The sequence below is a fragment of the Glycine soja genome, unplaced genomic scaffold, assembly GCF_004193775.1.
Source record: "Glycine soja cultivar W05 unplaced genomic scaffold, ASM419377v2 Super-Scaffold_81, whole genome shotgun sequence".
Lineage (NCBI taxonomy): Eukaryota > Viridiplantae > Streptophyta > Magnoliopsida > Fabales > Fabaceae > Glycine > Glycine soja.
In genome coordinates this window covers 157,469-229,557 of record NW_021143574.1, presented here as the reverse complement: position 1 = coordinate 229,557, position 72,089 = coordinate 157,469, and the positions used below count along the sequence as shown (strand labels likewise).

At 35.6% G+C, this 72,089-nt stretch overlaps 3 protein-coding genes and 1 non-coding gene across 5 annotated transcripts; 3 read left to right on the top strand and 1 right to left on the bottom strand.

The window, feature by feature from the left end:
* The first annotated feature begins 2,663 nt into the window (after window positions 1–2,663).
* LOC114404102 (putative calcium-binding protein CML19) lies at window positions 2,664–5,622 on the top strand. Its single transcript, XM_028367213.1, has 3 exons — window positions 2,664–2,698; window positions 4,512–4,542; window positions 5,392–5,622. Exons 1-3 carry the CDS (start codon window positions 2,664–2,666, stop codon window positions 5,620–5,622), a joined length of 297 nt encoding a protein of 98 aa, XP_028223014.1.
* A 17,899-nt stretch (window positions 5,623–23,521) lies between these two features.
* On the top strand, window positions 23,522–23,628 carry LOC114404112. The gene has a single exon (XR_003664819.1). It is a non-coding gene; the product is annotated as a small nucleolar RNA R71 (small nucleolar RNA).
* Window positions 23,629–47,622: 23,994 nt separating this feature from the next.
* On the bottom strand, window positions 47,623–53,473 carry LOC114404101 (cysteine-rich receptor-like protein kinase 19). Of its 2 annotated transcripts, none has more exons than XM_028367211.1 (7): window positions 52,166–53,473; window positions 51,324–51,455; window positions 51,032–51,201; window positions 50,220–50,430; window positions 48,436–48,673; window positions 48,179–48,329; window positions 47,623–48,019 (listed from the first exon to the last, which is right to left on the bottom strand). In XM_028367211.1, the coding sequence occupies exons 1-7, from the start codon at window positions 53,247–53,249 to the stop codon at window positions 47,714–47,716; spliced, it is 2,292 nt and encodes a 763-aa protein (XP_028223012.1). In that variant the 5' UTR covers window positions 53,250–53,473; the 3' UTR covers window positions 47,623–47,713. The 2 variants fall into 2 exon arrangements, with proteins under 2 accessions (XP_028223012.1, XP_028223013.1); XM_028367212.1 differs by having other exon boundaries at window positions 51,032–51,198.
* Window positions 53,474–60,379: 6,906 nt separating this feature from the next.
* On the top strand, window positions 60,380–64,202 carry LOC114404098 (alpha/beta hydrolase domain-containing protein 17B-like). Its single transcript, XM_028367210.1, has 5 exons — window positions 60,380–61,093; window positions 62,473–62,509; window positions 62,775–63,011; window positions 63,116–63,163; window positions 63,679–64,202. Exons 1-5 carry the CDS (start codon window positions 60,789–60,791, stop codon window positions 63,943–63,945), a joined length of 894 nt encoding a protein of 297 aa, XP_028223011.1. The 5' UTR covers window positions 60,380–60,788; the 3' UTR covers window positions 63,946–64,202.
* The last annotated feature ends 7,887 nt before the right edge of the window (window positions 64,203–72,089 follow it).

Sequence of the window (72,089 nt, the reverse complement as noted above, 5' to 3'; positions counted from 1 at the left end):
TGAACATATAGCAAAAATGACATTAAAAATGGAGTGGGTAGGTAGCAAAATGCCTTGGAAAACATGTATGGATAGTTTGACAAGTAGCGTAAGGAATTTCTTTGCAAAAACAAAAGTAGCGGCATCTTATAGGATGTCGTTCATCGAGGGAAAGATAGGTATAAATGTATGAATATCCTAGGAGGACCCGCGTATTAACGCGTAAGCATTCCTTTCAAAATTCGTATGGATATTCATGCTTTGTTGGAAAAAGGGTACGTTGTTTGGCTTGATCTGGCTTTCATTTTGATTAAGTTTTCTTGAACTAACTTTCCAAATGTCTTTGCAGGAAATGGCTCCGAAGAAACACTCCATGAAGAGGTCTAGAAGAGACGCCACAGGAGAAGGGTCCAGTGCCGCCCCCGAGTTTGATAGTCATCGTTTCTGGAGTGCCGATCACCAGCAGTGCTTCGAGGCCATCAGAGGATGGTCGTTCCACAGGGAGAGGCGTGTCCGGCTCAGGGAGGATGAGTATATAGACTTTTAGGAGGAGATAGCTCGCAGACGTTGGACACCGCTGGTGACTCCCATGGCCAAATTTGACCCTGAGATAGTTCTGGAGTTCTATGCTAATGCTTGGCCCACGGAGGAGGGAGTGCGAGACATGCATTCATGGGTGAGGGGTCAGTGGATTCCCTTTGACGCAAACGCCCTCAGCCAGTTCCTGGGTGACCCGCTAGTTTTGGAGGAAGGCCAACAGTGTGAGTTCAGCCAAAGGAGGAACAGGGCCGACGGGTTCGATGAGGAAGCCATTGCCCAGCTGTTGTGCACACCGGGGCAGGATTTCGCCCGGACCGCTGCAGGGAGGCGGGTGCGGATCATGCGCACCAGCATGACCACTTTGACCCAGACATGGATGACACTGCTGCTCAGCAATGTCTTGCCTAGCGATCACAACTCCGATCTCCCTCTGCCTAAGTGCCAGTTGGTGTATGCCATCGTGAAGGTTTTCCACCGTTCTTCATCGTTCTTCTTCGTTCTTCGGTCTTCAACCGGTAAGTTCCCAAAATCGAACCTTTCAATTCATTCGATGTGCCCTTAGTGGTCCCCACTTGTTTTGCGTGCTTTTATTTTTATTTCGTTTACTTTCCGTACCCCCTTTTGACGTGCTTTAACCATTTATTTAAGTCGTTTTCTCGCCTAAATAAAAAATAAAATAAATTTCCACTGATTATTTGAGTTGTAATATCTTTTAATCTCTGTTAGAATAAAATCCGACCGATCTTTCACGCCGTTACCATGTTTAAAACCAAAAAGAGACAAAATAATAATATAATAATAAAAAAATATCTTTAAATAAAAATAAATAAAAAATCAATCGGACATTTTTTTCTTTGGGATTTTCTTTCTTAGTCGAAATGACTAATAACCAAAGCGAAACTAAGGCTAAAATCAACTCACAAATCAAGCTTTTGTCATCACCTAAAAACCATTTTAAAGGTTCAACACCTTGAAATGGTCCTCTTTGCTTTTATTGGTTAGATGTGGACTTTTAAAAGCCTAAAATCAACACATAACTTTGTCACCTCTTTCAAAAAACCAAGAGATCATTAATGGTCCAATGCCTTAATGTTTTCTCTCCTTTCAAAAGAATCAAGAGATCGTTTAATGGTCCAACGCCTTAAATGACCTTTTGTTCAGTCAAAATATATCTTGCAAAAAAGATAAAAACAACTTAACCAACGTTCAGTTCTCAAAGAACTATGTAGGTCTGATTTCCTTATCACAATTGAGGAATACGTAGGAACAAGGGAAACACCCTTGTCGACCACAAAAAGATAAAAATATAAAAAGCATAAAAACACCAAAAGACATAAAAAAGGGAAAACATCTTGAAGTCATGTTTGCACACTTGATTAAAGGTTGTCGTCCCTTGTGACGGACGCGTGGGGTGCTAATACCTTCCTCGTGCGTAAATGCAACTCCAGAACCTTTCAAACTTAAAGTTCATAGACCACACCCTTTTCGGTTTTTTCGACGTTTTCCTCGAATAAACGTTGGTGGTGACTCCGCACATTTTCCTTTCTTGGAAGACACACCTACAAGTCTCGCGTCGCCCTTTTGCCGAAGGGTAGGTTGACACTTGACATCATCAAAATAATTCTTGCAGCTTTGCTTCTACAAAAAATACCTGAATATCCTCCCAAATCAAGTCCTTCTGAGCAATAGGGACCTCTTTCCAGTTCTCGTACATGACGTCCACCTTATCTCGCGCTACAATCCCCAAATATGTTCTTAATTTCTTCCTGTGGGGACCGTCGGCCTTGCCGGTAGCAGGATCAACATGGACCACTGGTCTCTTAGCACCAGGTGGTCTAGTAGACAAGGATCATAGACGTGACGCTTTGCGTGTCCGCTTCACGGTAGGAGGCGAAGCTATTGCGTCAGAAAGAGGAGGAGGAGGAGGAGGAGGAGGCGATGCAGGTGGAGAAGCCATGATCCTTTATACAAAATAACCAGGGTTAATAAACATTACAAAAAACAATTGTATGACTTAAGTAAATCAATCTAGCAAAATCAAATATATAAATAGAAAATTACATTAGAGGATGTTAATTAATTCCACTATGTAACTAACCGTTGAACTGGCAGTAGGGAGGGTAGAGTAAATGTCATTTAGTTCTATGGCATATAAGGCTAGGGAGTCCAGATTGGAGAGGTTAGGCTCAGACTTTTGGGAGGGACTTAAGTGCCCATGACATTTTCTTTTACCATTAAAATCCTTTTTCATCAATCTTCAACATTCAGCCACTAAGGATTAAATTCATAGATAGGTTGATCCTAATCCCTAAACTTAAGGTATAGATTCTTGCTCACTGTATATAAATATTGCACTCATTATCATAAAAAATATCCTAATCCCTAACTCAAATTCAGTTCATCATGCAAAGCCATAATTAGGTTGATTTGTTTTATAATTATTTCCATATTGAGGTGGTGCATTCTGGCAATGATTGTGACTTCTACCCAAAACTTAGCATCTCCACCTGTGACATTCTTAAGTCACTTCACTGCCACCACTCTATGGTCATACGAATGCAGCAAGCCATACGAATGCAACAAGCATATGATTGACTTAATCACAATTTTTTTGCATAAAAAATATCATGATTTAATTCATTTTTCAACCATTTATTTTGTAGTGTTAAATAAAATTCAGTTCACTAAAGATATAAAAGAGATAAGTATAATAGTATAGCTCTCAAATGACATGACACATCCCACCTATTTTTATATAGTAAAATAGAGAGCAGAGAGATCCCTCTGCTGCCTAATAAGTAATATTGTAATAACATCTACAAAATTGAAGATTTGTTCTTTTGCTCTTTAACTAAAAGTATTATTGGTTGATGCCAGATTGCAAAAGTTGGTGGCATAACACAAGGATCTCTCCTATCAATACCTATTCAATACAATCAAAGGCCATAATTAATCACATTTTATCCTATATTTCGATGAGATATATCACTTGGTACAAATAGAAAGTGGGATTTACGTGAGTTCCACTAAGAACAAGTTAAGCAAGTGGTTGCATATAACTTACTAAAACCTGCAACTTGTTTGTGGCAGAAATTCTCCACTTATGTAATTTCCCTTGGTAAATAAAAGCCAGAGATATAGGTGGCTAGGCAAGCTAGGTTTAAAGGTTAATTACCAAATCCTACATATATAGGTTCTTTAGAACAAAGCGAATACACAAGGAAAAACCAAATTAGTCATTGATCATTGTTCAATCTTAATTGTCACCTTCCTCTTGTCAATTTCCTTGGTGATTTATTCTCACAGAGTCATAGCATCTTAGAAATAGCTCAGAAATCCAGCAATCAAAACGATTGGCATTTCAAACCAGGCGTCAAAACCCGAAATCAAAATACTAGCCAAACATAATTAATTATCTTAAAATCACTTTTTAATAAACTTATTCAAATACAATATTAATTTTAGTTATAATTATTATACATATAATTGATTATTAAGGTAATTTAATTTTTGTTGTTGTCTCAAACACATCTCTAGAAAAAAAAGGTCACAACTCACAAGTGTCTTTCAAAGACCACAACTCAATAAAATGACATGTTTCATATATGTAAATCATTTATAGGATTTCATATATAGTTTTATTTGGAAACCAAAGGTGGGCATTAAACATAATAAAATGATAAAAAGCACAACTGTGAAAACAATAAATTGAAAATTGTCCAAACAATTAAGAAAATAATTGCCTAATTTGACGAGTTCACGCAAACACAATAACTAATTTAGTTTAATACTAAAAAATAGAAGATAAAAAATTAAAATAATTCAAAGCATATGAAAAATTTGGAACCAAAACAGACATTGTTAACTGAATTTACAAGTATTCCAGGTGCATTCTATATAGATAAAACAGAGTGATAGAAATAGAAATGAGAACTAAAACACGAGAAGCCAATAGTATTCCAGAGTGTTGTTGTGCATGCAATGTTATGTAGGGAACTTAACTACAATGAAGGAATGGATCAGGTATTAACCGCATAAATCATCATAAAAAAATTTGAACCTCCATTTCTCATATCTGTTATTCATTATTTAAAACATGAAAACTTTAGATGATCACCAGAGTGCACAATCTAGAATGAGTACAACCAAAATAAGCTCTAACCATTCAAAAGCCTCCAATTAATATACCAGCTATGCCTCTAAGAAAATGTTGGCAGCATTAAGACCTAATACAACTCAAATGATGCAAATAAACATGCTTTAGCATTTAACTCTTGTTTGCAAAATGACCACAAGAAATAAACAGAAAAAAACAAAATCTGGTTCTACTTTCAATAATCAGTAATCAGGGTTAAATAGAGTTGGCTATAAGAGATAAAGCATTCTAAATAACAAGAGTTTCAGCTTGGTTGGTTATCTGAATCACTAAGAATTACTAGTGATTGAACTGAACCTACAAATACAATACACTGCATTGAGAACCAAAATCAGACCACTAGTGTTGCATAGGGCGGAAGGCACGACAGGGAATTTTGTAATCAAATGAGCCTAAGATCTAAATTGGGCAGTACATATATAAATCAAATGAGCCAGTCCAAGAAACTAGATTGGAATCAAGTAATCAATAATAATAAAAAAAGTTTTACCTATGGTCCTACCCAATTTATGTGACATTTGTAATAATCAAGAGATATCTAATCCTTTTACTTGATACTCAATTACTCCTCTGGTCGGCCTATTTTGAGATAAAGTGATATCTTTAATCACAATTCTGTTCCTAAACTTAAGAATCAAATCTCAGATTTTAGTTAGGAACTCAAGTGTCAAATCACTTGTATGAAGGACTTCTAGTTGATTTGACGTTCATTGCAGTATAACATGGAAGCTGGGGGAAAGGAGCAGAAGTTGAATGACTTGAAGGTAGCTTTTGACATGTATGACACTGAAAGTTGTGGGTTTATAAACCCTAAGAGCTTGAAACAGATGCTTAAGAAGATGGGTGAGTCCAAATCCACTGATGAGTGCAAATCTATGATCAAAAAGTTTGATTTTAAAGGGGATGGTGTCCTAAGCTTTAAAGAATTCAGAATTATGATGCAGTGAGGCATGTATGTATAAATGTTGATTCTGTATAGTGTGAATTTGAAATTTGATTGATTTGTTTGCACATCCAATGTATAACACTATAAAATGGGATAAATACATTGGTCTTTAGATTTCACCTCAATAAACAAAGTTGATGCTTCACGTGGTTGCAACTTTTGAATGACCTCTGCAGCTACTTCCTGCAAGAAACAACATAGATTAATAAACATTACAAAAAAAATTGTATGGCTTATGTAAATGAATCTAGCAAAATCAAATATATAAATAGAAAATTACATTAGACGATGTTAATTAATTCTCCTTCATCATGAACATTACGATTAGCATGAACGTCGTCAGGTTCTTCTTCTTCGACAACGTTAGGAGTGATTTCTGTGGACAAAGGACTAACATAGGTGTCCATGTATGAATCATCATCTTCTACATTAACACCAATTGTTTTGCCCTGTAGAACCACGCACCACCTTTCATCACAAGGGTCTTGCATGTAAACTACTTGTCTAGCTTGTTCTACCATGATGAAAGGGTCATTGTGGTAACCAAGTTTCTTTAGGTCTACCAACGTAAATCCTATATCATCGGTGCGCACACCGGTGTTGCTGTCAACCCATTTACATTTGAAAACACAAACAGTAAATTTCACATAGTTAAGCTCCCAAATTTTATCAATGAACCCAAAGTAAGGGATGGAAGCTACACAGGGATTGGTGTCATGCACACTTGCGAAGTGTTGAGATTCAGCCCTTAGGGTGACCCTACTGTTCTGCATTGTACTTTTGTCATCTTATGCTTTTGTGTAAAATGAATACTTGTTTATGTCATATCCTTGTCAAGTTATAACATTTCTTTTAGGCCCATCTACTAGCTTTCTTAATGTTTCTGAAGCATTTTCATCTGTAAAGATTGTATCTTTAAACCAATCATAGAAAGTCTTGTTATGCTTTTTCAACACCCAATTCTTTGACATTTTTGGATTATTCTGTTTGACTAAAGCTTCATGCTTAAGTATGTATGGCAAAACTTCATTACTGTTGTTCAAGACATACAAGTGAGCTTGTAACAAATCTTCTAGACTTGGAGTGATCACATGCAGTCCTCTTGAACCCTTACCACCCACTCTGTCATCATGCCGAGACTCAGGAAGGCCAACAGGTTTAGCCTTCTCAATGTATTCTGAACAAAATTTAATGGCTTCTTCTACAATGTACCTCTCAACAATAGATGCTTCTGAACGATATAGATTCTTTGTATACCCCTTTAATATCTTCATGTATCGCTCAACCGGGTACATCCACCGCAAATAAACAGGACCACAACATTTGATTTCTCTCACCAGATGCACAATCAAGTGAATCATGATGTCAAAGAAAGCAGGGGGAAAATACATCTCCAACTGGCACAGTATAATTATGGCCTCATTTTCCAACTCATCAAACTTGACAGGATCAACGACTTTGCTACATATGGCATGGAAGAAAAAGCACAGGCAAGTTATGGCTAACCTGACTTTGTTTGGCAAGATGTCTCGTATAGCCACGGCTAACAATTGTTGCATCAACACGTGACAATCGTGAGACTTTAACCCTACAAGCTTAAGCTCCTTCAACTGCACAAGGCTCTTAATATTTGAAGAGTATCCTTGTGGAACCTTCACCTGATGAAGACACTGACAAAAACTTATCTTCTCCTTTTTGGACAAAGTATGACAAGCTGGGGCAAGTAAATTTTCTTCCCATCAGACCTTGGATGCAACTGTGATCGTATCCCCATCTTAGCTAGATCTTGACGGGTACTTAACCCATCCTTCGTCTTGCCTTGAATGTTAAGGAGCGTCCCAATCACACTGTCACATACATTTTTCTCCACATGCATAACATCAATACAATGTCTAACGTCTAGATCAGACCAGTAGGATGATCAAAGAAATTGGACCTCTTCTTCCATATGCAAGTCTTACTTTTATCCTTCTTTTGGGTCTTTCCAAATACAGTATTCAGGTGTTGAACCCACTGGTATACCTGCTCACTAGTCAATGGTATCGGTGCAATATCATGCTCCTGACTTCAATTAAAAGCTTTTTTCAATCGTCTATAAGGATGATTGAGTGTTAGAAAGCGGCGATGCCTACTGTAGATTGTTTTTCTTCCATGTTTTAGTTGTATGTAGCTTGTGTTTTCTTCACAGATGGGGCATGCATGATGACCCTTAACACTGTAACCGCTGTGATTCCCATATGCTAGAAAGTCATTAATGGTACAAAAAAACATTCCACGCATTTCAAATGTCTCCTTGCGAAATGCATCAAACACTACAACCCCCTCGTCCCACAACTTTCTCAGATCTTCAACCGACGGACTTAGATAAACGTCAATGTTATTTCCTGGCTGTCTTGGGCCCGATATCATCATAGACAACATCATGTATTTTCGCTTCATGCACAACGAAGGAGGCAAATTGTAAATTACTAGCAAAACTGGCCATGAACTGTGTTGAGTGCTTAAGGTGCCATATGGATTCATTCCATCACTGTCTAGTCCAAGTCTAAGATTTCTTGGCTCATTCCCGAAATCCAGATACAAACCATCAATCTTCTTCCACTGTGAGCAATCAGCCGGATGACAGGCCATTCCATCAGAAATCCTTCCATTTGCATGCCATGTAAGGTCTTTTGCGTCGTCCTCATTATCAAAAAGACGCTTAAACCTTGGAATGATTGGAAGATACCACAAAACCTTCGCTGGAGGGCCCTTGTTGGAGTTTTCATCAGAACTTTTTTCCTCTTCATCCTTCACTTTGTATCGTGAAGTCCCACAGATAGGGCATTTGGACATTTCTTGGAATTCATGCCAGTACAGTATGCAATCATTGGGGCAAGCATGAATCTTCTGATAGTCCATACCCATCAGACACAATATCTTTTTCACCTTATAGTAAGTTTTAGGCAACGTGTTGTCCTCTGGAAGCAGATTGTGCACTACCTGAAGTAGTGAGGAAAAACTTTTGTCACTCCACCCATACCTCGCCTTCACATTAACCAGACTTAACACCGCAGACAACAACGTTAAGGAATTATTGCACCCCATATACAAAGTCTTCTTTGAATCACTCTGCAATCCTTCATACATAGGGGCGTGAGCTTGCTGAAAAGACTCTTGTCCAAGGTCACAAATCATGTCCTTCAAGCGATCTCCCATTTCTAAATCAAACAGTTCAGATTGGGACTTACTCTGCATGTCTGTCACTTCACCATGCCATATCCATGTCGTGTAATTCTTCTTAATCCCATCATGATGCAATCCTCCCCCCCAAGGGCATTGGATAGAAGACTCCAAGAAGATTGGGCCAAAGATGCAAGAGAAGGCCCTAAGGTTCTCATGAGCCTTAGGCTAGATTTTGGGCCCATGGGCTAAGTATGAGCCCACTTATCTTTGTACATATTAGATTAGGATTTCATTATTTTTGGGCCTTGTATTTAGGGCTCCATAATGTAGGTAGGGTACCCTAGAAATATATGATTTTTCAGTCCTTGTATTTTAAGGCACCTAGACTAGTTTTTGTATTAGGGGTAGTTTTGTAATTTCATATGCACTAAGTGAATATTTGATGTATGTGTTGGGAAATAAATTTAATTTAATTGGTATAAGGCCAATCCAATTAAATTTTAGAGGGGGAGGTGAGCATTTGCTTACTACACCTCATTGCCACATCATTAGTGACACTTTGTACATGTCCTTCATGCCTTACATGTCTCATGACACCTAAGCACACTTAGTGTAGAATCTTGGAATTGATCTTGGATTAGTGGGCTGAACCATAAATAAAATTCACTAATCATAATTAGTGGAATTTTGGCTCCAAAGTTTGGCTCCACAAATTCAAGTGAAATTTGAATTGAAATTCAAATTTTCCTCCAATTTTGTGTGACACTTAGGCTATAAATAGAGGCCATGTGTGTGAATTTTCTTTAACTTTGATCATTTTAAAATTAAACTTCAGATTTCAGAGCTCTTTTAGAGCACATAATTTGGTGCTCTTCTCTTCCTCTCCCTTCATTCATCTCCTTCTTCCTCCAAGCTCTTATCCATGGTCTCTTATGGTGGTGAGCTTCTTCTAGACTCATCTTCTCCTTGAAGTGGCGTCTCATCTCTCTCTTCCTTCTCCATTCCGCTTCCATTCATCTTCCAAGAAGAAAAGGAATCCATTGATGAAGAAGATCCTAGGCCTACAAGCTCTAATGGAGCTTACATCATGTGGTATCAAGAGCATCTTCATCTAGGTGATGTTCTTTTGCTTCCCCTATCTTTTTGTTCGGTAAATTCTCTTTAATTCCTTGTTCTTCATCTTATTCTCCATGTATATCCTCCATTGTCTTGTGGTTTGGTGCTGTTTAGAGTAGATTCAAAAAAAAAAATAAACCGATTAAATCTTAGATCTACACTTGTTCTTGCATTTCTATGGTTCAAATTTTGTAGATTTCTCTTGAATCATGTTTTTGTGTTGATTTTATGTTCTATCATTTTTCATTCATAATATTCTTGTGCTGAACCTTAGATTTAAATTTTCTTCCAAAATATTGATTAGAAAAAAAACACAAAAATCTAAGTGTAAATCACTTAATCCATGTTGTCTTAGAGTCATGTTTAGTCATAGTAATTGTCACATTATGTTCTAAGTTTGTGTTGAATTTTTATTTTGTTGATTGAATTCTAGATACATTTGTTCATGTATTCTTGTCATTCTTAGCCTATCTTTTTAATTTTGAGTCTAATTCATGCATGTTATTTAGTTCATAACATGTTCTAAATCAATTCCTAGAAGTAGTCTTGTTGAACTCTTTTTTTTTCTATGTTTCCTACATGATGCCTATGATGAAGTTGAGTTGTGGTGCTGAGTTGTGGCTAGATTTGTGAATCAAAATAAGTCTTAAGCTCTCTTGAATTGTGTTATTCAAGATAATTGAGCATAAGCAAACACAAATTGCAACTATCCAAGCCTTAAGCAACATAAACACTACTCTTGATTTCTAGGTTGAAATCACTGGTGCTGGCGGCTTGAACATACGAACTTGTATAAATTACTGGGAATTGGTCACTGCGTTTTTTGAGCTGAAAGTTTTACTAAATTTTCTAGACATCTGGAAAAAAATTATGAAAAAAGAACCAAGCCATTTGGATTAAAGGAAAAAAATAAGAAAAATCACACAAATTGTCAGAAAAATTAGTGTCCAGGAAAACAAAAAGTGAAAGGGAAGTGTGCTTGTGGTTTTGGCTCAAAATTTGTTTTATAATTGGTGCCTATTTTATACCAATCCTAGTTCTGAAATTTCAATTGAAAATTATTGTGAAAACAAGTGCCAAAACTAGAGTACTCTAGAGCCATTCTAGGTTTCTCTTTGAGTCCTAGCTTGCTTTTGTGTGCTTTTCATTGCTTTAATTGTTGAATAATCCTTGAAAATTTGTCTTGTTAAAACTCTATTGGTTTAGCTTTCATTTCATTTTTTTTTGTCTTTGGTTATTGCTTGTCTCTTTGTTTCCTTGCTTGTGAGTTGCCATATAGGGAATTGGAAAGGAGGATTGGTGCCATACCTTGAAGAATTTGAGTCAAGAAGCAAGGGGCCAACCACCTTAAGAGCTATTGGACTAAGAAGCACTCCAAATTGAGTGAAACACTAAATAGAGAATAGCCACCACAATTGAGAACTTTTTCTTTTGTAATTTTGTAATTGGCAATTTGCTTTGCTTTCAAATTTTGTAACAAAAAGGCCTTTCATTGGAAGTAAGTTGGGAGCCTCCAATAGGTCACCCTACTTCCATTTGTGTGTAATAATTTTAGGCAATTTTCCCTTAGGATAGTGAGTGTTTTGTTGGGAACCTTAAATGAGGTCATCCAAACACTCTTAGGATCCGCCTAGTTTGCATTTCTTGCACTTTAATTTCTTGCTTACTTTCATAGCTTATTTCCTTTACCCTCCATTGTCAAACCGCCTAGATAGCTTGCCTTTTACCAATTAGTTTTTACCTTATCTTTCACACCTCTTTTAGTGTTCATTTTGGCTAGTTTCAACCATAGTTTCTTTTACCTTTTGTTTTCAAACCCCCAACAAGAAAGAACCATAACTTAGGAACCAACATGAGTCTTCATTCTTCATCTAGTGTTAATGGTGAGGGTTATACTCCTAAGGACCCCTTGTATAAGATATTAGATGAGTTGAGATCCCTTAAGTTGTGGAAAGAAAAACAAGAGAGAAAAGAAAAAGGTAGAAAAAGAGTGGAAGAAATAAGTCAAGATGAAAGAGAGAAAATAAGAGAGGAAGAAAAAAGAAAAATAATGAAAGAAATGAAAAGAGAAAAACATGCCTCCTATAGTAGTCATGACTCTTGCAAGAGTTAAAGTGAAGAACTTAGCGACTATTATAGAGGGTGCCATAGTTCACATACTAAACATCACTCCCAAAGAAGAGAAAAGGATAGAAGGCCTCAAGAGGTTAACATTAGCCTCCCATATTTCCATGGAAAAGATAATGTTGAGGCATACTTAGATTGGGAAATGAAGGTTGAGCAACTCTTTGCTTGCCATCATATTAGCGAAGAGAGAAAAGTTCCATTGGCTACCCTTATCTTTCAAGGGTATGCCTTCTATTGGTGGACTTCCCTTGTTAGGGAACGAAGGATTCATGGGGATCCTCCAGTAGAGTATTGGAATGATCTTAAGAGTGCCCTTAGGAAGAGGCACATTCCCTCCTACTATGAAAGGGAGCTTACGGACAAGCTCCAAAGGCTTAGACAAAGGGAGTATGAGTGTTGAAGAATATAGACAACAAATGAAACTACTCTTTTTAAGAGCTGGACTTAGGGAGGAGGAAAGAACAAGCATAGCTAGGTTCCTTAGTGGGCTTAATATGGAAGTGAGGGACAAGGTTGAACCCCTCCATATGGGGACCTAGATGAGCTAGTCCAACTTTGTATAAGAGTGGAGCAACAACTTAAAAGAAAGCCTTCTTCAAAATCTTATGGCTCTCACTCTTATCCAAGGAAGGACCAAGCCCATGGAATTTTGGGGGCTGCACCTTCAAAACCCAAGGAAGATAAGGGTAACACCATAGAGAAATACACCCCTAAGACTAGTTCCCCAGAAAGGACTAGCAACATTAAATGCTTCAAATGTCTTGGGAGAGGTCACATTGCCTCTCAATGCCCCACAAAGAAAACCATGATCATGAGGGGTCAAGACATTTATAGTAGTCAGGAGGAGACTACTTCTTGCCCTTCCTCTAGTGGAAGTGAAGATGAAGTAAGGGGTGAAGAGTCTAGTGAGGAAGTCTACCCCCAAGAAGGTGACCTCATAATGGTTAGAAGGCTCCTTGGAGGTCAATCTTGTGATCTGTCTCAATCCCAAAGAGAGAACATCTTTCATACAAGATGCAAAATTTTAGATAAAACTTGTTCTCTCATTGTGGATAGTGGGTCTTATTGCAATTGTTGTAGCAGAAGATTAGTTTCCAAGTTGAACCTCACTATCATTCCCCACCCAAAACCTTATAAACTTAAATGGCTCAATGAGCAAGGGGAAATGATAGTTAACCAACAAGTGAAGGTACCTTTCTCCATTGGGACATATAAGGATGAATTTAATTGTGATATAGTTCCCATGGAGGCAGGACATATTCTTTTAGGAAGGCCATGAAAATTTGATAGGAAGATCATTTACAATGGCCTAACTAATGAGATTACCCTCACCCATCTTGGAACTAAATTTGTGTTGCATCCTCAAACACCTTCACAAGTGGCCAAGGATCAACTAACTATGAAAGATAAGAGGGATGAGGAAGAAAAACTAGAAAACCAAAAGAAAAAGAAGGATAGTAAGGCCTTGTCTTCAAAGGCCAAGAGGAAGGAAAAAGAGGAAAATGATTCCTCCAAGAAGATTGTTAAGAAGGAAAATCATTTTGCAACAAAATGTGATATCGAAAGAGCACTCTTTCTTAAACAATCTTTCTACCTTCTCCTATCAAGGGAAACATCCCTTAGCACCGTCATACCTCTTGAGCTTGAGGTTATTCCTCAAGTAAAGGAGTTTTTGGATGAGGGTTTGGTTCGTAAGATATGATAGGTGATATGATGAATGTGTTGAGTGGTGCAACCCTCTTTTGTAAAATCACTCATGCACCCAACATCTTCATGATTTGTGTACATAAGGACTCATTAGGTAGCTTTGTTCTTATTTTTTGTTTCAATACAAACTTAGGTGCTCATATGGGACGCCTTAGGTTAGTCATAATTTTTTGTAGGAATAATCAACATGAAAATAAAGAAAAAGGTATGTTTTATTCTATTACTTTCCTTGACTTTTTAAATAGTGATCAAGGCATGGACCCTAAGAGAATAAAGGTCATTCCTGAGTGGCCTACTCCACCATGTATAAGGGAAATTTGGGACTTCAATGACTTAACAAACTTTTACAAAAGGTTTGTCCCATATTTTTCTATACTTGTAGGACCACTCACTGAGTTGGTTAGGAACTATGTTCTCTCATGGGAAGATGGTCAGGAAAAGGGTTTTCAGTCCTTACCCTACTCTAACATACCCAACATCACTAATACATATGTTTTTATTCTTTTTACAGTTGTTGAGGAAAGAATCCCTGAGTTTCATGAAACTGTGGATTTGAGGTCAAATCCTTTTCAAGGGGGAGGGAATGATGCAATCCTCCCCCCCAAGGGCATTAGATAGAAGACTCCAAGAAGATTGGGCCAGAGATGCAAGAGAAGGCCCCTAGGCTCTCATGAGCCTTAGGCTAGATTTTGGGCCCATGGGCTAAGTATGAGCCCACTTATCTTTGTACATATAAGATTAGGATTTCATTATTTTTGGGCCTTATATTTAGGGCTCCATAATATAGGTAGGGTACCCTAGAAATATAGGATTTTTCAGCCCTTGTATTTTAGGGCACCTAAACTAGTTTTTGTATTAGGGGTAGTTTTGTAATTTCACATGCACTAAGTGAATATTTGATGTGTGTGTTGGGAAATAAATTTAATTGAATTGGTAGAAGCCCAATCCAATTAAATTTTAGAGGGGGACGTGAGCATTTGCTTACTACACCCCATTGCCACATCATATAGTCACACTCTGACGTGGGCTGAACCATAACTAAAATTCACTAATCATAATCAATGACATTTTGGCTCCAAAGTTTGGCTCCACAAATTCAATTTCAAATTCAAGTGAAATTTGAATTGAAATTCAAATTTCCCTCCAATTTTCTGTGACACTTAGGCTATAAATAGAGGTCATTGATCGAGGCCATACCCGAATCAAATAAACATTAAAATGCAGTATGTAGGAAGTGATCTTAGGTCATCTCCCAGTTAGCAATGATGAAACAAATGTTCATAACATATAATAATAAAACAGTAACGAATGGGGGGGGGGTTCAGTTTGTTTTTGTAATTTAAACAGCAAGCAAACTTGAATTAAAGAAATAATAGAACTAAAACATGTTGTTTCCCCTTGATTCAAAAGCAAGTCTCTTATTCTAGGTTACGAGAATTTATCCCTAATCAGTTCAACCATTTAATCCAACTAGAAATTAATTTACTAAGTGAAAATTAACACAAGGCTGTCATTATGTGATTAAGCAACACATACACCAATTAATCCCTCTCACATGTCCATTAAGCATGAACGTTAATTAAGCACAGAGACAATTAATCAAGCATTAAGCATGCATGGATTAATATCAGCAACAATACAAAATAATTGGTGAAGGGGAAAAACTTATCTGAATTTAATATTAATAACAAAACCTCAAAGAAAGTTATGCTTAATCCTCAAAAGAAAATAACACTAGTGATTCAGCCTTCCATTAACAGCAGGAACGAAGAGGAAACCAAGGGTAGAAAATGAACATGAAATTAGAAAACAGAAATGAAAACGAAACTGGAATTAAAAGTAGAAAACAAAACTGGAATTTGAAGCAGAAAACGAAAATGAAGTTCCACGTGAACAGTACAGTAACTCGAGAAAACTGAAAACAAAACCCTCAATTTCTGCCTTCGTGAATAGTAACACGACCCTACTAAAACCCTAGCAGCTGGGCTCCAAAGCTTACAAATCTGATTTTTGGGCCCAATAAGGTCTGGCGGCCCAATTACAAAAATACAACCCAAAAATGAAATAAAATAAAACTGGACGACAAATAAAGTTGTTTGCTCTCTTCATGTCCAAGCCGGTTCAGCCCAATTCTGGATGCAAGCCCAATTGCTTATAATTCTCCTGAAATTAAATTAAAACACAAAATTAGTCAAGTAGGCTCAAATGATAAAACTGCATAATTAATTTGACAATTAAGGCTAATCAGTAATTAAAATGGTGGCAGAAAGGGGTAAGAAATAGGAGAAAATAATGACACATCAAATTCTCCCACACTTAGCCTTTTGCACTCTTGAGCAAAATCAAAAGCAGAGCAAGGAACAAATCCAGAGACATTAAAGAGAGACAAACAAACACAAAAATATTTACATATTTCTCAATGAATCTCAAGTAATGAAAGGAATGGGCAACATCCAACACGTAAAGAGTTAAAGAATCAAGACAGTCATGAAAATCATCCAAGCACCTCAAACATGGCAAGGTAGTCGATCAACTCAAGAATTGACTGAAAAGTGATAAAGCCTCACAAGATATGCACTCTATCTCTCAAGTGTCTAGGCTACTATTTACTCTCAGAGCACCCATGAAAACAAACACCACATAGACTTGGCAAGACTCTAAAATCGACAACCAAACACCACAAACAGATGCACATGAGGATCAAAAGGTCTTTAAAGGTTGTAATGGGGCCAGGGACAAGGTAGAGGAAAGTATGGGATAAGTAGCTAAAACCCAAAGGAATAGAGGAGTAATGGGGAATAAGTGGAAATTAAGCAAAACTAGTAAACCCAAAACCAAAATTAAAAATTAAGCATAAAAAGTAAACCCAAAACCTCCAATATCAACAAAATCAACCAAGTCCTCAAACCAATCCAAGTCCTCAAAACAAGACCTCCTTTATTCAACTTCATTCTTTTTCTGTTTTTCTCTTCTTCTTTTTTTGAAAGCAGAAGCATTTGGAAGCATTTTGAATATTTGAAAAATAAAGCAACAATTAGGCAATATATGTATATACATCAAGCATGGCAAAAAAAAACATATCATCCAATGAAACATACCCCCCCCCCCCCCCCACACTTATTCCCAAAATAATTCCAAAGCTCCAAAATTCCTTAAGGGTAGGGTGAGATCATGGTTTTTCACTTAAGGCTTGTAATGAGCTTCAAAACAAAGAAAGGGTAACATAGGCTCAAAAGGGCTATCAAAGGAATTAATTCAAGGTAGGCTCATTTGACTATAGGCTTATAAGAACAAAATGCCTAAATCATCTCCCAACATGCATGTGAACCAAGAAGTATCAACAAGAGTCAAGCCAAGGCTATTGTGCAAGCAATCAATGGGAAAAAAACACACCGAATAAAATAGATGATGATGGCTCAAAATCTCACCAAGGGTAAATCTATCAATTTCAATTCAACCTTTCAAAACTAACTTGACATGTAGAGAAAAGCAAGGATTTCAATTCACAAAATGCCAAGAAACTCCTATTTCCAAAACAATTACCCCTTACTTGTACATAACCTAGAATTCAAAGAGAAACATGCAATGTTTTACACAAAACATAAAACCAAAATAACAAAATTAACTTAGAAAACCCCAAACAAAGAACAATCTCCCCCCCCCCCCCACACTTAAACAACACATTGTCCTCAATGTAGCACAATCATAAGATCAAGAGCAATCAGAACAATTAATAAATTTGGACAAGTGCAATAAAAGTAAAGAAGGAGACAAAAAAAGAAAACTCCCTAAGTCATGGCGGAAGAGAAGTAGGGTGAAGTAAGGAGGTCTCCTCCACCACTACATCCACCAAGGAGGGATTTGTGAGGAATGGTTTCAACCGGTGTTCATTGACCTTGAAGCTCTTATATGTGGATTCACTTTTGATCTCAATTGTACCATAAGGAAAAACATTATTCACCACAAAAGGACCAATCCACTTTGACCTCAACTTACCACTCATGAGTCTGAGCCTAGAGTTATACAATAAAACTTTCTGTTCAACCACAAAGTTCTTCTTAGCTATCAAGCTGTCATGGAACTTCTTGGTCTTCTCCTTGTAGAATTTGGAATTCTCATAGGCTTCTAAACGGATCTCATCTAGCTCACTTAGTTGCAACTTCCTTTCCTCTCCAGCCTGATCAATAGAGAAGTTGCAGGTCTTTACAACCCAGTAGGCTTTGTGCTCTATCTCTACAGGAAGATGACATGCCTTGCTGAAGACAACCCGATAAGGAGACATTCCTGTGGGTGCTTTGTAGGCAGTCCTATGCGCCCAAAGAGCATCATCCAGCCTGGTGCTCCAATCCTTTTTGTTCGGCTGTACAATCTTCTCCTAGATCCTTTTTATCTCCCTGTTTGAAATCTCAGCCTGCCCATTAGTTTGGGGGTGGTAAGGTGTGGAAATTCTGTGCACGACCCCATACTTTTTTAGCAAAGCATACATGGATCTGTTACCAAAATGGGTGTCTTGATCACTAACAATGGCTTTAGGGACTCCTAAGCTGCAAAATAGATTAGATCTAACAAAATCCACTACAACCTTAGCATTGTTAGTTCTGGTGGCTTTGGCTTCCACCCATTTTGAAAGATAATCAATAGCAAGGAGAATATAAACAAAACCAAAAGAGATAGGGAAAGGCCCTATAAAGTCTATACCCCAGACATCAAACACCTCACAAAACAACATGGGTTGTTGAGGCATTTGCTATCTCCATGAAAGTGAGCCGCCTGCTCTCTGACAAGGCTCACAAGTGCTATAGATTCTCCACGCATCCTTGAAGATGGTGGGCCAATAGAAACCACAGTCAAGCACCTTGCTAGTTGTCCTCTGTATGCCAAGATGGCCATCTGGTGCGGAAGAATGACAGAATTGCAGGACCGAGTCAATCTCATGCTCTGGAATGCATCTCCTAATAACTTGGTCACTGCACAACTTCCACAAATAGGGGTCATCCCAAATATAATGCTTCGCATCACTCTTAATTTTATCAGTTTGAGCTTTAGATGCTAAGGGAGGAAAAACATAAGCAACTATATAATTCACAATATTAGCAAACCAAGGAGTGGGGAAGGAATCATAAATATTATACAGAATGTACAAATGGTCATCCGAAAAATCATCCTGAATGGGTGAGTCCTCAGACACACGCTCAATCCTACTCAGGTGGTTAGCCACGAGGTTCTGTGCACCGCTCTGATCACGGATCTCTAAATCAAACTCTTGGAGCCAAAGCATTCACCTGATCAATCTAGGCTTTGATTCAGCCTCTTCAATAGGTACTTCAGAGTTGCATGGTCAGTATAAACAATAACACGAGTACCAAGCAAATATGAACAAAATTTCTCAAGAGCAAAAACTATCACTAATAGCTCCTTCTCTGTGGTAGTGTAATTTTCTTGGGCAGCATCCAAAGTTCTGGAAGCGTAGTAGATCACCCGAGGCAGCTTGTCAATCTTTTGAACAAGGACAACCCCCAATGCATAATTGGATGCATCACACATCAGCTCAAATGGGGCTGTCCAATCAGGTGCCTGAATGATAGGGGTGGTAGTCAACGCATGCTTGAGGCAATCAAAAGCCTTTTTGCACTGGTCATCAAAATCAAACTCCACCTCCTTTTGCAGCAGATTGGATAGTGGAAGGGCCACTTTGCTAAAGTCCTTGATAAAGTGCTTATAAAACCTTGCATGGCCAAGAAAAGAACGAACCTCTCACACGTAAGAGGGGTAAGGCAATTGTGAAATAACAGCTATCTTTGCAGGGTCTACCTCTATGCCCATACTGGAAATGATATGCCCTAAAACTATACCTTGTTCTACCATGAAGTGACATTTTTCAAAATTCAGCACAAGGTTAGTTTCAATGCATCTATTAAGAACTCTATCTAGACTATCCAAACATGCATCAAAAGAGGATCCATAAATAGTAAAATCATCCATAAACACCTATATGCAACTCTCTAAAAAGTCACTGAAAATGCTAAGCATACACTGTTGGAAGGTACCAGGGGCGTTGCATAGGCCAAAAGGCATCCTCCTATAGGCAAAAGTGCCAAAGGGACAGGTGAATGTGGTCTTTTCTTGATCCTTAGGAGCAACATGAATTTGTAAATAACCAGAAAAACCATCAAGAGAATAGTAATGAGACTTACCTGCCAAGCGCTCAAGCATTTGATCAATGAATGGCAGGGGAAAATGATCTTTGTTGGACCTTGTGGCCTCAATAATCTTAAGAGGGATAGGCTTAGAATGCAGAAGAAGCAACAACAATCAATTTAACAATGTTCTTTAAACATGCAAGACACAATTGATTGCAACAAAATAAATAAGATAAGGGAAGAGAGAATGCAAACACGGTTTTATACTGGTTCGGTCACTTCCCGTGCCTACATCCAGTACTCAAGCAACCCACTTGAGATTTCCACTATCTTTGTAAAATCCATTACAAAGTCTGAACCACACAAGGACAACCCATCCCTTGTGTTCAGGAATCCTTTACAACAAGAGACTCACAGTCTCTTAACCAATCTCATTGAATAAGAAGAATGGAAGAAGAATTCTCTCTTCAAGAGAAGAATATTACAATGAAGATCATGTAAGAATCCTTATAGATTTTGCAAGTGTTTGGTCAAGGATTTCTTTTGAGAGAGCATTTGACAATGAAGTTCTTTTGGAATCTCTCTCATTGTCTTTTGAGAGGATAAGACATTTTTGCCAAGCAAAACTCTCTCTTAAATTTCCTCCCAAGTCACACATATATATAGGCCTTTGATGGCCATTCAAAATCCAAATGATAAGATGTGATTGTTGGTGATATTCCTTGAAAATCCTCTCTGGTAATCGATTACAGAATTAGTGTAATCGATTACACAGCTGTTTTTCTTGAACAGTTGTGATCCTTCATTTAAAATTTGAATTCCTAACGGTCAGAGTCTCTGGTAATCGATTACATATGATGTGTAATCGATTACACACTTTCAAACCATTGGTAATCAATTACTTGTATTGGTAATCGATTACATGTGCCTTGAATGACTTGAAACCTTTCATTGTGAGGCAAGGCTTGATCTTGAAGAAATCTTGAATCAAGGCTTAGTTTGTTGAAACAATCTTGTATTAATCTTGAAGCAAAATGAGCCTTGTTTGATTCTTCTTTTGACATCATCAAAATCATGTATACATACATTCACAATCTTTTCTGGTTTCCTGGTTCAGCCTCTTATAATCAATGCAGACTCACTAGCTATTCTGCACTTTTGTGGGGATAAGCTCATCCTTCTCATTCTTGATCACTGTGAGGCCTGTCTTCTTAGGAACCACTTGGACTGGACTCACCCACTGGCTGTCAGAAATGAGGTAGATGATTCCAGCTTGCAAGAGCTTGGTCACCTCCTTTTTCACCACATCTAGATTTATGGGGTTGAGTCGCCACTGTGGCTGTCTCTAAAAGTATTCTATGCATGTAGGTTGATGGGCTAATACCAGGAATGTCTGCTAAAGTCCATCCGATGGCTTTTTTGTGCTTCTTGAGCACTAGCAACAACTTCTCTTCTTGCTCAGTAACAAGGGAGGCAGAGATGATCACTGGAAATTTTTCTTTGTCCTCCAAGTAAGCATATTTGAGGTTTGCTGGTAAAGGCTTCAACTCTGTGTGGGTGGTGGCTGAACAGTGGGAGGAACCATGGTAGGAACCATGGTAGGAGAAGAAGAAGGTTCCTCAGCCTGTACCTCATAAAGCAAGTCAGAAGTATATGTACTTCCTACAATATGGTTAGGGCATTTTGACTCTAAAAAATCAACATCAAGAGGTACAACACCCAGAAAATCAGAACTAGACTCAAATTCAAATTTACTCTCAGCATAAAAATCAGATACAGGATCAAATTCAAACTCAGATTCAGATTCAATGCATAAGGAATGACAAGTATGCAGATTAGATAAAAATGGATGTTTCCTACCATGAAGAGAATCAAAGTCAAACATATAATCATCAACAATCTGATCAAGTATCTCAGCACGAAAAACAGAATGATCCTCAGATGGATGTTTCATGGCATCGAGAATGTTAAAATGAACAACAATATCACCAAATTCCATAGACAATGTGCTAGCATAAACATCGATCTTGGTTCGGGCTGTTTTCATAAATGGCCTGCCTAAAATAATTGGAACTGAACCACGGGAAAATCCTTCTTCCATATCAAGAATATAAAAATCAACAGGAAAAATAAGTTCACCAACCCGAACCAACACATCCTCTATCAAACCTGTGGAGTGTGCAACACTTCTATTTGCCAATTGAATCATGACACTCGTAGGTTGCATAGGTCCAAGAGATAAAGAATTGAAAATGGACAGAGGCATGACACTAACTGATGCTCCTAGATCTAGCATGACATTCTCAAATTTGTTGTTCCCAATAATGCAAGGTATACAAAAAGTACCTAGGTCCTTACATTTCTCAGGAATGTGAGGAACAAATTTACCTATCAATGCTGACACATTTCTGCCCATGCTAATCCTTTCATTGCCCTTGAACCTCCTTTTGTGGGTGCACAACTCTTTTAGAAACTTGTCATATCTTGGAATTTGCTTGATGGTATCTAGCAGAGGTATGTTCACCTCTACTTTCCTAAAGGTCTCCAAGATCTCCTTATCCACTTCTTCCATCTTTTTGTTTGGAATTACTCTAGGTGGAAATGGAAGAGGGATAGGAGGTTGCTGCAAGTTAGAACTACTAGAAGAAGGTCCACCTATATGATCAGGAAGCTTTCTCTTTTGTGCAGCTAGCTCATCCTCTTTTTCAGGTGTAGAATGAAGCTTGAAAGGTTCAGGTGAAGGTGCTGCTACTGGTGGAGGCACTTCAATTTGCTTGCCAGACCTCAAGGTGATGGCACTCACATTTTTCAGATTGCACAGTTTGTGAAGGAAATTTGTCATAATTTTGGGACTGAGCTTGGTTCAACTAAGTAGCCATCTGCCCTATCTAATTTGTTAGACTCTGAATGGAGGCTCTCGTCTCTTGCTGAAATTGCATATTCTTGATGGTCATTTGCCTCACTAACTCCTCTAAGGAAGGTTGAGAAGGGGCCTCAGTTGCTTGTTGTCTTTGTTGTTGCTACTGCTGCATTGGAGGAGGAACATATGGCCTGCTTGGACCAACAAAATTCTAGAAGGGAGGGACATGCTATTGTTGTTATGGAGGATTTGCCCATCTCAGATTTGGATTATTCCTCCAACCTGGATTGTATCTGTTGTTTGAAAGATCATAATTATTCTGCTGTTGTTGGTTTTGCTGCTGAGTTGGTCTATTATAAATGTTTGCAGCATAGGTTTCAGGTTCCTCATTAACTCCAGATTGTTGCATAGATGGACAAAGATCTGTATGGTGATCAGTGGAAGAACATAGACCACAGACTCTTGCAACAGTAACAGGTGCACATGTAGATTTCTGATTTATGGCAAGCTGAGTTACTAGGTTAACCAAGGCATCAAGTTTTCCCTCAAGCTTCTTATTTTCAGCAAATAAAGATGAATCTGTGGCCACATCATGGACTCCTCTAAGGACAATAGCATCATTTCTTGCACTGAATTGTTGGGAGTTGGAAGTCATCTTCTCAATCAGATTCTTGGCCTCAATAGGAGTCATATCACCAAGAGCTCCACAACTGGTAGCATCAATCATACTCCTCTCCATGTTGCTAAGTCCCTCGTAAAAATATTGCAGAAGGAGTTGCTCAAAAATCTAGTGGTGAGGACAGCTTGCACATAATTTCTTGAATCTTTCCCAGTACTCATACAAGCTCTCTCCACTAAGTTGCCTGATGCCTGAAATGTCTTTTCTGATGGCAGTGGTCCTAGATGTAGGGAAGAATTTCTCCAAGAACACCCTCTTAAGGTCATCCCAACTGGTAATGGACCTGGGAGCAAGGTAGTACAGCCAATCTTTCGCCACTCCCTCTAGAGAATAAGGAAAAGCCTTTAGAAAGATATGATCTTCCTGGACATCAGGGGGCTTCATGGTGGAACAGACAATATGGAACAGACAATATTAGTCCAGTCTTGAGAACATATGGAACATCCTTATCAGGATATTGAATGCACAAGCTTTCATAAGTGAAGTCAGGTGTAGCCATCTCCCTAAGAGTCCTCTCATGAGGTGGAGATTGAGCCATGTTCCCAGTATGAAAATTAGCAGCCGAATGCTCAAAATTAGAATGTTCAGAATCACCAGCAACAGAATGCTCAGAATGCATGGAATGCTTAGAATGCTCACTATGCCTAAATAATATATGAAAGGTTCTATCTATTTTAGGATCAAAGGGTTGTAAATCACCTGGATTGCCCCTAGTCATGCACTATATGCAGCAAATCATGTATTTCTCAAACAAGCACCAAGGGTAAAAAGGTAGGGGTAAAACTACAACTATACTCAAACGATATCCAAATGAGCTGAAAATTTGTGAGCAACACCCTAAAATCATGAAAAGATAGTACAAAAATTTTCAGACAAAAATTCAAAGTCTAACTATGAAAACTGCCTAAGAAACGTTTAGAAAATAGGACAATAATACTTCAAAAAAAAACTTAGTAAACAGCTGATTTTTTAAGTTCTAAGAACCACAGCCAGCTAAAGCCGATTGAAGTTGCATGGGAAATTTTTTTCTACCCCAAATGCATATATAATAATAGTCATTCTGATAACCGGATCAAAAGTTATGGCCGTTTTGAGTTTTGCTAAAAACAAGTTCCCAAATTTTTTGAATCTCTCAAATTCAGCCACACCAAGTGCTTCTGGTATTTTTCACACAAAATATGGATCAAAAGAAACTACCACACAAAAAATCAGCCAAAAATAACAACTCTAGCTATCAAAACAAAAATTGCCAATTAATTAGAAAAATCTAACACTGTTCATGCACTATTCACAACAGTTTTCACTTGCGGAACCACAAAATTTCACTCCTAAATAGGGGACACCTCTGAACAGGGGACAAGAATGAAAAGCAAAATAGAATACTACACAACACTACACACCTAACAACTAAACACTGCAAATTAATCACATAACACAAATTTTATAATAACAGATTTTATAAAAACACAGAAACAAACACAAAGACACAAAAACATAATTATTAACCTTTGGACCACTACTCCTCGGCAGCGGCGCTAAATTGGATAAAGGTCGTACCCAAATCAAATAAACATTAAAATGCAGTATCTAGGAAGTGATCCTCGGTCGTCTCCCAGTGAGCAATGATCAAATAAACGTTCATAACATATAATAATAAAACAGTAACGAATGAGAGGGGTTTGTTTATTTTTGTAATTTAAATAGCAAACAAACTTGAATTAAAGAAAAAAAGAACTAAAACATGTTGTTTCCCCTTGATTCAAAAGCAAGTCTCTTATCCTAGGTTATGAGAATTTATCCCTAATTAGTTCAACCACTTAATCCAACCAGAAATTAATTTACTAAGCGAAAATTAACACAAGGCTGTCATTATGTGATTAAGCAACACATACACCAATTAATCCCTCTCACATGTCCATTAAGCATGAACGTTAATTAAGCACAGAGACAATTAATCAAGCATTAAGCATGCATAGATTAATATCACCAACAATACAGAAAAATTGGTGAAGGGGAAAAACTGGTCAGAATTTAATATTAATAACAAAACCTCAAAGAGAGCTATGCTTAATCCTCAAGAGAAAAAAACATTAGAGATTCAGCCTTCCATTAACAGCAGGAACAAAGAGGAAACCAAGGGTAGAAAACGAACATGAAATTAGAAAGCAAAAATGAAAACGAAACTGGAATTAAAAGCAAAAAATGAAACTGGAATTTGAAGCAGACAACGAAAATGAAGTTCTACGTGAATAGTACCACGCGTGAACAGTAACCCGAGAAAACTGAAAACGAAACCCTCAACTTCTGCCTTCGTGAACAGTAACACGACCCTACTAAAACCCTAGCAGCTGGGCTCCCAAGCTTACAAATCTAATTTTTTGGCCCAATAAGGTCTGGCGGCCCAATTACAAAAATACAGCCCAAAAACGAAATAAAATAAAACTGGACGACAAATAAAATTGTTTGCTCTCTTCAAGTCCAAGCCGGTTCAGCCCAATTCCAGATCCAAGCCCAATTGCTTATAATTCTCCAGAAATTAAATTAAAACACAAAATTAGTCAAGTAGGGCCAAATGATAAAGCTGCATAATTAATTTGACAATTAAGGCTAATCAGTAATTAAAATGGTGACAGAAAGGGGTAAGAAATAGGAGAAAATAATGACACATTAATCATGTGTGTGCATTTTTTTAAACTTTGATAATTTGAAAATTAAACTTCAGATTTCAGAGCTCTTTTAGAGCATATAATTTCATGTTCTTCTCTTCCTCTCCCTTCATTCATCTCCTTCTTCCTCCAAGCTCTTATTCATGGCCTCCTATGATGGTGAGCTTCTTCTAGACTCATCTTCTCCTTGAAGTGGCGTCTCCTCTATCTCTTCCTTCTCTATTCCGCTGCCATTCATCTTCCAAGAAGCAAAGAAATCCATTGATGAAGAAGATCCTAGGCCTACAAGCTCCAATGGAGCTTACATCACGTCACACAATAGATGCTCCCATATGTCGTCCAGTAGTTGTTGTCTTCCATTCAAACAGTTGATGCAAGGACAATAATATTTTCCTTCTTCATTCGGTCGACCTCTTTCTGAAGCAAATTGCAAGAACTACTCGACGCCATCCTCATATTCTGGGCTCATGCGACTTTGATTCATCCAACTTCGATCCATGTAAGAAATTCCATGCATGAAAATCTCACTTTTTTATTTATAGGTGTGGCTCTATCCCATTTAGGAAGACTGTCTTTTATGTTAGCTTCAAGCGTCAGGGTTAGCATTATTTTGAAAATTTTGACTAAATTTTGGCAGCATTTCGCATTGGTCTCCAAGTACACTACATGACATCGGTGAAATTAATTTCCCGATAATCAACTATGCACTCAGAGAACAACTTGAAATGCATTGTACCGAAATATCATCAAATTAATCAAAATAATAATAACCTTAATGAATGAATCTAACATAAAAATACCAGTCTCCCCAAACTGTCCAAATGGATAATTCAAGACTAAATACAATGACTAATGCAAATTGTCCACAAGAATCATTGCATTCAGTCTCAAACGGGAATCTAAGGTTCACTCAGCATGAACAACAGTTGTTTATATAGCAAATTACATTGCTGACGTACAAGAACATACAAAATCTAAATTTTGATCCCAAACAAATATCCACATATACAGTTGTTTGTATAGCATGTTACATTCATGACATAAAAAATCTAAATTTGTCATGGAAGATAAAGAAAAGGAAAGCACAGACATGAGAAAGAAAGTGTATGTGTGCCCAGAGGCAACATGCGTGCACCATGACCCTTCAAGGGCACTAGGGGACCTCACTGGAATCAAGAAACACTTCTTCAGGAAACAAGAAGAGAATAAATAAAAGTGTGACAAGTGCTCCAAATGGTGCGTGGTTCAATCATATTGGAAACATGGTTTGAACCAAATTGGGATATGAAATTGTGTGTGTCTATCTCTTTGTCTGTGTGTGTGTCTGTGTCTTTATGTGTGTGTGTGTGTGTGTGTGTGTCTCTATATGTGTGTATGTCTCTCTCTGTGTGTGTCTTTGTGTGTGTGTGTGTGTTTGTGTGTCTCTATGTCTTTATGTGTGTGTGTTTGTGTCTGTGTGTTTGTGTGTGTGTGTGTGTGTGTGTGTGTGCATGTGTAGGGGGTCATTCGAGGGTAGCAAAGGATCATCATATTCTAAACATCATCAGTGACACCATACACTCCTATATTGAAGAGTTACTAAACCAATGCGGCCAGAATAACCATTATCATCAATTTGCAGTAGCATGAATTCACCTTCTTTGGGGGACACTACAATTCTACCATCTATTATGCAGCTGCCAAGGGTAAACACTGACATTCTCAAAAGGTAACTTAACAAGGATGGAATCACACTCCAACTATAAACATTTCCATCCATGCTCATGAGCAATTTCAATTGTTGGCATCAGCTTACAAGAAACTCACAGCATGTCCAAAAGATAGGTTATATGATTTGGAAGGAAAGGGCATTGAATTGGTTCCAGTGATTATAAATATGGACAAGGGTCATCATTTGGACAATAAATTGGTAGGTGGGTGTGTGTGTGTGTGTGTGTGTGTGTGTGTGTGTGTGTGTGTGTGTGTGTGTGTGTACCATGCTTCAATTAGTTGAAATACTATTGGAACTTTATGTCAGCAGCCCCAAGCTATTCATCATTATGACGAAATGAAACTTTAGGGGAGGAGTATTGACAAATACTCATTAGTTAGTCAAACAAATATAGGAATTTATGTAACAAAGAATGGTATTGGGCTTGCAATTGATTATTTCTTATTTCTTTCCAAATTATTCAATAAAAACAAGTTTCATGGCATTGCAAGCTATCCTGTACTCAGGAACAAGTGGTGCTTATAAATCAAACAGTTCTACAACTATACAAGTAATGCATACAAAAACAATTTCAAAGTAGTTTTCAAATCAAAGATATAAATACCTGAGTTGGAGGCTTCAGCACAATTGACTTTCCACCAATGACCGTAGGACCACTTTTCGAAATAGCAATGAGCAGAGGATCAAGAATGGCTAAAATCACTCCTAATGGAATCTGAAAATAGTATGGCAGCATAATTTAGTGTTTAGCAAATTAAAAAAAAGGCTAAATGACATTATAAATAATATTCTAAATTCCACCAATATAACTTTTAAGCCACTTTATTTTTAGAATCTGTTTTGATCTCTCAAGACCTACCCTATCATTTTGTTAGACAACTAAAACTAAGCCATGGAAATAGGTTAAAAAAAAACCATCCTTAGAGAGGTTAAAAGAAGATAAAATTATAATTAAAATATTTCATTGATGCCTTTACACGATGCAAACTCTATGCTAAACAAAGGTATACAAGAAATTCCCACCAGAAGCCAATTCTAATTTCTAATACAACTGCATTACTAATATCCTCATGGAAAGTAACACCAGATCTATCTGCCATAAGGGCAGCTAACATGATATTAGGAGCAAAATTAATAACTTGCATTAACTATCTAAAACTATGATTAAACTTAGTTAAAGTGTCTGCTACTTAATTCCCTTTGCTATTCACTTGAGGAAATGACATCAAAGGCTCTTGAAAGGTGAACTTGGGAATGTTGTTTCCCAAGTTTCAAATTTTACATGTAATTTGATGGTTTCATATCTCAATACCATTTGTTTTTATTAACTTTCAACTACATTTTTGGGGCAATCATCCAGTATCCCCTAGCAAAAAAATCAGAGACAAATCACTCGAGGATATTGAGATTCTATTTGAAAACAGAATAGGTTGTAGGATTGAACATAAATAGCTGAAGGACCGAACAGAAATGTGGTAGAACGAAACTAGCAACCACACACATACAAAGATGGAGCAAAAACTCATTTGTTGTAGTTTAGTTATGCATCATATTTAAAGTGTTACAATGAGAGTTTAAATACAAAAGCTATAAAAGTTTCTTAGTGGGCAGAGCAGAAAGCAATCAAATGGCTGCCAAGGCTACAAGCAATTTGATTGTATCATGTCTTGCAATTAGAGAAAATTTATAAAAAAAAAAAAAATCAACACCATGTTGCTAAAATTAACCTTTTACCACCAATCTAACTTTTTTCCCACAAAACCATCAAAATTAAGTTTAGTTATATAAACTCACATAACACTAATTATTACCAATTGCCAAATGTTTGGTTTTCTCTATCATATTGATATTCTCTTGTATGAAACTTCTCCATCATTCTTTTTCAGCAACTTCAACATTCATTCAGTTGTAGCTAAATTGAATCTAGCATAGATGTTATTTAAGGTTTTGGTACCTTTCATTAGAATAATGTCACTATCATACTTTTCTCCATCTCAGTAGTTTTGCTCTTACAAATTGTCTTCTCTAGGAAGTCCCTTTCTTAAGCCTTCAACTTAACATTTCTCCCAATTTTGTTTTGATAGCTCACCAAATTTCACATATTTGCTGACAAGGATTCTTCAAATGTTGTGCAAAAATTCTAACAAGAATTCCCCTTAAATGTTGTTCAAAAATTCTAACAACATTCCCCATAAATCTAGATGATGTCCACTCTATGACAGATTGGTTCTCATAATGAAAGGCCAATGCATAAGTCTGATGATGAAGTTTCTTTTGGCTCTGAAATAATAAATTTTAACCAGCCAGAATCAATTATTACTAGTGCTTCTCAAGTGGATTCACCCCCAAGCTATTATTACTAGTCCTGATAATGCTAATGCAATAGCTGCTGCTGCTCTAGAAAATAAGGATGTAGCATTCGTAATGCACATGTTACCATTATTGTACCAGTCCACTGTCCACAATTGGACCATTTGGCCCAATGCTAGGCATCACACATGCATATCCCTTCAGTCATATGTTGATGAATAGTGATTAATCCACTTATGGACAATGTTCTGAAAAATTCTAATACAGTACAAAATGTCTTGACATATTTTAGGGTATAACAGGATTCCTTTTCAACCCCCATTTGATTGTTTTCTTCTTTTCATTTAAAGTGCATCCTTCGCATCAATTATGTTGCACACTCGCACTTAATGATATTGGTTATTTTCTTTGTTGGTCTAAATGTTTAAATTCGAATTTAAATAATCAAGGAGGAAAATTTAATTCTATAACTACAATCTTATAGACGGATTACAAAAGTTTGAGTTGTCTTTTGATTACTAATAATCTATTTGGTATTAATAATTTTTTTATAAATATAAATTTTACATCATTAAATATTTAAAAATGATCAACATTACGTAACATATCAGTCATATTACCAACTAAATAATGCATATATTTTACTGACATTAATATAACAAGGGACAAAATTTACACATTCAATTAATCAAAAAGTACATGAATCATAAATTTATTAATTTTTAATTATTTGATAGTGTACAGATTCTTTAGACTTCATTTACAAGAAAGTTACACTAATTATAAGCAACTTAAGTAGGTGAAACATATGATAGAAGCATGTAAGAATCTCATTTTTACTCAATTAGAGGCCCAACTTGATTAGAAACTAGGGTGTGGAGAACTTTTGAAGTTACCGGGCACAACAGGTATGTTAAGTTGTGTAACCTATTAGGCGGTGAATTCTGATCCGAGGAGGCATTGGAGTGAACACCACCTACGGGGGTTCAGTGATAAACTTCATTAAATGGATTAAACCTCCCTGTAGCTCTAATGCAAATGACTTTGTTTAGTGGAATGGTGCTACCAGTGATATTTACTCAACAAAGGAGGCATAAGATGTTATTGCTGGTCATGATGCCATCCCTAATAAAATATTTTTTTAATTGATTTCGAAATGGAATGGGCCTGAAAGAATCAGATATCAGTTGTGGAAAATTACAAAAATGCCTTGAGGAGGTATCGACATATGACTAAATTGAATAGATGTTCATTGTGTGGAGGGGATAATGAGACCTTATTTCATGTACTTAGAGACTACAAATGGGCAAAATATATCTGGAACTCTTTTCTGATAATGGCCAGCCAATATTTTGTGAGACTGAATTGTTGAATTGGTTAAGTCTGAACCTGCAGTACTCTAAACTGGTGGAAGGAATGGTTTGGAGTAGTGTTTTTGGTGTTGTGCTTGACCGCCTTTGGTAGAGTAGAAATGAGTACACTTTCCAACAAAAATGGATAACAAATGCTAGCCTCATTGCTAGTATTAACGCACTGGTCCATGATTTTCATAACAACAAAACAGTACAGGTTAGTTTAAAAGTGGATGGAGTCTCTGATATGTACAATGATAGTGCAAACAACAAGAGGTATTGGAGTAGTACTCTTAACTGTGATCGGGTTGTGTCTAGTGAAGTTGTGGTGCTATTTTGAGAGATTCAAATGGCAAGTTCATAATGGTCTTCTCTAGGAGATTTGGTTTCTGTAGTGTGCTTCAAGCTGAGATTTGGGGTATTATGTATGGCCTCCAAATGGCAGCTGAGGCTGAAAGGGAGCATTTGCATGTTGCTACTAATAGTCTCCAAGACGTGATGCTTATTTTTTATTTTATGCATTTTAAGGGAGAAAGATTCTTTCAGATCAGAAGAACATAGTGGAATAGATCTGAGTGGTAAGACTAATGCAGAACATGATATATCCAACAACACTCAAGGTTCCAGTGAAGGGGTTGAGCATCAAACCAATTCAGTTGGTGACATCCATAGGACTCATGTTAATTAATTTGAGGAGGAATTTGCAATTTCAAGGGATTACCAAAGTTCATCAGTTCAGGTACAGAACAAAGAACTGGAAAGTAGATGACATAGCTCCTACCAGATAGATGAACCAGAAAATGCATGCAAGAAACAAGTGGAAAGTCCTAACAACAACATTGAAGCTGAAGATGTGAAGGAAATTTCACATGTTGTGTACAAGGAGACAGGAAAGGCTTCAAAAGTTAAAGTAAAAGATGTGAAATTGAATCATCCAAAGGAAGTTCAGGTTTGCTTTAATTCATATATCCATCAAATTCATGTTCTTTCTTAAAGGTTGGGTATTTGGTTAGCCTGGTTTTTAATATCTCAGCATCTATTTTGGACAGGTTAACTCTGTGAGTAAGGGTAGCAATGCAGCCAAGACTAAGAAAAAATCAATGCTACCTACTTCTAAGGCATCCCCAATTTCAACACCAAAAAGTTCAAAGCCTGCATAAACAACTCCTACCAAACCAGTGACACCTGCTTCTTCAACTAGAAAGGGAAGCTCTCCATCTTTGACTATGAGGCAAATTACTTCTGTTGAAGACAAATCTTTGATAAAGAAGCAGGTAATTGGATAATCTTCATAGACAACTATTCAGTGTTGACAAATGTTTTTTTTATACATTATAAATGGTTATTCTTAAACTGCACAAAATCAGATTGATTAAAAAATGTTTTTTTATCTCTATTAATATTACATATCAGACTATTAGATTGGTGACTTCATTCGTAGAACTAAAGACTTAGAGAGTAGATAAATATTTATTGGTTGTTTATGATTATTAAGTAGCTTATTCTGCATTGTTTCTGCTAAAAATGTCTTTAATGTGTTGAATTACCATGAGTTGAGAACATGGGCTTCAAGTATTTGCTGGTTGTGACGTGTGTGTATGTGTGCTTGGTTTGGATCCTTGGTTGTTACAACCAAGGATGTGTATTTTTCTCAGCTTGTGGTGTTATCACTTGTTTTCCTAATAATGGTGGGTCTTAAAACAGATAGAACTATAGGGCCACATATGGTGTCATTTAGGATGAGTATGGCATGGTTACATATTAGTAAGTGTAAGCAAAAGCCATAGGGACTTAGTGTATCTTTCTGTAATCAACGTATGGTACTGAATCAAGGCACTACATACCGTTTTTCTGCATAATTCTAAGTTTATAAGGCTTAGTGGTGACTAGTAGGTAAGGTCGGTACTATGTTAGTCAGGGAATGATAAGGTTGCACTATAGAACGTAACATGTGACTAGTACTTAATTTTAAATTAAGTCTTATTCTGTTATCACTTCTTAGCTTGGTCACACTAAACTATGAGATAAATTACCTTTTTTGCATAATTGGGGACTGCATATATAGGCAAAATGGAACATGTATACTAGAATAGGTACTAGATATTCAAAGCTTGTTAATTAGGACTACACTGCTGAACTTCTTGAGAATAGGTGTTGAAAATGAAGAGTTAGCTTCCTGTTTACTCCATACTCACTAAAATGAAACCTTTAAAATTATTTGAAAGGAGTTCTTGCAATATAAAAACTGAATATAGAAAAGGAAAAGGTTGATAGCGATACAAGAGATGATCGAGAATGTAATGAATTAAGCAAATTAAGAAACACTACTAACTGTAACATGTCCTTAATCTCTTTAACACTTTAAAGTCTCAATCTTTGAACTATAAAATAGGCAAAATAAACTATGAAGGAATGGCACGCTACAAGCATGAACACAAAACTGAATGTAATTATGCTCCAAAAATGCAATCAAGAGCTTAGGCTTATTACAAATCATAATGAATCAAAACTGCAACAGCTCTTGAACTAAATACATTGAAAACAAAAAGGCAGCTACAGATTAAGTCCAAACAACTTGAAGATGTACAAAGGCACAAGGACCAAGCTTACCTCGTACCTCGATCAAGTCACCACGAAATGTGCTTAGGGTTAACTGAAACAACACAGACCTAGTAGGTTAGACGAAATGAAGCTTTGACATGAAATAATTTACCTCACTCAAAATGACACTTTGCGAGCAAAAACCTAATCCTTGCAGGAGCATGACTTCCACAAACCAACTCCTTGCAACAGACACAAACAAACATCCTTGTAGTGAGTAGAAGTTCCCCAAAAAAAGAAACAAAGAAGAAGAAGAAGAAGAAGACAACAAAGACTAAGGTCCTTGTGGTTACAAAGAAGAACAAGAAGAAGCTATACCTAGGTAACATGGCTACGTGTCACGGTCACGAAGAAGCTGTACAATGAAGCTGAAGAAGTTGTACTCGCGGTCATGAAGAAGAAGAAGTGAAGAAGAAGAAGCAAAGAACAAAGCGCGAGGAAAGTAGTAGGGCTCGGGTTCTGATATTTTGAAATATATGTCCAACATCGGTTTTCAATCAAAAAACCGATGTTAATCCAATAGTGTTAACCTTAACATCGGTTTTCTGGAAAAACCGATGTTAATATATCATACCTTAACATCGATTTTTGAAAAACCAATGTTAATTAAAAGACGTTAACATCGGTTTTTATGAATAACTGATGTTATCGTACGATACGATAACATCGTTTTTTCAAAAACCGATGTTAACTAATGGTGTTAACATCAGTTTTTTAAAAACTGATGATAACGTATTTTAATTAACATCTGTTTTTATACATTATTTATAAATATGCCACCACGTTTAGCTTAACATCGGTTTTCTACAAAACCAATGTTATCTGCCGATGTTAAATATGCTTTTTGTAGTAGTGCCTAGATCATGGGATTTTCACGTTTTTAACTAATTTTATCTAGAACACCATGATTTTAGCCACGACTCAAAATCAGATGCATTGAAATTTATCTCAATTTTCATAATATTGGTCGAATTATCTTCTATAATGGTTGAATCTCACCATTTTATCCAAAATCACAAAAAATCCTTTTGGCTAAGTTTTCATCCCGATTCATTTGATTAGCTGAAAATATTTTGATTGGTAACAAATGCCTCCTATATCTTCACATTGATTGGTCACATGAAGGGTTAAGATACATCCATTTTAATCTTTCATTCTTTTAATCTCTGCAACTGACTTTGGATTTAATATTTCTTGCCATTATTAGAGGACTATCCAAGGAGGAAGAGTTTGGCTTAGGTGGGCTCAACATGGATGGACCAATCACTTGAGCAAGGATTAAGAGATTTCAACAAGAGCTTGGTGAGATACTAAATTCTCTCATAGAGGAAAAAGAAGAAGAAACAAAGATTATTTATTTTATCCTACTTTTAGAATAAGATTTATTTTCATTTTTAATTATATTTTTGGACTTGTAATAGACTACTATCTTTTTTATTATTATTTTTAAGTCTTTTAATTATTAGATTAGTTATTAAGTCTTGGTCCTAATTTAGGATTATTAGTAGGAGTTATAAATAGACTCCTTAAACACTTTCTTTGTAATTTTTTTTTTATGAAATTTTCATATTAGACACATTTAAGAGAATGCCTCTCTTGGTTCTTGTGTAAAACCTTAGGATCTTATCAAAGAATTTATATTCTTTATAGCAAATCATCCTCAACTTATCATTCTTTCAAGATTGTGGCATTGTTCTTTCCATCTCCTTCTCTAATTCCACTTTTTCCTTTTATTTTCTCCAATTTAATAGAGTCCCAAATTGGTTCCCCAATTTGTTGATGCTAAAAATTGGATCCGTAAATCTTCCATCAATTGGTATCAAATCTTTGGTTCTTGAAATCAGGTGTTATCTATCCTTTGTGTTTTTTTGTTTCATGTGTGTTTCCTCCTTTGTTTGTTCTGACACTTTTTTGTTTAACTCCATATCATTATTTTATCTTCCTTTCTTTTATTTCTTTGAGTATCTTTCTTTTCTAAACTATATCTAGCCAAGCCGAAAATAAATGACTGAAATTGCTTGTCCATCCCTGCAGTGCCAAGAAATTATATTTCTTTACAATCAAAACCATAGTCAATAACGTAATTAGGCCACAGACCAGAGCTAAAAGACAATATTTTTTTATGGCAAAAGGCTATATACACAAGAAGTTTTCCATCTAGTTGAATTTCTACTTCTTGATCAACTTTTGCTAATGTTTTCCATATAGTTGTAATATTATGCGTGTTATAACGCCAAGGACAATAACAAACAAAAAGGTATGTACTAAGTATAAAAACTACTATAGCTTTCTTTACATAAAGCATCCATTTATATCCTTTGATATCGAATTTAACAACACAAGTTATGCAAATGAAAAAGTCCTCTCTGCTATATGGAAATAAAAGTACGTTTTCCTTTTGTATTGAAATTAATTACAACTATTGAGAAAAAAAGGATATCTTTCTCTTAGAACTACAGAAACAAAATGATGGTTGTACATGTTTGTTCTTCAGCCTGAACCACAATCATAATCACAATCATGCATGGATACATTAGAAAATATACCAGGAAATTAACCTTCCTGGTTTCTATCTGCTCTTTGAAAAACATTACACTGGACTCCCCTGTAAGTCAGATTTCAGGGAGAATTTGTGTAATTTCATGAAACTTCAGCAATGATTAGTGTAATTTACTTGTTAATAAGAAAAACTGGATGAAGAGAAATGAAAAGAGATAGAGCTTACAGTTGGCATAGTCGGCGGTGGTGCTGCTGCCAGGGGAGGGGGAGCCGATTGGGTGAAGGAATGAGTTTGCGGCTTCGGTTGTTGGTCATCGTCACTGTGGGAGGCGAGGTCATAGAAAAACCCTAGGACAGAGGGATCAGAAGAAGAAGGGGGTTCAAAGAGAGAGGAAGTAGAGTTGTCATCACAGCAGAAGATATGAACAAAGGTGATTTTGTTGAACACAAAGCTCACACGCCGCTCCCTCTTCTTCCTCAACGCTAGGATGTCAAGGCCGAGGAGGTGGAGGTGGAGGGCATGGACATTGAGGGAGGTGGCAAGGAGAGGGAGGTTGAGGGTGGTGTAGGACTTGAGGGTAAAGCTGAGGAGGTAAGGGTCAAGGGGGAGGAGAAGGGTGGAATGAATGGGGCGGAAAATGAAAATGGCTTTTGAATGAGAACTAGTGAGAAAGTGATTGAGTAAGTGAGAACGAGTGAACAAAAGCAAGAACAACTAAGTTTTGAGGTTAACATTGGTTTCTCAAAAACTAGTGTTAACTATGTCAACAAAAATTGATTAATATAAGTTTTTGAAAAAACCAATGTTAACATCGCCCATTTGTTAACATCAGTTTTTGATAAAACCGATGTTAATGTAGCGGTGTTGAAAGCACTTTTTCTAGTAGTGGATAAACAAGTGGAGAGTTGTAACTTAGAAATGCAACAACTGAAAGAATTGGAGACAAACAACCAAGCATTGCACCACACAACATCATATTCAAATATAGAAACAACACCATTTGTGGATAGCTTAGCATGTCTTATATCACATATTTGTCTCAACATCAATGAAGAGCATAGTAGGGTGGAAATGGACATAGTAAGCACCACATTTTCAATAAATTTGATACATGGTATTATCATTTACCAAAAACAATGACAATTAAGGAGAAGAGCATGTTATTTTGGTAAAAATGTTTTACCATAATCTCTCACTTTATTCAATTATTTCCTCAATGAGTGGTGCTACAAGCAGAAGATGCATCAAAGATTCAAAAGAATAACAAAGGATCATAACTGATAGGTCAAGCTTAAAGATTTCAACAAGAAAATGAAGACATCTGTGACTGCAATCAGAACTATATTTTCTTTTTTCACATAGACACACAGATAGACAAATAATAAACTTTCATGTGCAAAGTCCTCATTTAAGCATCAGTCGTGATTTAAAGTCTTTAAAGACCTCATATTTACTTATCAAGCATTGTATGGAAAAAAAATCATACCATGGTTATCAAATCAGCCTCACTAATGTAGCATGGTGTTGAAAAAAATATAAAATAACAACATCTACTCTACCCCTCCTTCACACACTCAAAAAACAAAGAACCAGTTCACCAATGTCATGAATCAATATAGTTAACAAAAGAATGATCAGGTCATAGTTTACAAAGTTCCTAATTTAGGAATGAGCACAAGGACCACAAATTAACTTAGTGAAAGAACCACTCAAACAAAGTGAACATGTTAAGCACAAGGACTCTGGAAATATTAAAAACACATTTGAAAGTCTGAAGAGTGTCTATGTCATAATATCTATAATTCAATTTTTAACCATCTCACATCCTTGAATCTTTGAATAATCACACTTTGCAGAAAAATCATGTTAATAAATTACCTAAGTCTTTCAGATAAAAGAAAACCATGGGCAAAAGTTGTCAACTAAGCAAGTTTGTTTACATGATAATACAAATTTGATTAGATGCTCTAAGGGAACTTCCTTTTCATGGAATAACTTTCTTTTTTACACCAATCTTCAAATACTACAATGGATGGGTTCCTATTCCCCTTGTAGCCTAGGAATAATAATGCCTCTCCAATATGATCAGGGAAACTAAAAAAGAACATAAGTAGAAGTGAATCTCCACTCAAATTGTTCATTACTGGATGCAAGTAGTCTCACATTGACATCAGATCCTCTGGTGATACAAAAAATGCAGTCGGGGTTTCTTCATGACATCATTAAATGAACATTCTGAACAAACAAAATGGTCCAATTTCTTTGCTTCTTCAATAGTCATGCCCATTCAAGTAGGATGGTACCTTCAAAAAACCTACAAAAATCACGGAACAAACCATTAACTGAACAAAAACAAATTGGCATTGCTAGGGAATCATAGAATGTAAATAGCACAGAAAAGTCCAATCTAAACGGGAAAATACAAGAAAAAAATTATTCAAAGATAATGCACCCCAATCGTTGATTAAGTGTGCAATCAACAAGGAAACCTCAGGAATGAAAGTGAATTGAGCGAATACGATGAAGAAGAAAAAAAATGGAAAAAGGGGTTTTACAATGCCTTCACAATGAAAAAGAACTTGTGTGCAATGAACATGAAGGAGAATATGAATGAAAATTCCTTGAAAAAGGGGCGAGTGAAAATGAACAAGTAAAACAACTTGACACTGATGGTTGTGGCGACAACTTCAAACTGGTTTAGCCGCGAAAATGGTGAAGTGATGACAATGGTGGGGATAGTGACGATGATGACCAAGGTTATGGTGATAGTGACAATGTGCAGTTCTTTATGAATCATGACAATAATAATGAAAGGAAAACTGCGATGAGAAAAACAAAATGTGTGATACTTAAGTCAACCACAACATCAATTTTTAGTAAAATCAATATTGGCTCACAACATTCAACATCGATTATCATAAAACCGATGTTGAGTACAATACTTAACATCAATTTATATGAAAATTGATGTTAACAAATTCCAGTTTCTTACAAAAACATTGTCAATGTGCATTTGTTAACATCGGTTTTCATATAAATCGATGTTAACTATGTGATTTTATATGCCCGTTTTTTAGTAGTGGACATGTCATATATTTTAGTTGTGTTGATATCAATCCGATAAAAAAAAAGTGATCTTATAAATGGAGCAAATTTACTCAAATATGTAAAACTTGTGTGTTGGCCATCTCAATTAAAATCTTCTAGCTCCCACACTGGTCCCATGCAGCCTTTCTTCAAACCTGTGAATTTTAAGTATTTAAGCATCCCCTCAGTAGATGATGTAACCCGTGTAAATCACTTCATTCATGTTGTCTTAGAGTCATGTTTAGTCATAATAATTGTCACATTATGTTCTAAGTTTGTGTTGAATTTTGATTTTGTTGATTGAATTCTAGATATATTTGTTCATGTATTCTTGCAATTTATAGCCTATCATTTGAATTTTGGGTCAAATTCATGCATGTTATTTAGTTCATAACATGTTCTAAATCAATTCCTAGAAGTAGTCTTGTTGTTAAACTTTTCTTGTTTTCTAGGTTGAAATTCTAGTTGTTGTCTGTTCTTGCACATTGTCTTCTTAACTCCACTATGGCTTGAATACTTTGAGTTTTAATCTGAAATTTTAACTAGATAAAATAGACATATGGAGAAAAACAATGGAAAAAGAATGAACAAAAATGAAAAGTAAATGAGCGAGAAAAAGTGATAAAGATTAGCGTAAAAAATACACATCCAGAACAACGAAAAAAAAATGTGTATGTTTGATTTGCTTGAAAATTGTTCATTATTTTGAGCTTTATTACAAGCCTATTTGACTTCTTGGAGTTGTTCATCTTTTAGATTTGTTTCCAAATTGACATAACTAGAATTTTTCTTTGAGTCTTGTTTTTAATTTGTCAATCTATTCTAGTGCCATTCTAGGACTTCTTTTGTGTTCCACCTTGACTTGTGGTGCTGTCCTTCTGCTTTATTTTTCCTTGAATCTCATTGAATTAATGTCATGTTAAATTTCCTTTTTGTTTAGTTTTCATTTCATCTTTTGGTTTCTTGCTTGTCTTTTTTTTTTTGTGTGTGTGTGTTTAAGTGTTGCCTACAATAAGGATTGGAAAAGGAAATTGGTGCATTGTTTGAAGGAAGATTTTTGAGTCTTGGAGGTTAACCATCCTAGGAGCACCGTTGGATTTGAAGCAACCAAAGCCTCACCAAATTTTGTGTGAAACACTTGAGAAAACAAACAAGCATTGAAGACAAATTTGAAGACCTTAATTGCTTTGTTAAATTTGTTGTAATAGAACAATTTGTGCTGAATTTTTTCTATTGTGGTTCCTTGTATTTGGACATTATTCAAGGGTGTATAGGGAGTCTCCAAGAGACCACCCAAACCTCTATTTGTGTGTAATAGCTTAGTGTAAACCACGTAGACTAAGTGAAGAGCTAGTTGGGATCATCCAAGCCTTCACATAGGAAACTATATAGCTTGCTTTAAATTTCCTTTGCCTTCCATTGTCAAACTGCCTAGATAGTTTGCTTTTTACCAATTACTTTTTACCTTATCTTTCACACCTTTTTTAGTGTTTATTTTGGCTTGTTTCAACCATATTTTCTTTTACCTTTTGTTTTCAAACCCCCAACAAGAAAGAACCACAACTTAGGAACCAACATGAGTCTTCATTCTTCATCTAGTGTTAATGGTGAGGGTTCTACTCCTAAGGACCCCTCATATAGGATATTATATGAGTTGAGATCCCTTAAATTGTGGAAAGAAAAACAAGAGAGAAAAGAAAAAGGAAAATCGAGTGGAAGAAATAAGTCAAGATGAAAGAGAGAAAATAAGAGAGGAAAAAAGAAAAAAATTATGAAAGAATTAAGAAGAGGAAGAAATGCTTCCTATGGTAGTCATGAGTCTTGTAAATAGGTCCCATACTAGACCTTACTCCTAAAGAAGAGAAAAGTATAGAAGGTCTCCAGATGTTAGCATTAGCCTCCCATATTTCCATGAAAAAGATAATGTTGAGGCCTACCTAGATTGGAAAATGAAGGTTGAACAACTCTTTGCTTGCCATCATATTAGTGAAGAGAAAAAAGTTCCATTGGCTACCCTTAGATTCCAAGGGTATGTCCTCTGTTGGTGGACTTTCCTTGTTAGGGAAAGAAGGATTCATGGGGATCCTCTAGTAGAGTATTGGAATGATCTTAAGAGTGTCGTTAGAAAGAGGCACATTCCCTCCTACTATGACAGGGAGCTTATGGACAAGCTCCAAAGGCTTAGAAAAGGGAGTATGAGTGTCAAAGAATATAGACAACAATATTAAATGCTTCATATGTCTTGGAAGATGTCATATTTCCTCTCAATGCCCCACAAAGAAAACCATGATTATGAGGGGTCAAGACATTTATAGTAGTCAAGAGGAGAATACTTCTTCTCCTTCTTGTAGTGGAAGTGAAGATGAAGTAAAGGGTGAAGAGTTTAGTGAAGAAGTCTAACCCTATGAAGAAGATGACCTCCTAATGGTTAGAAGGCTCCTTGGATGCCAATCTTGTGATCTATCCCAATCCCAAAGAGAGAACATCTTTCATACAAGATGAAAAATTTTAGATAAATTTTTTTCTCTCATTCTAGATAATGGATCTTGTTGCAATTGTTGTAGCACAAGATTAGTTTCCAAGTTGAAACTCACTATCATTTCCCACCCAAAAACCTTATAAACTTCAATGGGTCAATGAGCAAGGGGAAATGATAGTTAACCAACAAGTGAAGGTACCTTTCTCCATTTGGACATATAAGGATGAGGTTATTTGTGATATAGGTTCACATAGAGGCGGGGCATATTCTCTTAGAAAGGCCATGGCAATTTGATAGGAAGATCATTTACAATGGCCTAACTAATGAGATTACCCTCACCCATCTTGGCACTAAATTTGTGTTACATCCTTAAAGACCTTCACAGGTAGCTAAGCATCAACTTACAATGAAGGACAAGAGGGATGAGACAAAGTTAGAAAAACAAAAGAAAAAAAAAGGACAGTAAGACCTTAGCTTCAAAGGTCAAGAAGAAGGAAAAAGTGGTGTACAGATTGTAGGGCCATCAATAACATAACTATGAAGTATAGGCACCCCATTCCTAGGCTTAATGAGTTGCATGGTGCAAACATATTTTCCAAAATTGATATTAAAATTGGTTATCACCAAATAAGGATGAGAGAAGGTGATGAGTGGAAAACGGCTTTCAAGACCAAGTTTGGGTTGTATGAGTGGCTAGTGATGCCTTTTGGGCTCACTAATGCATCAAGCACCTTCATGATACTAATGAATCATATCCTAAAGGAGTTCATAGCTAGGTTTGTAGTTGTTTATTTTGATGATATCTTAGTCTATAGTAGGGACCTAGATGATCACTTAGGACATCTAAGGCAAGTTCTTTTGGTTCTTAAGAAACACACTCTCTTTGCTAATATAGATAAATGCACCTTTTGTGTCGATAGTGTAGTCTTCTTAGGTTTTGTGGTTAGCAAAAATGGGTTCCATGTGGACCCTAAGAAAATCAAGGCCATCCAAGAGTGGCCTACCCCAAAAAGTGTAGGAGATATTAGGAGCTTCCATGAGTTGGCAAGCTTCTATAGAAGGTTTGTTCCTAATTTCTCTGTACTTGCTTTGCCACTCAATGAATTGGTGAAGAAGAATGTGGCATTCACATGGGGTGAAAGACAAGAGCAAGTCTTTGCTTTGCTCAAATAAATGTTCACCAAGGCACCTGTTCTAGCTCTCCCTGACTTTTCTAAAACTTTTGAGCTATAGTGTGATGCCTCTGGTGTAGGTGTGGGAGTTGTGTTGTTATAGGGTGGTCACCCTATTGCTTACGTTAGTGAGAAACTTCATATGATAAGGAGCTTTATGCCTTAGTTATATCCCTCCAAACTTGGGAGCATTACCTTGTTTCCAAGGAGTTTGTTATTCATAGTGATCATGAATCACTTAAGTACATTAGAGGGTAATGCAAGTTAAACAAGAGGCACGCAAAATGGGTAGAGTTCCTAGAACAATTTCCATATGTTATCAAATATGAAAAGGGAAATACCAATGTGGTTGCAGATGCTCTTTCTAGGAGACACACATTGCTTTCTTCCTTTGGAGCTCAAATTTTAGGATTTGATAACATAAGGGAATTCTATGTTTCTAATGAGTACTTCTCTCCCATCTATGCTAGCTATGGGCACAAGTCCCAAGATGGATTCTACATTGCTAAGGGCTATTTATTGAAGGAGGGAAGACTTTGTATACCCCAAGGATCCATTAGAAAGTTGTTGGTCAAAAAGAGGCATGAGGGTGAGCTAATGGGGCATTTTGGAATTGATAAGACTCTTGTCTTCCTCAAGGAAAAATTCTTTTGGCCCCATATGAAAAAAGATGTTCATAGGTATTGCAGTAGGTGTGTGGTTTAATTACAAGCCAAGTCTAGGGTGATGCCTCATGGGCTATACACACCCTTATCCATTCCATCTGCACCCTGGGTAGATATTAGTATGGACTTTGTCTTTGGGCTTCCTAGGACCCAGAGGGGTGTAGACTCTATCTTTGTGGTGGTGGATAGGTTTAGCAAGATGACACATTTCATACCATGCCACAAGGTAGATGATTCTAGTCACATATCAAGACTCTTCTTTAGAGAAGTTATGAGGCTTCATGATTTGCCTAAGACTATTGTGTCTAATAGAGATGCTAAGTTCCTTAGCCATTTTTGGAAAACTTTATGGGCTAAGCTAGGAACTAACCTCCTTTTCTCCACCACTTGTCACCCACAAACTGATGGGCAGACATAGGTAGTGAATAGATCTTTACCCACATTGTTAAGGGCTCTCCTAAAAGGCAATGACAAGTCTTGGGATGAGTACCTTCCTCATGTGGAGTTTGCCTATAATAGGGGGGTTCATAGAACTACTAGGCATTCATCTTTTGAGGTTGTCTATGGGTTCAATACTTTCACACCTTTGGACCTAATTCCTCTTCTACTTAACACTTCTTTTATACATAAAGAAGGGATATCTAGGTTAGAGTTTGAGAAGAAATTACATGAGAGAGTTAGGAACCAAATAAAGGTGTACATATGCAATTAAAGGCAATAGAAGAAGGAAGGAGTTGGTGCTTAATGAAGGAGATTAGGTTTGGCTCTATCTTAGGATGGATAGATTTCCTACTAAGAGAAGGTCCAAACCTAGCCCTAGAGGTGATGGCCCTTTTCAGGTCTTGGAGAGGATCAACAACAATGCTGATAGACTAGACCTTCCATATAAGTATGGAGTTAGCAACACCTTTAACATTACTAATTCGGTTCCTTTTATAGGTGTAGCTGATTTAGATAATGAGGGGATGGCAAATTTGAGGACAAATCCTCTTCAAGAGGGAGGGGATGATGCAATCCTCCCAAGGAGGGGACCCATAACCAAAGTCATGGCTAGGAGACTTCAGGAAGATTAGGTCAGAGATGCAGGAGAAGGTCCTAGGATTCTCATGAGCCTTAGGGTAGATTTTGGGCTCATGGACTAAGTATAAACTCACTTATCTTTGTATATATTAGATTAGGGTTTCATTATTTTCTTGGTCTCGTATTTAGGACTCTATAGTGTAGGAACGATACTCCACAAGTTTAGGGTAACCTAGTAATGTATGATTTTTCAGCCCTTATATTTTAGGGAACCTAGACTAGTTTTTGTATTAGGGATAGTTTTGTAATTTCATATGCATTAAGTGTACTATTTGATGTGTGTGTTGGTGAGAAAATTAATTGAATTGGGAGAAGCCCAATCCATTTAAATTTTGGTCCAACCTAAGGGGGAGGCGAGCATTTGCTTGCTGCACCTCATTGCCACATCATATAGTCACCCTGATGTAATCCTACCTCCCAAGGGTATTGGATAGAAGACTCCAAGAGGATTGGGCTAAAGCTACTAAAGAAGGCCCTAGGGTTCTCGTGAACCTTAGGGTAGATTTTTCAGCCCATGGGTCAAGGTTGGATCCACTCTTCTTTGTAAATATTAGAATAGGTTTTTTCTTCTTTTGGGCCTTGTATTTTAGCTATTCTAGTAGTATAGGGTTTTAGCCTTGTATTTCAGGGCATTTTGAGTAGTCTTTGTAGTATGGACTTTTTTTTATTTTCATGTATTTTTGGAATGGGGGTGAACTTAGCTATTATAAGGGGTGTGTAGCTAAGCTCTAGCTTTTCATCTCAAGGAGGTGAGCTTAACTATTAGAGAGGTGTGTGCAGTTAAGCTCTAGCTTCTTTAGGAATCTTCTCAAGGAAGCTTCTCAAGGAGGTGAGCTTATTTATTAGAGGGGTGTGTGTAGCTAAGCTCTAGCTTCTCAAGGAAGTTTTCTCAAAGAAGCTTCTCAAAGAAGTTTTCTCAATAAAACTTCTCAAGGAAACTACCTAGTCTATAAATAGAAGCATGTGTAACACTTGTTGTAACTTTGATGAATGAAAGTCTTATGAGATAGACTTCAAAGTTCCACTTCTCTCCCTCTTTTATTCCTTCAATTTCGTGCTCCCCCCTTCTCTCTTTCTTTTCCTCCATTAAAGCATCCTCTTCAAGCTTCTTATCTAAGGCAATTCTTGGTGGTGAAGCTCCTTCTTCCTTGGCTTATTCCCTAGTGGATGGTGCCTCCTCTCTCCTTTTCTCCTTTGCCTTCCGCTGCATCTCCATGGTGTAAAATCACCATTGAAGAACCTCATTGAAGCTCAAAGATCCAGCCTCCATAGAAGCTCCACAAGCAAGCTTCCATCACACCCTTTGTGCATGTCCTTCATGTTTTACATGCCTCATGACACCTAAACACACTTAGTAGAGAATCTTGAATTTGATCTTGGATTAGTGGGCTGAACCATAGCTGAAATTCACTAATCATAATTAGTGAAATGTTGGCTCCACAAATTCAAGTTCAAATTCAAGTGAAATTTGAATAGAAATTCAAAATTCCCTCCAATTTTGTGTGACACTTAGGCTATAAATAGAGGCTTTGTGTGTACATTTTGGAACTTTGGTCATTTGAGAAATTAGAATTTAAAGTTCAGACCTCATTCTCCCTCTTCTCTCTCTCAAAATTTTATTCCCCTTTCTCTTTCTCCCTCTACTCATCTTCTCCTACATTCAAGCTCTTATCCATAGTTTCCTATGGTGGTGTGCTTGTTCTTGACCCATCTTCTCATTGAAATGACATCTCCAATCACCTTTCCTTTTTTTTCCATTCCACTGTCATTGATCTTCAAGAAGCAAAGGACTCCATTGACGAAGAAGATCCAAGGCCTATAAGCTCTACATCGAGCTACATTAGTTCTACTCTCTCCGTAATGCTAATCGAACACTGACGAAGATGAATATGATATCCTGTGTTCGAATTCACAAGTCTTCACCGTTCAATTTTTTTACAGTGTCGCCACTTGTAGTCACCGCTGTAGCATCTTTCGCTTCAACATAAGGTCTCTTTCGTTCATTCTTCTTTCTTCTTAAAATGAAACTCTTTCATTTTTTCCTCTCGAAACCTGAATCTTCCATCATTTCAATTTGCAATCAACTGGGGCAACCCTTCCATTTCCGCAGAAAACGCAAAGCATTACAAAGAGCTTGAAGCTGCTAATGATATAATCCTAAGGGAGTGAGAGCTTGGCATCTCTGTCTCAATGTAATGTCGTTTGTCTATTTTTTCCCAATTTTTTAATTGGGTTCCAATTGTTCTTAATCTTTGTGTGTACTTGGTGAATCATGAGATGCGGTTTTGGTGAATTTGGAGTTTTTTTTTATGTTTATCGACAAATATGCATGTCACTGATGACCACCTCTTCAATCCACCACCAATGTTTTGGAAACTCTTCTGTCCAAACCTATCTGAAAGGCAGTTTTGGAAACTAAGAGGCCCTTTTTCAAAACAGTTCTGCATTTCATATTAATGTTTGGGTTCCTCAGTCTCTATTTGATTACAAAGAAATAATATTAATGTTTCAAAGGTGTTAAAATAGCCGTTGGGATTCTGCCAAAAAAGAAAATTAAACTGAACTGTAATAAAAGACAATGACGAATATTAAACTGAACTGAAGATGAAATTACTTTTTCAAGGGTAAAAGGAAGGAGAATTATTTGTCTTTTGTCCTAAACAAATTTTACAATACTATCGAGCTACAACTTGTGATATTGTTGCATCATTAATTGAACATTTTTCTTCATGCATAATAAATTTATTGGGTTTCTTCTCATCTCTGTTTATGGAAAACGCTGGCTTTTGGGGAATTATCAGAATAGTGTCACTTTTCAACATTGAAGAAATTTCCTTCACAGTCGGCCTATCATTTGCATCTTCCTGCACACATAGTAAAGCTATTTGCATGCACCTCAATAATTTACACGTCGAATGTGAGTCATCCAGTGAAGGATCAGCAAATTCCATGCCTTTTCCTTCTTTCCATAGCTCATAAGCCTTAAAAATGAAAAAATAAAAATAAAAATAAATAATATATATATATATATATATATCTATATATATATATATATATATATATATATATATATGTAATTTACCACCATGGTGAAAGCAAACTCTCCACTACTTAAACCAAAAGTTACAAAAATTACTTACATACTCCATGAGGTTTAAATTTTCATGTTCACCATAAAAGCATGCTGTCCTCCTGCCACTTACAATTTGTAGAAGTAGAACTCCAAAGCTGTACACATCGGATTTGGTTGAGTATAAACCTTTCATAGCATATTCAGGAGAAACATAACCACTGCATCAGATGAATAAAGCAACATGATGTATTAATAATTTGAAGAATAGTCACGAAAGACTCAAGAGGAAGTTTCAAATCATGGAGTAGGATTTAATATACTTACTATGTTCCAACAATTTTACTAGTGTTTGCTTCAAGTTCGTCTTTTCTAAATATTCTTGCCATACCAAAGTCGGAGATTTTTGGTTTCATCTCATTGTCTAACAAAATATTGCTAGCTTTTATGTCTCTATGGATTATTGTCAATCTAGAATATTCTTGTAGATAAAGAAGCCCTTGAGTAATTCCCTCAATGATGTATATGCGTTTTCTCCAATCCAGAAGGTACCGTCTAATAGGATCTGTGTCAAAATCACTTAACAATTAAGAGGAAAATCATTTGTTCCAAAATGGTTAGGCAGAACAATTTGATCGTATGTTCAAAACGGTTAACTTTGATCAATTTAATCCTTTCATAATTTTTCATTGATTGAATGTGCTGGCACCCTAATTCGTATAGGCTAAATTCCTGAAGTATAAGTGTTTAGCCAAAGGACCAAGGGTTTAATGTTTAGCCGAAAATGGAAATTTATTTGTCTTATGGTGGCTGAACAAATTCAACTAAACAAGATATGGTGCAAAAGATGCCAGCTGAATTTATGGATAGACGATCTCTCAGATCTGTGGGCTAGCTTGTAATTTTAAATTAGCTTTTGTTGTTGCCATTTGGATTGGAAGGATACAATGTTTGCGGATAAGAACCTATGTTCAAATCTTGGTGCGAATGCAAAGATAGTGGTTCCTTAAAAGTAAGAGCTTGATAGGTGGCAAGCACGATTTAAAATTTGAAGGAGATGGCCGTTGCAATTGGTTTGCATGCCTAGAGAACAGGAAGTGTGGTAGCCAAAGTGTTTAAAGTTGGTTCCCACCAAAGCTAGCTGAATTCTGGGAATTGAGTTGGAAAGCTTGCCGAAGTCAGCCAAATGGAATGGATATTGGCAGTTAGAGGCATCATGCACGACTTAGGCAGTTCTTCCAATTTATGTTGTTAAATTGTAGTATAAATGTGCTAGGAAATTGTACCGGGGACCCTTTTACCTAAAAAAAAAAAAACAATTAGATTACACTCTCAAGCCTCTTATACCTCTCACATTCTTTACGGTTTTTCATCTAGAGCTTTTCTTTTTGACAATCATTTAATTTTTCAAACCATTTCTATCTTCCAAGTGATTTTCAGAGTAGCTTGGGAATCCATTGCTAAAGAGTAGATTTCCCTCTTTGGTGCTAGTCGCTTGATGCTCATTTTAGAATCATGTTGAAGTTAGGCTAGTTAAAACTGATTGGGCTAGTTCCAACTATTCTTGTGACAACTTATTGTGAAGAATATCCACAAAATCAATATAATTCTTGTTATGTATGTAAAATTAACCATTCAAGTATCTGTCAAAAAAAAAACCGTTCAAGTGTATGAACCAACTACTTTTAAACAGCCTTACCTAACGACTTTAAGCTTTTGAGATGATTGGTGCATGACATATTAATATTATTCATGTTTCAACTCCAAAAGACTCTCATGCAATGCGGGCGCATTTTAGATGTATGATAAAAACACTAATGTCTCTTATCTTAGCTTAAGCTTTTAGGATAGTTGGTTCATGACAATTCTCTGTCAGTTATCATAATAAACAGAAGGCTTTTTGGGATAGTAGGTTCATGACAATTAACAAAAATATGAATGTAGATATCTCTGTCAGTTAGCATAATAAGCAGGAGACATTCCTGCAAAAGGGTGAGCAATTAACATGGGGTAAGTGGTCAGTAGAGTTTATTCAGATTTTAATGTCCTAAAGTTAAGATCATACTGCATATTCACTAAATGTAAAATGTAGAAATGTGAAGATTTCTGACCAAATAGATAGGAATCCAGGCTTTTGTTTGGCATGTACTCGTAGACTAACATTTGTTGTTCTCCATCAATGTAGAAACCCAAAAGCCGAACAAGATTCACATGCTGGAGTCGTGCAGTTAGCATCACCTCATTTTTGAATTCTTCAAATCCTTGTGTAGAGGCTTTTGATAGTTTTTTCACAGCTACTTCTTGACGGTTTGATAGGATGCCCTGAACAAATAGGCACTTTTATATAGTGAATTTCTTACCTTTGAGTAGATAAGGTAATTTTAGAATATGCATTTCTTTTCTCTCCACTACTTTGTAATTACCAACTTGAAATAGAGATTGCGAAAAGTTCACTATAAAGGGGTTCCAGCAACCAACATGTATTGGTCTGAGTGATAGAGACTAGATTACAGTTCATTCTATTTTCCTCCCCATTAATATGTTTTTCAATGTCATTGATACATGGCCCTTTTTGAGTAAGGGAGAACTTCATAGAAAATAGGAGGAAAAGAAATAAAAACCAAATTCTGAATCCATTATTCTCTACTCAAAGCAATACAGTAGGTTTGTATAAGCTACATGTTACTAACACCTAGCTGCTACATACACCCCTAAAAGCAAGCCGAAAGGCCAAACCAGAGTCCTAACAATTTCTATGAAACCCATTCTAGAACCTATTTCCGATTGTTATTCCTATGTTTAATAAAAGAAACTAATAACATTTCTTTTGGGCTGCCAATAGGAATTGGGCAGTAACAGTGATACTCTGAATTAGTTCAGGATCAGATACTATTACCGTAAGGTTGTTTAATTAATATTGTACCTTGTAAACAGGACCATAGCCCCCCTGGCCAACTTTATTTTCAATTGAGAATCTATCCGTGGCCTGCTCAATATCAGAAAAGCTGAATACTTGTAAATCAGGTGCGTTGCTGTGGAAAAGTCTTGAAGCGTCTTTATTCACATTGTTCAAAGTACTTAAAATTACTGCTGCTAACAGATTAATGAGCAGTTATACAAACTAAAATCAGTTACTCAACTGTAAGCATAACCGATATTTTGCAATATGGATACAATAATTATAAATGGGAAATAAATGTAGCCGAAGAAGTTACCTGTTGATTTGGGAAATCTCCTCCTTAAGTAGTAAATTAAGATGCCTAATAGGATAACAGACATAGCAGTTATGATCAAAATGATCACTAATAATCGCCAACTATTGCGTCCATTTTGGTCAACATGTTCAGCTGAAACATTATCCACGATATAAATTATTAGCATTAAATGTTATGGCACATACTTATGAAATTAAAACTCCTCGTAGGAGCATGTACTTTAATTACTGTTTACGTAAGCCAGTTCCATATTTTATTTCCAATATTTGGATTAGTGATTGGCTCATGAATTATGAGTCCCGAGACCAACAAAATCAAAAAATGTCCTGTACTATGCTCAGCTGGCATTGTCTATCTATGCATGACCATTTTCAACGGGTCTTTGAAGGGAAACTCTACAAATATTTACCTGTTTCGAGTATTAACTTACTGTATTAAGGATATCAGTAAAATGCAACATTGACTGAATTTCTCTTGAAGAAAAAGGTGCAGTATATGTGAAATGGCTATTTCTACTTACATAGCAGCATAATATATTAATAATCTTAAGGTTCTTATTTTGCACAAAGAAAATAAACAATCTCAATTGTATCTGAGGTTGGCTAGAAACTCGCGATCTTATCACCAAGCTTGAAGGTAAAAGGTTTACACAGTTTCATGTTAAAAGTTACTGACATCCTGCTGCTAATAGACATTAGACGTAGCTTTACTCTTAGTAAGAATATTAGAACAACACAGCAAACAAAACACTTTCTATGCATTGAGCAAATGTATTCAAAAAATAATTATGGATTAGAACTAAGTTTTCACAAATCTTAAGCAAGCATCAGTAACATCTTTACCTGCAGCACTAGAAAGAACCCAATTGTCATCATAAGGAACTTGCCACACAGCATAGCCAAGTAACTTATTTTCCCTTGCATAAGAAACCTTCATTTTGACAACCTCAACATCATCATAACCTATCCAAGTCGATCCATTGGAGAAGTAATTAACTACATAAGTAGCATTGTACTTGACATGGCCTCCATATCGTTGAATATAAGCCTTGATGTCCTTATAGTTCATAGCTCCACTTTTTCCAATTGCTGGACCTGTTGCTGATGCACCTATTGCATTATCCTCTGGGTTCCTAAGATTCCAGGCATATCCATAGAAAGGCAACCCCAAAACCAACTTGCTAGCCGTTACTCCACTACCAATCCATTCCTTGATACCATTGTCTGTGTTTACAGAACTTGAAGGATCATATAAGGCTGCATGGGCAGCAGTGAAATTTGCCAACTGAGGCATGTGGTAGTCGTAAGTCAAAATATGTACCCAATTCAAGTTATTTTGAATAGACTCCACTGGGTAAGAAGCGGAATCCAAACCTGGTCTAAAATGAACAGCTGCCGTTAAGATCAACACTTGAGTGCTATCGTTTGCTGCCTCAGATTTTGCAGCTGCCCTCCACTCCTCAAAAAGCCTTCCCATGTTGTTCATGTCAGAAATTGTTTCAGGAACCCATGACAGGTCCAGGCCTTGAAAACCATAAAGCCTGGCTATTCTTATTGAAGACTGAATGAAATATTTCCTTGAAGAGTCTTTGCTTACCATTAATGATAAGACAGTGTCGTTACCATTTCCACCTGCAATTGACAGCAGTGTAGTGATGGATGGATTCTTTTGTTTGACAGTAGTTGTGAATGAAGAGAATGATTGCTCATCTTCTGGGGAGACATAGAGCTCATATGTGGAAGAGTTCAATTCAGCAAAAGCACATATCAGGTGAGTATAAAGAGCAGAGTTGATGTCTGAAACAGGAAATCCACTCCCAGAATACCAATAACCAGCTTGTAGCCATGTTTGTGCTTTTAAAGGTTCAAACTCTTGGCAGAGAAGAAATTCAAAAAGAACAAGGGCAATTGTAATTCTGGAGACCATGAGAGGAAGTTATACAGTGTAGCGATTATATTAGAGATGGACAAACAATTACTAGTCGTCTAGTTTTCAACCTTCTCTCACCACGTCTGATATTTAAAATACGCAGAAGCTATGTGTAATTGCTTCGGATTTATGTGAATCGGTTTTGTACAAACGGAGAAGCAAACAACATGCTAATAGTAAACGTCTATAAGGCACAGGTGTGTTTTTATTACTAGTGACAACAATTTCTTGGAAGTAGTCATGTGGACTTTGAAAACATGAATTAAAGGAATTGCTAATTTCCTTTGCTTAAGTTGCCATTGTCACCAGTGAGAATCTCTGCTGAAGTCAACTAGTGAAGTCGAAAGATTAGTTTTTTAGGACAATGTCGCTGATTTAAAATGTAGGACGTCGCTGTTTGCAGATATATATGTCGACGAAAGCAACAATTATGTACACCAAAATGTCACATTCAATTCATCCGACCAATAGTGATGAAAATTTTGGTTCATATCTATCCTCTACGGAATTCTAGGACCTGATAGAATGCAGCTTAACACTCCATGACCTGTTCCGATGATATTTTGTATTATTTCATTTTATAAGCTCTCTTAAAATAGTCCCAAGTTACTGTATATTATGTAATCAGTAGTAGTTACTCAGAAGTAGATGTGTAAACAAGTGGGGGCTACAGAAAATTTAAGCTTGATTTATTTTAAAAATAAGTGGTTCAAACTTAAATAATTCATTTAGACAAGGTTAACTGAAATCCTGGGCTTGAGTTTGAGTTGTTTAACTTGTTTATAATTTTATCAACCAATAATAATTATCATTGAAAATTGGAAATATTCTTCAGCAATATGGTAGACCAAGTCAGAAATGATATCTCAGATTTTAAAATAACAGATGCAACTACACATGTACTTGTGAAAGAAAATGGGAAAAGGGAAAGAAAGTTCGAGATGTAAACAATGTAGTAGCATAGGTGCTGAGATGTAAATGAATAAGTAAAACAGGTGTTGCGACTTGAACTACGAAGGAGGGTTAATTGCAAGACGAGAAGGAAGAGTATGTATGTGAACCAGAGGAAAACAGATTGGGAGCAATCCCGTCACTTTCTTTGGTTAGGTTTTAATTTCATCAGTTAAATTCTTTTTACTGTATTTGTTTTTTTTTATTATGGTATGGATATCAAATAATTTTCGCAGAAAATAAAGACTAATCTTGATTGTTGTGAGCGTACATACAATACAATGAGTAGTTCCTTCACATAATTTATTTTATATTCAAGATTAAATTTTAAATTTGGATCACTTGATTAAAAGACACAAATGATTATTCCTTGTATCAATTATTGTTATTAGTACTTAAGTTATTAATGCCAAACTTATTAAGTTTGTACTTAAATTATTTAAATAATTGAGCTTAATCAAAACTTGAATTGCTGTATTTAGTTAAACAAATAAACTTAATCAAAAATTTAAATAGTGGAAATCAGATGAATAGTTTAGATCATTTATATTCCTGTGCATAAATATTAATAAAATACAACTAATTATGTTATAGCCATCGAGTTAATCCCATGTCCCCTTAATTGTGTCTCTTCTTCTGTTACGCTTACGCTCACACTCTTTTGAATCAGTCGCGGGCTGCAGCTAAGCACTTTCAAACCCGTTTATAATTGAATATTATTAAATAGAAAGACTACTAGTTGAGTTGTAGGTTTTTTTTTTTCTATTTTTGTTACAAAAATCCGATTACACATTTAAAAAATTAATTAATTAGACACGAGTGCTTAATGGGTTAAGGTTAAGTTTTAATTATCATTCAATCAAATTTTTTGTTAATCCGAATCTTTTTTTCCTTGATAAACTGAAGAATTATGAAAAAAACTATTCAAAATCGAAAACAACTGTCATGATTTTTGAGAAACCTCATATCCCATGAACTTTCAATTAGTTAAGTCGGACCATGAGTTTCTTTACCAATTAATTTACCTTGATACATTTTTGTATAAGATTGAAAAACAAAATGTTATGTCAATCCTAAAATTACATATAAAAAGTTAAGACTTTATTTAAAGGATTAAGCCTAATTTGATTCAGACCAATAACATATTAATCTAATTGTAAATATAACATGAAACAAGCTTATGAAAAATTTAATTCAATAAAAAAAATATTGTGTAAATAGTTACTTTTTCCCTTAATGTGTAATTTGTTAATAAATGTATCGCTGAAAGATAAAAATATAAAATTTAGTCCCTGGGAGTGTAAAAAATGCGACAAATATAGCTTAGCGTTAACTTTCGTCCATTACCATTAATAAAACAGCATACGTGACACAGAGGGACAAATTTTTCATTGAAATAATTGTCAACGTGATTTAGTCCCCGAGAGGATAAAAAGTGCGATAAATATACTTGGACGTTAATAATAAATAGTATAGGAAAGAAGCTAGGGAAAAATGGATTAAAAAAATCAGTAAAATACAAATTAAGATTTAAACTCTTATACTTTAATTATCTATCTATTTATTCATCTATCAAATTGTTAATTAGTTTTTTAATTAATCAATATAACTACTTATTTTTCAAAATAAAATAAATTTCTTTAGTTTTATGATATAAAAAAATTAAGTTACCATTTAAAGAAAATGAAAGTCTTTTATTTCTTGAAATTTTTTGTTTCTTCAATTAATTATTAATTTTTATTAGTACTCTGTGACAGTATGTCAAATGGAATGCAAGGTCGTTGCAGCCCCCAAACTAGTGAGAGATACAACTCTACGTTCCAAAGACAAATAATAAACCTATGCGTTAGTTTTTTTTTTAAGTTAACCTCTGTATTAGTTTGAACATTATTATATATTTTTTATTTAAATTTATTTGGATTCTTTATTTGTTAATAATTGTTTTCATTTCATTCATATTACGTATGATAAGTGCTATCTCGAGTGGAAGCTAATAAGATTTATCCAGGGATTCTTTCATATTTGAGGTATATATATACATTTTATTGATTAAGAAAAAGACTTATAATTCCACTTTAACTTTATCTAGTTTAAATTTTGTGAGACTTTTTTTAAAAAACATAATTGATTAAATCCTTTTTTAAAATAAATAAATAAATAAATTTGGTCTCAGGACCGGTTGTGTTTTTTCTACTCAAGACTATCTGACATATTATTTTCCATCTAAATATAAGGGTACTTAAGTTGGAATTGGGATATGAAATAATTTTGAAGATTAAAAGTGGAAAATTTAGTAGAAATTTGATAAAACAATAAGATATAAGATAAAAAAAATTTAACTGCAAAGATTAAGATTTGACAAGGAAATCAAAATAATATATATATATATATATATATATATATATATATATTAAAAGGAAATTTAAAAAATATATTGTATAAGTACTAAATGAATAAGAGCAGTAAATCACAAACACATAATAATAATAATAATAATAATAATAATAATAATTAGTTGCAATCTATTATTAACGCTGGATATATTTGTTGCACTTTTTATACTTTAAGGGACTAAATTTTATATTTTCATCTTTCACGGACGCATTTGTTAGCTGGTGGGAAGACGAAAAGTAAAAAAAAAAAAAAAAACATTATGACAAATATGTCTCTATGCTGACAATCATTTCAGTGACAAAGTTGTCTCTCCGTGTCACGTAGACTATTTTATTAACGGTGGTGGATAGAAATTAAAAGTCGGATATATTTATCGCACTTTTGAACTAAATTTTGTATTTTCATATTTCAGGAACGCTTTTATCAGCAAATTACATATTGAGGGGTAAAAATGATTATTTACCCAAAAATATTTTTATTTTAAATTTAATATATTAAATAATATATACAAGTCTGAGAGGGGATTGGCAGTAACTTAAAATTCAATCCTATGACTTTTTTTTCTGGATAAATACTAGTAGTCAGATTCAAAATCACAAATCGTTTAGTAGATTTTTTTATATCCCTATTGTGGGTTTGTTTTTGTCATATCCGTGAATCTAAATCCATTTTTCATCACTGGGGTAGACACAATTTTTTAAATCGTACATTTACAAATTGATGCTGATTAACAGATCTCAATCGCCACTCTTCTATTTCTTAGCAACTCCATGACTATGCTGCCTTGGTGTGTGACTCTTTCATTCACTCTGTAATTTTATCTTCTCACTTCGTTTTTATGATTTTTTATTAATAATTATTAATTTTATTAGTTTTTATTGGAAATATCAGTCAGAATTCAAACCGGTGACGTCACCCCTCTTCTTCCTTCATCTTTAAATTCAAACCAGTGTCCTTCCTTTTATTAGTTACTCTTACTAACAATTTTTTAATTATTAGTTTTTGTAAGACAAAAAAAATCACATATGTTCACTAAAAGATCACATTTTTGGTAAAAAAAAAAGTTTAATATATAATTCACATTTAAAATAACAAAATCTTAAAATTCATTTTAGACCTAACTTATTGTTGGAAAAATCCTACATGCTTGTTTATACTTACAAAGATCAATTCTTAATCTAATAGTGACAATGATAATTGTGGTGATGATATGTTAGGTTACTGATTACACAAGTGTATGAAGAAAGGACACATGGCAAGTATAAGAGGAAATCAGAGCAGTAGCCAGAACCTGGATTAGGTAGCTAACTAAGATCAATTACAGTTAGTAGTTAGCTTTGTAACTGTTAGTAGTTAGCTTTGTAACTGTTCAAGTTAGTTAAAGGTAGTTAGTTAGTTAGTCTTGTAATCGTTCAAGTCAGTTAAAGGTAGTTAGTTAGTTAGTGGTCAGCTATAAATAGAGTTGGACTGCCTAGAATTAGGGAGAGGAAAATAATCACTGTGGTTGGTTAGGGAGGCTAGGCTCAAATCCCTAGTGGTGCATTTGAACTTTAAGAGAAATAAAACAAGAGATTGGCCTGGTACCATCACTAGTATCAGAGCAAAATTCTGATCCTGAGACGTGAAGCTATTCATGGTTTCAACAGGAGGAAACATGGATGCGCGTGTGAAATTTCTGGAGCGAGGGTTCGAAGGCATGATGAGCACACGTGAGGGCGTCACAAGTTTGAAGCGATTGTTTGAAGAGGAACGCATTGAGCGAGTGGAGATGAAGGCTCAAATGGCAGAGCTAATGGCAGCGGTGAGGATCTTGTCGAGCACTGATCAGGAAAGCGACAATCGTGACCATGCAGAACAACAAAATCGCGATCGAGAGGTAAAGTGGCGGAAACTTGAGATTCCAATTTTTGACATAGGAGATGTGTTTGGTTGGACAAATAAGGTGGAACACTATTTCGAGATTAAAGGTGTAGAGGAAGAAGATCGAATCCAAGAAGCCATGGTCGCAATGGAAGGAAAGGCACTAACCTGGTACCAGTGGTGGGAATTTTGTGTGAAAAACCCTAATTGGATAGATTTCAAGAATGTTGTGATTCAGCGGTTTCAGCCTTCAATGAACCAAAGCCCTTACGAGTTACTACTCAATTTGAAACACGAAGGAATAGTAGAAGAATATCGCGAGGAGTTCGAATTGTATGCAGGTCCATTGAGAGAAATAGAACCTGAGTATTTGAAAAGGCATATTTCTGAATGGACTGAAAGAAGTGGTGAGGGCAGAGTTAAAGTTGCATTCAGTAAACACCGTCCCTGAATTGATGGACTATGCACAACGGATAGATGAGAAAAATTCACTAATGGAAAAAGGTAATGTTGGAGGTAATAGAGGTGGTCAAACTAGAAGTTATAGTTCCTCAAGAACTGTAACGTGGGATCCAGGAAACAAAGGCACCACGAAAAAAACAAGAAAGATGAGTTCGAGCTTGGAATCAAATAGTGTGAAGTCCACTGGGGCATACAGAGGTAGGCCTTTTAGGAGGCTATCAGATGCGGAGTTCCAAGAAAGGGCATAAAAAGGACTTTGTTACCGCTGTGATGGGAAATTTGGCCCTAGTCATTTATGTCCCAATAAACAATTTGAAGTCCTTATTTTGGGAGAAGGACAAGATGAAGAAGACGAAAAAGAAGGAATTGGTTGATGTTATGAAGCAACAATTTCCTGCATTTTACCTTGAGGACAAGGTGGCACTCTTGGGGCAGAGTATTGTTAGGTTACCGATTACGCAAGTGTATGAAGGAAGGACACATGCTAGTATAAGATGAAATCAGAGCAGCAGCCAGAGCAGCCAGAGCAGCCAAAACCTGGATTAGGTAGTTGACTAAGATCAGTTACAATTAGTAGTTAGCTTTGTAACTGTTAGTAGTGAGTCTTGTAACTGTTCAAGTTAGTTAAAGGCAGTTAGTTAGTTAGCCTTGTAACCGTTCAAGTCAATTAAAGGCAGTTAGCAGTCAGCTATAAATAGAGTTGGACTGCCTAGAATTAGGGAGAGGAAAGTAATCACTGTGGTTGGTTAGGGAGGCTAGGCTCAAATCCCTAGTTGTGCATTTGTACTGTAAGAGAAATAAAACAAGAGATTGGCTTGGTACCATCATGATACTAGTAATGATGACAGGATAATGGTGGTTGGTAATAGTGGTTGTAGGGTCAATGATGATTAAGGTATTGGTGACAACAAAACTAGTGTTGTTGGTAATGCCTATGGTAATGGCAATAGTGATGGCGGTGTTGATGTCAATAGTATGATGGTGGTTGTAACTTGTAACATTAGTTGTAGTGTCGATGTTAGTGGCAATGATGCCGATAACCACAATAGTGGTTGTCGTGATTGTGGCATCAATAATGGTTGCAGTGACAATGGTGATAATGGTGGAGTGGTAATAGTGATAATATCAATTAATGTTAGTGAGAACAATGCTAATAACAACTACAATGGTGGTTGGTGGGTGATCGAGAGTGGAAATGTATTTTTAAAACTAAAAACTAAATTTACAATTTTTTAAAGAATTTTAAAAGTAGATTTAAAAATATTTTAAAATAGTCAAGATTTCATTTTTCTCAAACGCAAAGTTTTTTAAAACTATATTTAAAAAATAAAAACTTGTAACCACCCTTTACCTATTTTTGTTTTGTTAGTTATTTGTTTCTTACATTAGAAACTAGGAAGTAGGAGTAAATACATGTAACATTTCTCGTATTAATTTAATTTGTTTGGCCAACCTCACCATCAATGTGAGACGGTAGTTAGAACTACAGCAATGATAGAGAAAGAATGGTGAATGGCGAATGGTCCACCCCACCCCACCCTATCCGAGATCACAGAAGCAGCTCCGACTAATCCGCTTAGGTCGGATCTATTTCCCACCACTCTTCACTTATTTCCACCTTTGGTTTCATTTCATCTCATCTCACAACAACAAACTACCTCCCATCATTCTATTTCCAACCCTCATCAACAACCTCCTCCATAGCCTCTTCTCCAAAAAAATACACTAACAATTAAAAACTTGAAAACATTATCCTTCTAAAAAAAATTCACACTCGTATTGCATAAATAATAAAACCAAAGGAGCATGACATCCAGGAGGGAAATATCAATTTCAGCAACCATTGCGAAGCTGGCACGTTGTTGTTGAATGGGCAATGTTACGGGGAGCGTGGCGGCGAGATTGGCGTTTTTCCCGCCGGAGCCGGCGACGTACAGGGTTTCCCGGGAGCAGGACGGGAGGGTGGTGGTGTCGGGTGCGGGTTTGAGCGAGGACAGGGACCTGGTGGCTCACGTTCTGGAGACGAAGGGCGGGAACAGGATCGTTGCCACGTTCTGGAAGCACACTTTTGCGAGGTTCACGTTGCTCTACTCGCATGGCAACGCCGCTGACTTGGGACAGATGCATGACCTCTTCCTTGAACTCAGGGCTCACCTCCGCGTCAATATCATGAGGTCAGTCACGTCTCTTTACATGTTTATTTGCATTAAAAAATTACGGTAATTCAGTATCAAAGGTTTCTCGCTATATGAACATACGAGAGAGGGTAATCCGGTGTCTAGACTCTAAGGTTTCTCGCTATGTGAAGATACATACGAGAGAGGGTCGGTTACATATGCAAATGGGTTGGATTTGGATTCAAACTCGTGAATAACCGATTATCAAGATATAAGTTGAGTGCATGTTTGGATATACCTCCAAATTTGATTTCGAATTAAAATTAGTTGTGAAAGATTAATTATAAATAAAATCGATGTTTAGATTAGAAATGATTTTGAAACGAATTTATTAATGTTTTGATGTTTTTATTTTAAAAATTAGGAAGAAAACTTAATATAAAATTTTCTGTTTAATGTATAAATTGTCAAAACAAAAAATCCAATTCAAAATTGATTTTGGTATAAAATCAATTCTTTAATTCTTTTAGTATAACATGATTGGTTGATTTTAGACGACTCAATGGAAAGTCAAGCACACTTGCTTTGTCAAATTTTCTGTGTTCGGTTGTGTCTATGTAATATGTATTGAGTTGTGACACGATTTTTTTTTTTACCTGCTGTGCAGAATTTGCGTGTTTTAATTTCTTGTCTTCAATTGAAAACTCATTCTTCCTCTGAGGTTTGGTACATGTATTTTTTCTTAGACTTGCGAATGTTTTTTTTTCTGTTTGAAGCTGAGTTAAATATCATCGTAGAAAATCTTTTACAAATAAAAGTAGTTTTCCAATGAACGAAAATTCTAAAAAACTTAAGGTTTTATAAGTTGACTAGATTTAGAGCCTAAGAGGAAATTTGAAGAAAAACCCAATGGGCCAAACAACATACAATTTGTGCATATGGTGTTACTGCTTTACCTCTTCAATAACCTGCTATTGTATATATTATTATTATTATTATTATTATATTGAAAAGGATAGAAGGTTCTGTTTCGAGCATGATGTTAAGAAAAGTTAATTTTTGTCAAATAAATGAGGTGAAAGGTCATGGAATTTTTCTAGCTTAATCAAATAATTTTGAGTTAGAGTTTTGAATACACCAGTGCATTAAATATTTGGAAGAGTTTTGTTACATATGATAATCCTATTCAGTTTGAACAAATTCGTCTTTCGTGAAAAATATTTATGATAAAAGAAAATGTTTGTTTTGTGTTTTACTTTGTATGAATTATATTTTTTCTTAACTTCCATTTTGTTATTTTTGGAGGGGCTACATAATGTTTTATATTTTTCGTCCCGACAGATCATAAGATGTTAATGTACCTATCAGTTTTGAAGTATAATTGGTGAGATTCTTTTGGCATCTATATTTTACTGACACTTTTTGTTGCAATGCAGCTATGACTATGCAGGATATGGAGCATCTACAGGTAAGGTGAGTAAAACTCCAGATAACTTTCTGTGACCCCATCATTCTTTTCTGTCATTTTTTATTGGGCAGTTTACAAATAAAATTTAGAAAAGCCTGAGTTGAGCTCAGAAGTCTAGGTTTGTACACTTGCCCTAAGGTTTGGGAGTGTATACCATGAAATATAATATAAAGAAGCAAGATTGTTCATTCCATTTCAATTCTGTATTTTCTCCAAACCAATCGATCTAACCTGAAATCTTATGTGTGATTATCTCTCAAACTTTGATAGCCATCTGAGTTCAACACATATTATGACATAGAGGCTGTGTATGATTGTTTGAAGAGTGAATATGGCATTAAGCAAGAAGATTTGATTTTGTATGGTCAATCAGTTGGTAGTGGGCCCACAATACATTTGGCTACTAAGTTACCTAATTTGAGAGGTGTTGTTCTTCACAGTGGCATCCTTTCAGGGATAAGGGTCTTATACCCTGTTAAGGTGACATTTTGGTTTGACATATTCAAAGTAAGTTTTGACCATCAGTGTTCTTCATAATTCTTAATCAATAGCAAACTTGCAGTACTTATCATTGAGTTTTGTACTAACAAAGGTCTCTTTATTAATTTCAGAATATAGACAAAATAAGGCACGTTGACTGTCCAGTCTTGGTTATACATGTACGGTTATCTTCCCATCTATTTATTTTTCTTATTAGTTTTACATTATACATGCTTCTTTCAGTGTTCAAAAAAGCTCATTAGTTTCTTTCTTCTGGCTCCTATCCTGAAGAGATCTCCCTTTTACTTTTTTGGGTATATGAAGATATTGTTCTATATAGAATTTCTTAATTTGCTATCTTTATCAACTAAGTATGAAATCATTTTGATTGTTTTGTGTTGTATTTAATGAAATTGCAAATGTCCTGTATTGGAAAGTGATAAAGCACACTCATACAATAAGAGCCCATTGTACAAAGTACACATAAGATAAGGCCAACTAGACCCAGCATTTATAGTAGTCATCACTATCATTTTAACAAAATTTGAGCTGGAAAATTAGATGTTACGGTCTCTGATTTGTGTCACTTTTCATGATTTCATTAGACTATACAAGCACCTTAACTTTGATGAAATAATCCACACTTTCTCATGCTAATAGTAGGTTTGTTTGTCTGCTTTTGTATTATGGGCAGGGAACTAATGATGAAATCGTTGACTGGTCCCATGGAAAAAGATTGTGGGAACTTTCCAAGGAAAAATATGACCCTTTGTGGGTTAAGGGTGGGGGTCATTGCAACCTTGAGGCTTTCCCAGAGTACATCAAGCACTTGCGCAAGTTCCTAAATGCCATGGAGAAACTCTCAATCACAGGAGAGACAAACAAACAACCCACTCATGATCCTAGTGATACTGAAGAAGAACACAAACATAACAAATGTTTAAGATTTGGTTTAAGATAGCTTTATCTATTTGAGGTTTTACACGTAGGAAAACAGAACCGTGCTTTGTTTGAAGGTTGAGACCAACACTACTTTCACTCAGGTTCAAGATTTAGAAGTTAGTCTATTTCTTAGGAATTGAGGGATGTCTTTGATCAAAATCCTGCTGAAATGACCATTTCTTGGATGGAGAAAACTCGCAAGTGGTGTTCAGGGCGTGTCCAATTTGGCCTAAGGCGAAATTTACATTTAAATTTAAATTTATTATTTTATTTATTTATCAAAATTTAATACGTAAATTTTTATAGTATTTTATTTTAGTATATAAAATAAAAAATTTAATTAACCTATTTTTAACGTGGGTAATGTTATATAACATTTAAATAATTAGTTTTAATTTTTTCAATAATAGTTGGAGTTACACATGCCATTAATAATATTTTAGAAGCACGCATATTTAAAAAATAATCTTTTAATATAATGTAATACTTTAACTATAGTTTAATTTTTTTAAGTATGCACTTTTGTAATATTTTTATTTTTAAAAATGAATGAAGATTTTTTTAATTTATTTTCATCTAATTTTTTTAATTTTTATAAATTAAATAAAGAATTAAACATGATTTTATATTTGAAAATTTATTTAAATTGACTTCCAAATAAAGCTGTGCATTTAAATATAAAATGGCTGATATAAAGAATTTTATAATTATATGTATAATCTTGACATCAACATTTGCACTAAATATTTTTTTCTTCATATATATCAATTCTAGAATTCTTCATTAAATTTAAACTCTATTAGATTATTTTTAAAAATAAATTACCAAGAAGGTGCAGTATGAGACAAAATTACATGACAAGAGTGAATTACTAACGTCCGTTTATTAGGCGTCACCTTAAGTGACACATTAAGTATTAGTCATTTTTAACTTTCTACACCAGTTATAATCCTACGTGTTCTAGAAAAATCATGTTTTATATTGAGAACGAAAGTATAATAGAAAACGCTTTCATGTAAAAGAAATGAAAACTAAAATTTATAGCATGAGAATCTATATAAAATATAAAATACAAACATAAACGAATTATTTAAGGAAAAATTATTTTAATGGCAATTGAAATTCTTAAAAATTAATATGATATTATTTTAATTATTAGTTACAAATATCTTATTATGTTAACATTAATGAAAAAATTAAGCATTAATTAAAATAAGTAAGGAAACAAGAATCTCGTGATAGGATAATTAATAATATTTAATTTGATTTGATAGAGAAACTCATTATATGACGCAAAAAGAGGAAAATATTTTTTTTGAAAGAGAAAAGAAGAAACTATTCAAGAAAAGGAACTAAAATTTATAATACAGAAATTTATGTAAATATAAATTAAATACAATATGCGTTATTATAAATTAAATTTTTTTATTGATGATTTATAAATATTTCATTATATTTTATATTAATCAGAGAAATTTAAACATTAACTAAAAAAATGAGAAATATAAAAATTTCCGAAAGTAACGTACGTAAATTAAGAATATACGAGTAAACTATGCTTTCATCCTAAGGGGATGTTTGGTAGGGGGACATTTTCAGTTTTTTTGGGAATGTTAGATTGAGAATCTTTATTTCCCATATTTATTATCAATTTTAAAAAATAATATTTTTGAGAAACAATGTTTTTAAGCTAAGAAAATTTTCACACAAGGAGAAGTTCAAATTTTACTTCTCATGAGTTAAAATTATCTTTTACTACATTAAAAATATCATATGTATTAAATTAATTAAAGTAATAGATAAAATATCATATAACTCTTTGTTTTTTATGAAATTTATTTAAATATTTTTAAAAATATTTATAATCAATCAAACATATTTTATTTACTCTGAGAATCATAATTTTCAAGATTTATGATTTTTAGACATGAAACAATTATTCTCTAATAAATGCCCTCTAAGTGTAATGATGACCTATTTTCTCTTAGTCGAAGTTGGCTAAAATATAGCCCTGACTAATGTCAGACAAAAAATCCTACCCAACATCAATTGTAAAATAGTTTTGACTGATGTTGGCTAAAAAATAGCTCTAACCGATGTCAACCGAAAAAATTCTAGTGGATGTCGACTGTAAGAACCTAGTCGATGTCGACGAAAAATAGTCATGTCTGATGTCGGTCAAAAATATCTAGCTGGTGTTAGCAGAAAAAACCCTAGCCAACATCAACCAAAAAACCTAGCTAATGTGGTTAAGAAATAGCTCTAGCTGATGTCAGCTAGAAAATTCTAGTCGATGTCAGCAAAAAAATCCTAACCGACGTCAACTAAGAAAATCTAGTTGACATTAGCCCTAGTCAATATTGGCTAAAAAATAGCTGACCTCGACTGAAAAACCCAAGCAGATGTCTATTCAAAAGTTAGTCATGACCGATGTCAGTAAAAAAAATCTAGCCAACGTCAGCCAAAAACATCATTGGTCAACATCAACTGAAAAAACTTGGATGACAACGGCCAAAAAAATCCTTGGCCGACATTAGCAAAAATTTCCCATGGCTGATGCCACTTAGAAAATAACCCTAACTAACATCATCTAAAAGAAATTTTGGCCAATATCAGCAAAAAATAGCTTTGGTTGACATCATACAAAAAAATTCTAAGCTAAAAAACCTCAGCCAATGTCAGTGAAAAACAACTTATGTCGATGTCGACCATAAAAACTTTGGTCACTCATAGTCATGAGTGTTGAGCGAGAAAGAGTCGCAAGGAAGAACGTGAGTTAGAGTGAGCATCTTCGAAAAAAAAAATTTCAAATTCTATATTTTTTTTGAGAGAATTTGAAATCCCACTGTTTTATTCAATCAAAATGATTCATAAAAATACCAAAAATTAAATCTCCTTTCAAATACTGTATCCAAACAAACTATTTTATCATGAATCGTTTTAAATTCCTTAAAAAAATGAATTTCTCTATTGAATTTCTCCATCCAAACACATTATTATTGAAATTTATTTTCAATTTATTGTATGGATGATTTCATAAGGAGTTCGATTAATTTTACGTCACCAATGAAATCAGAATAATGGGAAATCTTAGAAATAGTTATTTTATATACGGAAAAGTGATCTCCAACAAAAATAATATATCTATCTATCTATCTATCACTACTAGAATTTATAGATTTAACATCACACGATTAACATCGGTTATTGAAAAAACCGATGTTAACAAAAGCTTGGTGGCATTTTCATAAATAATTTGAGTTAAGTAACATCAGTTTTTTCAAAACCGATGTTAACTAGTTGACGTTAACATCGGTTTTTGGGAAAATTGATGTTAACATCAACTGGTTAACATCGGTTTTGAAAAAACCCGATGTTAACATGATTCGTTAACATTGGTTTTTAATAAAACTGATGTTAACCAGTTTATGTTAACATTGGTTTTATTTAAAAAACCGATGTTGTGTTACACATAAATTAAAACCAAAACCCATTCCCCCCCCCCTCCGCACGCTTAGTCTCGTAAAGAAAGCCTTTCTCTTCTCCCTCACCCGCAAGAGTTATCACCATTGTTTGTGACCTGTGACTGCCGTCGGGATTTGTGACTATCGTGAGGTTGAGCATCCTCCGTTGGAGTTTGAGCATCCTCTGTTGAGGTATGTGTTTTCTTCTTTTGTCATTTTTGTGAGCTTTTGCAAGCTTGTTTTTTTTTTTTCAATAAATGCTTTTATGTCACTGGGTCTTTGCAAGCTTGTTTTTTTTTTTCTAATAAATTTGTGCAGTTTCAAACTAATCAGACTTGCCTAATAATCCTGCACTATTTTGTGATATGATATCAATAGTTGAACTTGCTACCATGACTACAAGTGAGTGTGAGTTTTGGTGCTTATATAGATTAAAAAGTGAGACTTACAGGGGGAAAACCTGATGCTATATTGGTTTGTTAATAGGTGGTTTGAACTGTGTGGATAAAAACTTTAGCTAGTTATGGTAGGATAAAAATATTTTATCAGTGGAAGGGATTTGAAGTGAGAAATTAACTAGCAAAATCTATTCTAGTCACCCCTTATATTCTTCACTCTCAGCATTCGTCGCCAGCTAAGGGATAGACCCTTGGTGGTTTTAAATGAATCATTTCTGCAAGTCAATATCTTATTATAATGCATACCTTCAAATATTTACCCATGATTGTTGATAATCTGTGTTGGCTTTGCTTACTAATCTATGGATGATGGATTTGATAGAATCTTTCTACGGTGAGGTCAAAGGTATGTTGTGAAATTTCAGAGGGTATTAGAAGGCCATGAACTACTGTGGTTCATAATACTTAATTCCAGTCCAAATATTTTGGAGTATGGCCATGAACTGCTGTGGTTCATAATACTTAATTCCAGTCCTAATAGTTTAAAAAATTAAAATGAATAACATCATTTCAGGACAGAAGACTGGTGGACAATATTTAGTTGGTGGACTTGATTGTACAGTGCATAGAAATTTCTTTGGCAGCCATGTAAATGCATGTGCTGTGTGTAACGACTTGCCTCGTCGCTACGGTATCCACACTCTAATATTCGATAATTTCAATTTTTATAAAAAGAACTCCCTTAATTTTTGCTTATGAAAATAGAAGTGATTTTGTCACCACATAAATTCATCCAACAACACGCCATTACTTAAGTGAATATGCATAATTACATAGAAACAATAATTTAGTACATGTCATACACATAACGAAAATTAAAATCTGTTCATGGATATAATTAAAATCCCAGTTTTACATCTTTAACTCAACAAAATAAAACTTAAAAACCTTTGTCTCTATCTCTCTCTCAGGTGGCAGACCAGATATATCCTCAGGAAACACTTTCGGAAACTCTCTAACAACAGGGAGGTCACACATAGAAACCTTTGTCTCTACTTCCAAGCTAGACAAGATCATGTATACTTGACCATCTTCCTTTAAAGATGTCACAACTTGGTTGGCAGAGATAAACATCATATCCTTACTCACTCCAGAATCATCAAACACCACACTTTTATCAAAACAGTTCAACAAGACATTATTGGAAGATAACCAGTCCATACCAAGAATAACATCAATTTGGCTCAAAGGCAAACAAATCAAATCAATCAAGAATGTTCTACCAGAAATCTCCATAGGACAATTCAAACACACATCAGAAGTTAACACAGAACCACTAGTAGGGGTCTCTACCACTAGATCTTTATTTAAGGAAAACACAGAAAGCTTAAGTTTTCCTACACACAAACAAAGAACCACACAACAATCACAACCATCACAAATTCCTACTCAGTTACTCTTGAGAGTTGATGACTCAAGACATTAACACCCACTTTCCATCATTTGCATTTTCTGATCGCTTGCCATATCATTCCATTGCCCTTCACAAATTATACAGGTGGCCAGTCTGATAATCCGTGACCCGGCATTGAAATTCATGGTATAGCAGACATCAAAAAAACAAATTCAATATAACTACAACAATCAAATCTCTATAGCTCGTAGGAACACAACTAGTGAGTAAGTGCTAATAGCAAACAATGAACATCAAACATCATCAAACAACCAACACCAAGTATTCAACAAAACAACCAGAGAATGCACATAAAAACATAGCAGACTCACAACTCACTAGCCGAAAGGTTCGACCTGCTCTGATACCACTAAATGTAACGACCCGCCTTGTCGCTACGGTATCCACACTCTAATATTCGATAATTTCAATTTTTATAAAAAGAACTCCCTTAATTTTTGCTTATGAAAATAGAAGTGATTTTGTCACAACATAAATTCATCCAACAACACACCATTACTTAAGTGAATATGCATGATTACATAGAAACAATAATTCGGTACATGTCATACACATAACGAAAATTAAAATCTGTTCATAGATATAATTAAAATCCCAGTTTTACATCTTTAACTCAACAAAATAAAACTTAAAAACCAACTACGGAGGAGTTGATTACAAAACACAACTCTCTCCCAAAATAACGCCAACGTCATCACGTCGGCTCGGCGGCTCCTCACCAGAATCTTACTCCCTGCACCCTACCACTGTAATTCTACTCCCACGAACAAGGTTCGTGATCATCATAGGTATCAACCACACGATACAAAATTGCAAGGGTGATTTCATTATAAAAAGAACCAATACCAATTCCAAATAACCACAATTAGCAAGGAACATAGGCAAACATGATGAGCATACACAACAATCATTATTCAACACTCATATCCAACAAATATTCATCATCCACATCCAACAATTACTCATCATCCATCCGTGGACCCAATCAAGACTGCACAGAATGATGCATGCACCTGGCTCAACACTCAAATGCAATGTGGTACGTACCAACAACAACCAAATATCAGGAAATAGCCTAAGCGTGTCCACACGACACTCTCACTTAGGGAACTGTGCTGAGTTTGTCGAGACCACCCGGTTGTGCACGTAACATCCCCTCTCCCATAGGTGATCAGCCTAGAAGCCCAAAGGTGTTCCCTACCAGGTGACAGCCCCCTAGTACAAAGTACACTTGGCCACAGTTACTCTATTTCCCGTGTCGTATGAGCTATGATCACGACCAAAAGTAAGTGCCAAAGACCATGGACCAATTAAAGCGCCTAAGCATCCCCTCATAAATGCTTAGATTCTCTAACCACGCTACTTACCCACGTCTGGGCCATCCGACAAGGTCAATGCACTCTACCCCCTATGACATACACTCTATACGATGTATGATCATGGCCAAAAGCTAGTGCCAAAGACCCTGGAAGGTCAGTGCACAGTGCCCCCCACGAACATACACAACATCCAACGTATGAACGCAGCCAAAAGCTAGTGCCAAAGACCTTGGAAGGTTAGTGCATAGTGCCCCCCACGAACATACACAACATGCAGGGTGTTACAGTGCCCCCCACAAACATCAAACATAATTACTAATAATATATATATCAGGGTGTTACACTATGCATTTTAAGCTATAATATATTCTGAAACAAACTGTTGAAAAACATTTACCATTTGTATCATTATAATTAATAAGATCCATGGATTTCTATGAATGTAAATATAGTATGTGATGCACAAAGCTACATGAAATTAGTGAAAAGAATAATATACTTGGTTTGAGGAACAATTTTTTTTATGCACTTTGATAATTTGGATAACATTTAACTAAAATACATACTTATTTAGATTCAAAGCTTTGAGGTAGAGCTTTCAAGGCCAGAGCTTGTCTCCAAGGAAAGAGGTCCTGAAACATTTTGTGGAATTTTTATTCGTGCCCCTGCAATTCTTGAAGCATGGCCAAAAGTTCAAGTGCTGGCTGATTATCCTGTACCTTCTAGCATATTGTTGAGTTTTGATTCCTCTATTGAAGACCAAACGGTTAGTTAATAACATAGTTGTCTATAGGATGCTTTCAGCTTTCCTTCTTATGAATATAAGAAAAAAAATAAGAGTGCTATGTGTGTGATTTTCTAACTTTTGACTAAATTGGAAATACGTGACTGACTCAATAATAATTTGAAACCAACTTTCAGCTTTCAGCTTTCCTTCTAGTAGCTTGTTATTCACCAACGTTAAACGTTAACGCTAACACAATCTTATAAAATGTTAGCTTAATAATAATTTGAAACCTTTTACTTTGAGAGACAGTGGCAACGATGCTTTGAAATTGATCCTCTCAGTTTGAGGATACACTGCTTGCTAGTTGTGGAAATTAATCAGCTTTACTACAATGTCTTGTCCCCCCCCCCCTCCATTGTTAATTTCAGCCCTAACTTAATTCCAGTTCCTAATATTTACCCATCATTGTTGATAATCTGTGTTGTTTCTTGCAGGAAGTAGCTGTAGAGGTGGTTCAAAAGTTGCAACCACGTGAAGCATCAACAATGTTTATTGAGGTGAAATCTGAAAACCATTTTACCGCATTTTGTTTTGGATTGCTTAGCCTGAAACCTTGTTAGTTGTTACTATAGTTTTTTTTTTTTTTTGCTGAAATGTTTGATGTTCTAGTCTAGTAGGCATGCCAATATTTTGTATTTAAATTTAGAATCAATTTTAGGCATTTTTCTTTTCTTATATGTACGAAAGTTCTTTGGCAGCAACAATAACAACTTCCTTGGTG

Bases quoted from the DNA above. Each gene is read 5' to 3' on its own strand.
- LOC114404101 (XM_028367211.1), bottom strand. From the start codon at position 53,249: ATGGTCTCCAGAATTACAATTGCCCTTGTTCTTTTTGAATTTCTTCTC. The intron at 48,330-48,435 runs GTAAGTATATTA...CATCTGATGCAG, and splicing joins AGTAAAATTGTTGGAACATA to TGGTTATGTTTCTCCTGAAT. The intron at 48,020-48,178 runs GTAAGTAATTTT...TTCATTTTTAAG, and splicing joins ATTTAAACCTCATGGAGTAT to GCTTATGAGCTATGGAAAGA.
- LOC114404098 (XM_028367210.1), top strand. From the start codon at position 60,789: ATGGGCAATGTTACGGGGAGCGTGGCGGCGAGATTGGCGTTTTTCCCG. The intron at 63,012-63,115 runs GTAAGTTTTGAC...TATTAATTTCAG, and splicing joins TTTGGTTTGACATATTCAAA to AATATAGACAAAATAAGGCA. The intron at 63,164-63,678 runs GTACGGTTATCT...TATTATGGGCAG, and splicing joins GTCCAGTCTTGGTTATACAT to GGAACTAATGATGAAATCGT.
- LOC114404102 (XM_028367213.1), top strand. From the start codon at position 2,664: ATGGCATATAAGGCTAGGGAGTCCAGATTGGAGAG. The intron at 2,699-4,511 runs GTTAGGCTCAGA...AATGTTATGTAG, and splicing joins AGGGAGTCCAGATTGGAGAG to GGAACTTAACTACAATGAAG. The intron at 4,543-5,391 runs GTATTAACCGCA...CGTTCATTGCAG, and splicing joins ACAATGAAGGAATGGATCAG to TATAACATGGAAGCTGGGGG.